At 41.4% G+C, this 60,948-nt stretch overlaps 1 protein-coding gene and 5 non-coding genes across 6 annotated transcripts; 3 read left to right on the top strand and 3 right to left on the bottom strand.

Moving 5' to 3' along the window:
• Positions 1-26,218: 26,218 nt before the first annotated feature.
• On the bottom strand, positions 26,219-26,315 carry LOC143965215 (small nucleolar RNA U13). Its single transcript, XR_013271596.1, has one exon. It is a non-coding gene; the product is annotated as a small nucleolar RNA U13 (small nucleolar RNA).
• A 2,213-nt stretch (positions 26,316-28,528) lies between these two features.
• Positions 28,529-28,625, top strand: LOC143965216 (small nucleolar RNA U13). The gene has a single exon (XR_013271597.1). It is a non-coding gene; the product is annotated as a small nucleolar RNA U13 (small nucleolar RNA).
• A 9,325-nt stretch (positions 28,626-37,950) lies between these two features.
• LOC143965213 (small nucleolar RNA U13) lies at positions 37,951-38,047 on the bottom strand. The gene has a single exon (XR_013271594.1). It is a non-coding gene; the product is annotated as a small nucleolar RNA U13 (small nucleolar RNA).
• Positions 38,048-38,708: 661 nt separating this feature from the next.
• On the top strand, positions 38,709-38,805 carry LOC143965214 (small nucleolar RNA U13). Its single transcript, XR_013271595.1, has one exon. It is a non-coding gene; the product is annotated as a small nucleolar RNA U13 (small nucleolar RNA).
• A 6,707-nt stretch (positions 38,806-45,512) lies between these two features.
• LOC143965212 (small nucleolar RNA U13) lies at positions 45,513-45,613 on the bottom strand. The gene has a single exon (XR_013271593.1). It is a non-coding gene; the product is annotated as a small nucleolar RNA U13 (small nucleolar RNA).
• A 378-nt stretch (positions 45,614-45,991) lies between these two features.
• Positions 45,992-60,080, top strand: MAK16 (MAK16 homolog). Its single transcript, XM_077469794.1, has 10 exons — positions 45,992-46,147; positions 48,473-48,522; positions 49,933-50,042; positions 50,182-50,246; positions 53,036-53,187; positions 54,241-54,295; positions 54,566-54,640; positions 55,496-55,609; positions 58,287-58,352; positions 59,810-60,080. The coding sequence occupies exons 1-10, from the start codon at positions 46,133-46,135 to the stop codon at positions 60,017-60,019; spliced, it is 912 nt and encodes a 303-aa protein (XP_077325920.1). The 5' UTR covers positions 45,992-46,132; the 3' UTR covers positions 60,020-60,080.
• The last annotated feature ends 868 nt before the right edge of the window (positions 60,081-60,948 follow it).

Genomic DNA, 60,948 nt, shown 5'->3' on the forward strand with positions numbered 1-60,948 from the left:
GCTGATTAGCTCTCGGTGTGTCCAATCAAACAGCGCGCAGACCCGCAAGTGCAGAATCAAGTACCTGTATGGGATTCTGCTCACAGGAGACGCAGCCCCGCAGTAAATGTACGTGGTTAATGTGAGTTTATTTTTCTTTATTTTCCTAACTCTTTAAACCTTTATTTTGAACATACAGTAGAGAAATGCTGTCACCAATGCATATGATGCACCAGTGCAATATATACGTGGTGCTTTGTGAGGGTGTGGCTTGTGTTTGGGTGGGGACAAAGGGGGCCCCATGATCCCCTTTTGCCCGGGGGCCCCATGAGTTGTCAGTCCGCCCCTGGGTGAGGGTACACCCGATGGGGGAGGAGTGCACATTGCATGAAGACACCTGATGCCTGGGGCAGGACCCGGCTCCCCAAACACTTTTTATGACAATAACTTTCATATTAGCCTTTAAAATTAGCACTTTTGATTTTGAACGTTCGAGTCCCATAGACTTTAATAGGGTTCTAAAGTTCACACAAAGTTTAAATCTGTTCGCAGGTTCTGGTGCGAACCAAACCGGGGGGTGTTCAGCTCATCCTTAATCAGCAGATGGTCAGGGTCATTCTGATGTATCCTATTAATGTACTGGCTGCTGTATGCTGATGCTCCACACTGGTCACCTCCTGCTCGTGATAATAGCCCAGCTTTATATGGATATCAGTGTCTCCTGGTTACTTCCACCAAGCCTCCTCGCATATGCCACATAAGGAAAATAATAGAGGCATACAATAGTGTAATACCGTCTAAAATGTTTAATCTTTAACCACTTCAGCCCCGGAGGATTTTACCCCCTTCCTTACCAGAGCACTTTTTGCAATTCGGCACTGCGTCACTTTAACTGACAATTGCGCGGTTGTGCAACGTTGCACCCAAACAAAAATTTTTCCCATAAATAGAGCTTTATTTTGGTGGTATTTGGTCACCTTTGCGGTTTTTATTTTTTGCACTATAAACAAAAAAAGAGTGACAATTTTGAAAAAAACACAATATTTTTTACTTTTTGCTATAATAAATGTCAATTTAAAAAAAAAAATTTGCGATTATTGATTGGTTTGTGCAAAAGTTATAGCATCTACAAAATAGGGGATAGATTTATGGCTTTTTTTTTTACTAGTAATGACGGCGATCTGCGATTTTTTTCGTGACTGTGACATTATGGCGGACCCATTGGACACTTTTGACACATTTTTGGGACCATTCATATTTGCACAGCGATCAGTGCTATAAAATTGCACTGATTACTGTGTAAATGTGACACCAGGGGGTGCTGCAGGGGTCAATATGTTCCCTATGGGAGTGATTCTAACTGTGGGGGCAGGGGACTCACAAGGGGAGGAGACCGATCGGTGTTCCTCTGTACTGCTAACACATCAGTCTCCTCTCCACTTACATACACAGATCCACGATCCTGCTGTGTTCCTGGGCAATCGCAGGTACCCGGCGGACATCGCGGCCACCGGACACACGCACCGGGTCCCGAGCGATGCCGTGGGTGCGCACGCACCCTAGACGGCCGGGAATCAAAGGACGGCACATGACGCCCACCCAGGATGGGAGATCCCATCTGTGGGCGTCATATGTCTATAGGCCGGGACTGAAGTGGTTAAAATACTAAATTTTCATTCAACTCACATTTGTATAACAAAAACATTGCTTATAAAGTGCTGTAGTGCTGTAGTAGTGAAGGGGGATAGGGTCACCTGTATCCTGGATCTGCAGCCACGGTTACACAGCGTTCAGCACGTTGGGTCAAGAGTTTAGAAACTCATCAAAAGGAGTTAAAATTCAATTATTTATTTAATAAAGAGATAAAAACACGTGAAAAATATATATATATACATCCATATCAAACAATATATATTTTTACTATAACAAAATCAAGCAAAGCACTACCACTCTCGAAAGATATTCATTCAAACAGTTTTTCATTCTTAGTATTTAAAGAGTCACACCATCAATCTCCTGAAGAAACTCTACTGAGTGAAACATAACGAGAGTGGTAGTGCTTTGCTTGATTTTGCTATTAATTTATTATTTATATTATATATAATATATTAAAATATTATTATATTATTATTATTATTATTATAATATTATATTATTATTAAAAATATATATTGTTTGATATAGATATAAATATATATTATTTTCTCATGTTTTTATCTCTCTATTAAATAAATAATTCAATTTTAACTCTATTTGATGAGTTTTTGACCTCCATACCCAACACTGTTAAAATCCCTGAAGTTTGTTACCTCTCTGCCCTCCTTTCTTTTTTTGAAATTCTACACATCTAACTTGTTGACCACCTATTACACTTTTGAAGGCCCTGGAGCACCAGGACAATGATACGTGACACTGACGTGGCACTGATGACAGCTGGCACTGATACGTGGCACTGATGACACATGACATTGATGTGGCACTGATGATAAATGGCACTAATATGTGGCACTGATAACACATGATACTGATGACAGATGGCACTAATATGTGGCACTGATGACACGTGGCACTAATATGGGACACTGATGACACATGGCCCTAATATGTGGCACTGGTGACACGTGGCACTAATACAGGGCACTGATGACAGATGGCACTAATACATGGCACTGATGACACGTGACACTGATGACAGATGGCACTGACACGTGACACTGATGACACGTGACACTGATGACACGTGACACTGATAACAGATGGCACGTGACACGGACAGGTGGCACTGATGATAGATGGCACTGATACGTGGCACTGATGACATGTGACACTGATGACAGATGGCACTAATAGGTGGCACTGATGACACGTGACACTGATGCGGCACTGATGACAGATGGCACTAATATGTGGCACTGATTACAGATGGCACTAATACATGGCACTGACAGGTGGCACTAATAGGTGGCACTAATGACACGTGACACTGATGTGGCACTGATGACAGATGGCACTTATACGTGGCACTGGGGACAGATGGCACTGACATGTACTGTGGGCACTTTATTTTCACTTTTTTTTTTTCTTACGCTGGCGCTGCAGCACCAAAGCTCTCCCTCCTCACACACTGTTTCTGTGTGAGGAGGGAGAGCCGGCGATGAGAGATGATCTCATATGTTTACATATGAGATCATCTCTCATTGGACACTCAGATTGAGTGCTAAATGGCCGCTGTGATTGGCCATTTAACACCATCTGTGATTGGCAGTTTCCAAGGGACACGGCCAACACAGAATTTCCTCGATGCGTGCCCCAGGCGGCACACAAAGGGTAAGGAAACAAGAGGACGTCCAGGGACGCCCTCCCGGCAATTGGAGTCCGCGCTGTAGCCATCTTTCGGGTATAGCGCGGACGCCTAGTGGTTAACCTTCGATCCACATGTACAAAATGTTGTCTGAACAACTTTTTTCCACTTTTTTTGAGAAACATTTCTCAGCTGCGTCCTATGCTATCCTACACTGTAGCTAAAAAGCTGATCCATACATTTGTGTTCTCTCAACTTGATCACTGCAATGTTCTACTTGCTGGTGTATCTAAATCCACTATTAATCGACTACAATATGTACAAAATTCCGCTGCCAGAATCCTCACCAGGTCTGGTACCAGTGATCATATTACCCCAATCCTAGACTCTTAGCACAAGCTACCCGGTTTTGCATAGACTTTAACCACTTAAGCCCCGGACCATTTTCCAGCTAAAGGACCAAGCCCCTTTTTGCGATTCGGCCCTGCGTCGCTTTAACTGACAATTGCGTTGCCGTGCGACGTGGCTCCAAAACAAAATTGATGTCCTTTTTTTCCCACAAATAGAGCTTTCTTTTGGTGGTATTTGATCACCTCTGCGGTTTTTATTTTTTGCCCTATAAACAAAAAAAGAGCGTCAATTTTGAAAAAAACACATTATTTTTTTAAATTTTGCTATAGTAAATACCCCCCAAAAATATAGAAAAAATATTTTTTTCCTCAGTTTAGGACGATACGTATTCTACATATTTTTGGTTAAAAAAAACGCAATAAGTGTCTATTGATTGGTTTGCGCAAAAGTTATAGCGTCTACAAAATAGGGGATCGTTTTATGCCATTTTTAATAATAATTTTTTTTTACTAGTAATGGCGGCGATCGGCGATTTTTATTGTGACTGCGACATTATGGCGGACGTGTCGGACAATTTTGACACATTTTTGGGACCATTGGCATTAATACAGCAATCAGTGCAATTAAAAATGCACTGATTACTGTAAAAATGTCACTGGCAGTGTAGGGGTTAAGTGTGTATGTATGCGTTTTTTTTTTAACTGTAGGGGGGCGTGGCTTGGCGTCTGACGTCACTGATCGTCTTTCCCTATAACAGGGAACAGACGATCAGTGACAGCCTCAGTAGGAAGCACGGGGAGAGGTTTGTTTACACAGACCTCTCCTCATTCTTCAGCTCTGTGACCCGATCGTAGGACACCGGTGGCGATCGGGTCCGCGGGTCCCACGGTCATGGAGCTCAGGACCGGGTGCTCCCGACCCACAGCTGGGCACTTAAAGGGCAACGTACAGGTACATGCTTGTGCCCAGCCATGCCATTCTGCCGACGTACATCGGCATGAGGCGGTCCTTAAGCGGTTAAGATTCTCTAGTTCACCTAAAGGGCTTCATGACTTGGCATCACATTATCTGTCTGAACTTTTATCAACTTACTCCCCCCTTGTAACCTCCACTCCTTAAATTATGGTCTTCTGTGTTTCCCCCCTACTCACCTACACTCAATGGGAGACACCTTCCTCTGCTATGCTCCAAAACTCTGGAATTCACTTCCAAAGAACATCAGGGAATCATCTTCTCTAGACTCATTCAAGTCAAATCTAAAAACCTTTTACTTTAGACAAACTCACTTAAGTGTCCCTTTTTCCTTTGTTTTATCCTGTGTATTTCATGTGCTTTCTTTGTAAAGCTCTTTAAGATGCTACCTTTAAAGGCGCTATAAAAAAAGTTTATGATTATTATTATTATTATTATTAGTGCACTCCTGTGACCCAGAATAAAAGTATGGTCTAAAAGACCATTGACGACATATTTGAATGCACCTCTGTATTTTTTCATAGCCATGAGTGTAGTGAGGTCAGGTTTTCTACACTACACACAACCATTCAAGCAAAACAAAAACAAAACAAGCACCATCGCTAAGTGGTTGGCATGTATGTCTTGTAGCGCTACAGTTCTTGGTCCAAATTTTAACCATCAATAACACTACCTATAAGGAGCTTATGAATTCCTCCAGCTTGCATGGGTTTCCTCTGAGGACTCCAGTTTCCTCCCACACCTCAAAGACTTGCTGACCCTAGTATCTGTATACAGTAATACCTTGGATTACAAGCATAATTCATTCCAGAAGAATGCTTGTAATTCAAAATACTCGTATATCAAAGCGAATTTCCCCACAGGAAATAATGGAAACTCAGATAATCCGTTCCACAGCCCCTGCTTGTTTATGCAGTACCGCATGTGGCCAGAGATGCGGGGGCACCAGAGACACTTGGAAACACTCTGAGATGCTTGGAGACCACTCAAAGATGCTCTGAAACACTCTGAGACACTTTGAGATGCTAGGAATAACTCAGGAACGGAGTGTTTCCGAGTAATTCTGGGTGTCTCCGAACGGCTCTGATTGTCTCTGAGCGTCACCGGTGCCCCTGCACCTCTGGCCTAGGGATGAGCCGAACACCCCCCGGTTCGGTTCGCACCAGAACTTGCGAACGACCCCCGCGTTCGGTACGAACGTTAGAACCCCATTGAAGTCTATGGGACTCGAACGTTCGAATTGGAAAGTGCTAATTTTAACGGCTAATATGCAAGATAGTGTCCTAAAAAGGGTTTGGCGACCTGCCTCCTGCCTCAGGGGACATGGGTCACTGCAAAAAAAAGTTTTAAAAACTACCGTTTTGGCGGGAGCACTGATTTTAATGACGATTAAAGTGAAAAAAAAAAAGTGAAATATTCCTTTAAATATGGTGCCTGCGGGGTGTCTGTAGTATGCCTGTGAAGTGCCACGTGTTTCCCGTGTTTAGAACAGTCCCTGCACAAAATGATATTAAACGGAAATAACACCATTTAAAACTGCTTGCGGTTTTAATGTTATATCTGGTTCCTGCAATATGGTTGAAAATCATTGAGAAACATGGCATGGGTAGCCCTCCCTGCCCATTACCAGCCTATTTGGGTCTTGTACGCATATTAAGGGGAACCCCGTACCCATATTAAAAAAAGGAAATGCGTGTGGCCCCCAGGCCCTATATACTCAGAACAGCAGTATACAGGCGGTGCAAACAAGACAGGGACTGTGTAGGTTTGTTGTGTTAAGTTGAATCTGTTTGTCATTTTCAACCGGTACATTTTTAAAGTGTAGCTCCAGTCAAAAAAACTATCTTTAAGCTTTTTGGAAAACATAGGGAAGGGTTATCACCCCTGTATAATTTGTTTTGTCGTCCATCTTGTTTCATCTCACTTGCTGCTGTCTCCTTGCGTTTGCAAGTAGGAGATGTTTGTAAGTTGGATGTTTGAAAGTAGGGGCCTGCCCTATATTATAGCGGTATGTACTGGGTACAGAGCACGCAGACAGCACGCACTCCTAACACTACTGACTGCAAGCTCTATTATTAACCACTTGTTAGCCCAATGTTTGCATAAAGTGAAAGATGAAGTTATGCTGAGTAAATAGATATCAAACATGTCACTCTTCAAAATTGCACATGCCCGTGGAATGGCGCCAAACGTCGCTACTTAAAAAATCCCCATAGGCGACGCTTTAAATATTTTTTTACTGGTTACATGTTTTGAGTTGCAGAGGAGGTCTAGGACTAGAATTATTGCTCTCGCTCTAACATTCTCGGCGATACCTCAAATGTGTGGCACATGCGAGCACATGGGGACATGGGCGCTTTAATTTTTATTTTATTTTTTTATTGTTCATTTTACTTTATTTATTTTAGTTTGACATTTTTTTTCCCAAAAATATATTTTTGATCACTTTTATTCCTATTACAAGAAATGTAAACATCCCTTGTAATAGGAATATGGGGTGACAGGTCCTCTTTACAGTGAAATCTGGGGGGTCAATATGACCCCACATCTCACCTCTAGGCTGGGAAGCCTGAAATAAAAAAAATAAAAAAGATTCTGGCTTTGATCGTACTGGCGAGTTGGTAGAAGCACCGGAGGGCGGTGAGGGGTGGGGGGCGTCTATGGCTGGGTATTTCAGGGTATCACCGAGTATGGCTGGGTATCTCTGAGTATGGCTGGGTATGGCAATTTATGGCAGGGTATTACAGAGTATTGGCGGGGTATTGGCGGGGTACTACAGAGTAATGGCGGGGTACTGCACTGCAGAGTAATGGCGGGGTACTGCAGAGTAATGGCGGGGTACTGCAGAGTAATGGCAGGGTACTGCACTGCAGAGTAATGGCAGGGTACTGCACTGCAGAGTAATGGCGGGGTACTGCACTGCAGAGTAATGGCGGGGTACTGCAGAGTAATGGCGGGGTACTGCAGAGTAATGGCAGGGTACTGCACTGCAGAGTAATGGCAGGGTACTGCACTGCAGAGTAATGGCGGGGTACTGCACTGCAGAGTAATGGCGGGGTACTGCAGAGTAATGGCGGGGTACTGCAGAGTAATGGCAGGGTACTGCAGAGTATGCACTGGTATTGCAGAGTATTGGCAGGGAATTGAGGGGTTAAATTCGGTGAGCAGCGATGTGGGCACTGCAGATGCAGCCCACATCGCTGCTGACACCGATCTCTTTCCCCTCCGCTGTACCGATCGGTACAGAAAGGGGAGGGAGGAACAGGCGTCATAACATGACGCCGGTTTGTTTCCAAGTGATCACTCCGTCATTTGACGGAGCAATCACGTGGTAAACGGCCGCTATGAGCGGCCGTTTACCGTGATGCGCCGGGTCCTATGGACCCGGCGGTCACGGATGCTCTCGAGTGCGCACACCTCGGGGCACGCGAGAGCAGAATTCTGGGAGGCCGTTAATTAACGGCCTCTCTGAGTTAAACAACCGCCCTGAAGCCGTTAATCGGCAATGGGCAGTTGTTAAGTGGTTAAAGCTAGATCACTAGCTATATAGGTGAGGTGAATATAGTGGTGTATACTGCAGTCAGGGCACAGACAACAACCACTACACAGCAGCAAGATAGGAAATCAGCCAAAAACGATTGGTGTGTACTGTGTTGAAGGTACACAGAACACCCACTGCTTCAGATGCAAAGTAACACACTACAGGAGGCCGCCTTAAAGGCGGCCTTATATAGTGTGGGGCGTGCACTACACAGCCTGAGCTATGATTGGCCACAGGCAGGATGCCTGTGGCCAATCATGGCTCTCCTCGCTGCCGGCGCTGCGATTGGCCAAGCATGCGGGGTCACAGTGCATGCTTGGCCAATCATCGGGCAGCAATGCACTGCGCCAACGCAGTGCATTGTGGTCCGCGCGCGCGTCACTCGAATTTTGACGCGAACGGCCAAAACGTTCGGAATTCGCCGAACGGCCGAACGGCCAATGTTCGAGTCGAACGTACGTTCGACTCGAACACGAAGCTCATCCCTACTCTGGCCAAATGTGGATCTGCACACCCCAGCAGCTTGGATCCTGCTCGTCTTGTGAGACAATGCTCGCAAAGTGAGTCAGGATTTTTTTTTTTAAATAGCTCGTATTGCGAAACGCTCGGAAACCGCGTTACTCGCAATCCGAGATTCAACTGTATATGCATTTGAGGTTAGGAACATTAGATTGTAAGCTCCTTGAGGGACTGATATCAATGTACAGTATGTAAAGTGATGTGTAATTTGTCAGTGATATATAAATACCTATAATAAATATAAAGATGAATGATACAGAACTGAGGTTCACACAAAATGTATTTTTCCTCACAGACTGAAGATAGAAAGATAGATAGATAGACAGATAGATAGATAGATCGATAGATAGATAAAGCTGTGACAGGTGCACGTTGCACTGTACTGTCCAGGTCAGGACAGTCAAAGGCTCAAACCTGTGAGGATGTAGCAACTAGGAGCTGCAGGAAAAACAGGTACAGCATTTTGTTGCATGAGCACTGGGACTGTGTGTTTAACGGTCTGGAGGACCAAGGCGGGAGGCCTGAAAGAATGTCATGAGGCTAAAATATATTATGATTATTATTATTATTACTATTACTATTATTATTATTATACATAATTTATATGTTTTGTTGCATTGATGGTGGGAATCTCTTGCGTGGAAAACTATTCAAGTGTTAACTTTTTCCTTTGTTTTACATAAAAGTGTGCAGAAATAGCCCTGAAATGTACCTCTGGCATGGGATAAACTCACTGATTGGCACTACCAATGAGCTACAAATTCCCCAACTTGTCACAATATAGAGATAGATAGATAGATAGATAGATAGATAGATAGATAGATAGATAGATAGATAGATAGATAGATAGATAGATAGATAGATAGATAGACACTGGAAATGTTTTAATCCTGCATTTCTCTATACTGTAAACTAGCAATAAACACTTTATATAAACATCTGTTATAAATTGGATGATTATGTGGGCATATTTGCAGCATTATGTAAGTAAAGGTGCTTTAGGTGGGATCTAGGAGACAGGAAGGGTAATGTATACAACCCTTTTGGTACAATAACACCATGTACTGTACATTACACAGGGCTATTATGTCACAGCATTGCGTACGTCGTCTCCCTGTCACCAAGATGAGTGGGAAGTGTAAAAGACTGCAGCCAGAGGAAAACCCTATTGTTAAGAGAGACAGACGCGTTGTTCCTGTGCCAGCTCATTAATGCCATTAGCCAGCCTTTATTTTAGGATTTGGCTCATATCGCTGTGTAGAGATGTGCTAAGCCAAGCAGCTTAGTGCATAATAACAAGCAATCAGGCTAACTACAAGCTCAACTTTCAAACTTTGGTTACACATTTGCTGTTGATGCAGTTTTGAAAATACCACTTATCTGTGCAAAATGTATGCTACTAAAACCTAAGATTTGTAACTAGAAATAGAATAGACAGGCCCTCTTTGATGATTGATAGGGCGCGTGCTGAGTATTTTTATTGTTTTGTTTGTACACTTGGTGAATTTAACTTCCTCATCCCATTAAAGTTTTTGGTTGTGGGATAAGTTGCCATGTTTTTTGCTCATAGCATTTAGCCACCAAATCTTTCTTTGAGCTCTAATTTATGAACTTTGAAGCCCAAAGAAAACTTCATTGGTGGATTATCGAGGAGCAATTGCCACAACCTAGAAAGAGGGGGCCTTTCTAAATCAAAGGTCCATTAATGGCAATTACACAAAGACTGAACTTATCGGCTCAGAGTACATTACAGTGTCCTTCAGAAGAAACTTTGAATGTGTACTGCATCAAAAGTTGAACTGTACCATATCCAAAGTAATGTTTAAGCCCCTACACACTGATGTGTTGCAATAATGTATGGTAATATGAACCACAATACACTGTTACAGTATCAGTCAATGTCCTTTTTGAAGCACTGCAACACAAGAGTCATGTTCACTTTTCAGACTATTTCAAGTACTGTTGTCACACCATGGTCCAACACACCCACTCACTTCTTTTCAGAGAGTGGGTGTGTTGGACCATGGTGTGACAGCAGTAGCCATCAAAGCAGACATAAAGCTGAGGTCCACGAGTTGCCAGCCACTGGTCAGGAGCGTGCATGCATGGCATCAACCTCCCACTCCACTCTTTGCCCTGGAACAACTGCCCACCATGTCCTTCCTTGTCCTGCCTCTGCTAGGCAATCAGCTGAATGCAACCAGCGGGCCTCAACTTTACATCTGCTTTGTTGGTTACTACTTTTACACTATGGTCCAAACACCCAATCTCTGAAAAGCACAGCGCACTGCAAATGCGCAAAAACATCCTGTCTGGCAGGCAGGTAATTGGCCATGCCATGGGTACACTATGCCAGGCCAGCCGTTGGCAGCTGGAACACAGAAGGATGCAAAATGAGTGCAGAACATTATACCCATTGTTTGCCACATGCTATGAGTGGGAAAGAGGGCACAGTTCCGCTTCCTCTCCATTGACGCTGGATGAACTGGTCCTGGTACCATTGTAGGGTTGAGCTTCAGGTCATACTAACAAAGTGACTGGTGGATCTGAGGAGTATGTGCATTATTTCAATGATCTTTTGGCAGGTAAAACAACTCCTACATACTGTGTGTGATTTCACTTTGTATTTAACTTGTGATATCCTTTATTTAATTATTATGGAGCTAATCAAATTTTATTTCTGTGTCGCCTTGACTATTTTTGTCAGTTGGAATGACACCATGTAAGTGCACACTCATAACTTGATATTCAATGGCATTGAAGAGGACAGGTATATCCCCTATTCAGCATGAGTCAGCGAGGATCAGCATAGCACTATTTCCGCAGTGTCAGGAACGCTAATTATCCAATTTGCAGCCATGATGTCACCATGAAGGAATCTGCATTAGGCCATAGGATCACTTCAGTTCAACTGTTGATGTGTAGCTGGCTTATTCCAGCAAAAACCACAAGTCTAAGCCAGAGAATTACCTTAGAAAACCCGGTGGTCTCTGTAGCAAATTATGCCATTCCTCTTCATTAATGTGTCAGCTTTGGCAAAGTGTTTCTCTTCCATGCCGACTCAGCAAACAGCCATTACTAGACTGCAAAAGAAGGTCCCATGTGATTCATTGTGCTTTTACTTTGTACAATTAGGGTACATTTTGTTATATTTTTGTGCATGCATCATAATTAGTTTAAGATTTCTTTAAATAAATGCTGCTGACATGTATTTGAAATAATGTTTGTGCAGAGTATCTCACTGTGAAATCAATTAGATATCATAAGCAGTGTCTATTAATAACAGGGTATTACATTTGCTTGAGTTGGTCTGGAAGCATATGAAAATGGTGAAACCTAGACTTGGCAATTATTTAAAGATTTCGGGGCCTTAAGTTTATCTATTTGTTCATTTAAGCCTGTAACCCTCATTTTATTGATGAACATTTCTATATCTCTTTTCTAGCTGGGAACCCAAAGCAGATAGTGAGGCAGCTCTCTTGGGTGTGCTCAGTAGAATATCATATTAGGACCAGTTTTAGACAGGAGCCAATTAACCTACCACCATGTGTTTGGAGTGTGGGAGAAAACTGACAGATGTGCAAGAGGAACACTGAAATTCCATGCAGGTAGTTTCCTAACCAAGGACCTTAGTTCTGCAAGGCAGAAATGCTAATTACTAAGCCACCTTGCTGACCATTCTTTGCAGCATAGTAGGACTGGACATTGTACACTTCCAAATGAATGGTTTCTTTTTATAATGTCTAAAGTTACTATTATTCTTCATTGGAAAAAAACAGCTGAGTTCAGTTAATAAGGTGGGTCGAAAGACAGAGCCTTCCCCTTTTCCTATCTCATAAGCATTTAATCACTTTTAGGCTTAGTTCACATCAGTGCGACCATTCAGCAGATAGGGCAGTCTGTTCATTTCAATGGGCTGCCCTGTCTTCAGACACTTTTTTAAAATTGGCCTACACCATGTGATTTTGCACACGTAAAAAAGTGTGTGGTGAATCTACTAAAGAGCAGAACGTTTTGCCTGCAGGCTGGAAACATTTGTGATTTTGTGAATATCCATGACCTGTGAACCTAGCCTAAAGAAGCAGCTCCAACATCTGTCATCCTCGGCTCACTATTGAGTTTGAACAAATATGCAACCCGTAAATTTGGAACGCCTGACTTGCATACTTGTTGCAACTCAGCAACTTTCCTTGGAAGTATTTATTTTTTGTATTATTTAAAGTCCACCTCTAGGCAGCAGAAAACTTACTTTTAGAGTGGCTCTCCTACCTCATTGCAAGGGCTAAATGCTCTATTAGTTTAGGGGGGGTAGGAATAAACTGTAATACTTATTTCTCTCACCCACAGGCTTCCTTCCATTTGCCTTTTTTCCTCCATACAAAGGCTTTCCAATGTCACCACTTACAATGCAGGACTGTTAGGAGTGCAAGGCAGTCTCTTGTTTTGGTTCAATTACCTGACACCCTTCCGCTCTACATACCACCCAGATCTTTGTTGTTGGACAACAGGAGCAGTGCCCACTCGGCGCTGATTGGCAGGTGGCTTTTGATAGGGTCACCCTACTTGTCATGGCCTGCCTGTTGTGCTACCTTTTATTGGATTCCTCAATGCAGACCCTTGTCTTTTTGTACACTGACTACTTTTTCAATTCAGTTTGACTTAACATTGGAATTGTTTACTGGCTTGCACCTGCTCAAACCCTGCCTTGGCCTTGGACTGTCCTTGGATTCTTCTACCAGCTACCGCCTCTCGTCTGAACAGCCTGAAGACCACAGGAACCCTTTCTTACTCTTTCGCTCAGTCCTGGTGCTATCTGGCTAGGAACTATAGCATTGTGTTCTAAGACCTGGAGGCAAACAAGTGGTGGAGTCTGCTAAAGATGGCAGAAATACTCTCCAGCTATAGTTTCTGACCTAGGTATTGAGCTGAGCATCACAAGACCAGCAGTTTTGCATTGTACATGAGGACAGAGAGAGCCTCTCTGTGTTCCAAAACAACAGACAGTAGAGAAGCGCTCTGGCTGCCAGGTTAACAAGGATTAAGGTAAGTATTACAGTTTATTCAATTCGCTGTTGAAACACTGATCCTTAATCCAGACAGAAGTGGGTGTGAGATCCATTTTCCAATTGGCTGAAAAGAGAAGACTCTCGATTGGACACCGAGGAGGAGGGAGGAAACGGAAAGTGCTGCCAAATTTGCCGTGATGACCCGTGGAGAGCAGGAGAACGGGAGGCCATTGTCGCCGAGCAGGGGAAGCCGTTGGTGATGGGGTAAGTGCTACCGACCAGGGGGGAGGTGGCATACTGTTTGCTGCCCCCCCCCCCAAAAAAAGTTTTTCCACCAGCCGCCACTGATGAGAATTGAACACTTGCAATACAGGGGGATGCCACTGCAAGGGAATTTTTTTTGGCTGACAGGAGTTTACTTTAAGGTTGACAGCACTAGAACTTGCACCCCAAAAATGGACAGAAACAACAGTTCCATTATTCCTTCCTTTTACAGTCACAATCAGTTATCCCCTGCTACATTGGCCCACCCAGCACAATTACTCTTTCCAGTCTGGAAGGACTCTGAATGACACTTGGCCACTAATCAATGGATAGATATGCTTTGCCTCCTCCTTCCAGGCTTCTCCATGCAGATGAACAATTATTTCTACTCTATTGGTGATAATCTGCCCACTGACACTTGATTTAATATGGGGTACAATCAACAGTGGCTGGTCCATGCAGGGCGCAGTGGCGCCGCCCCCCTAATCTCCATGCGCCAGCCCCTAATCTTCATGCGGGGGGGCTGGGTGCATGGATTTCTATGAGGTTTTTTTATTTTGTCTTTGAAGCACATGATTAAAGCTTGAGTCTCTAATTGGCTTCAAAATGGTTGGACTCGGGGCACAGAGCACTGCACCCCAAGCCCACCCACTTGTGACACTAGTGAATGTTGATTCGCTATTGTCTTCCTGCTTCTCCTCCCGGCCAATCAAGACAGGAAGTGGGTCTTAAGACCAGATTGGCCGGGAGGAAAAGTGACTGGGTTGGCCGGGAATAGTAATAGTAATAGAAGTAATAGAAAGCCGGGGGAAGCTGCCGAAGCCGCCCGTGACCTGGATTGGGTAAGTGCGAGGCTGACGGGCGGGGTTGGGGGGTTTGTTTGCCGCCCCCCCCAAAAAAGGAGCACCGGCCATCACTGGGTACAATCATTATCTCATGGAAATGGAATAGAGAAATAATGACATCTTAGTAAGTACTCTGGTTTGGAATTTACAGTGCCTTGAAAAAGTATTCATACCCCTTGAAGTTTTCCACATTTTGTCATGTTACAACCAAAAACTTAAATGTATTTTATTGGAATTTTATGTGATAGACTAACCCAAAGTGGCACATAATTGTGAAGTGGAAGGAAAATGATAAATGGTTTTCCAATTTTTCCAAGGGAATGTTTGGTGCAGTGGTGTCACTCGGCATCCCTCGCCCCCCCCCCCCTTGCAACCCCACTGCAGCTCGCCTCTCCCTGCTCTTACCTGCTTGTCACATGACGCTGCCTAAACCTGCCCCTCTGTCACCACTGTAGTCGCGGAGGGGGTGGCGCCGGTCTGACACTGCCCCTGTGTGCCCCCCACTTGGTATGCCACTGCCATGCATTAGTATTCAGCCTGCTTGAGTCAATACTTTGTAGAGCCACCTTTTGCTGCAATTACAGCTGCAAGTCTTTTGGGGTATGTCTCTACCAGCTTTGCACATCTAGAGAGTGATATTTTTGCCCATTTTTCTTTCAAAATAGCTCAAGCTCTATCTGATTAGATGGAGAGCGTCTGTGAACAGCAATTTTCAAGTCTTGCCCCAAATTCTCAATTGGATTTAGGTCTGGACTTTGACTGGGCCCTTCCAACACATGAATATGCTTTGATCTAAACCATTCCATTGTTGCTCTGACTGTATCTTTAGGGTTGTTGTCCTGCTGGAAGGTGGATGGTGAACCTGCTGGAAGGTGAACCTCTGCCCCAGTGTCAAATCTTTTGCAGATTTTCTTCTAAGATTGACCTGTATTTCCCACAAATTCTGACCAGCTTCTCTGTCCCTGCTGAAGAAAAGCAACCCCACAACATGATGCTGCCACCACCATGTTTCACAGTGGGGATGGTGTGTTCAGGGTGATGTGCAGTGTTAGTTTTCAGCCACTCATAGCGTTTCGCTTTTAGGCCAAAAAGTTAAATTTTTGTATCTGTCCCAGTCTCATCTGACCAGAGCACCTTCTTCCACATGTTTGTTGTGTCCCCCACATGACTCCTCGCAAACTGGAAACTTCTTATGGCTTTCTTTCAACAATGGCTTTCTTCTTGGCACTCTTCCATAAAGGTCAGATTTGTGGAGTGCACGACTAATAGTTGTCCTGTGGACAGATTCCCCCACCTGAGCTGTGGATCTCTGCAGCTCCTCCAGATTTACCATGGGCCTCTTGGCTGCTTCTCTGATTAATGCTCCATTTTCCTGGCTTATCAGTTTAGGTCAGTGATTCTCAACCAGGGTTCTGTGGAACCCTAGGGTTTCTCCAGAAGTTGCTAGGGGTTCCTTCAGCATTGGGCCATTTCTGCCTCTCGGATAAGTTCCCACCGGCACCATTGATCTTTTTAGCTATCTGTAAGGAGGTAATTCTTCCCAGTGGCCACAAGTGTAAGGACCATTCTTCCCACTGACCATCACACTAATGTATCATGAGTTGTAGATCTCTCATTTTTTAGCATGGGTTCCCCAAGACTGGAGAACTATTTCAAGGGTTACTCTGTGTTGAAAAGGTTGAGAAAGGCTGGTTTAGGTGGACAACCATGTCTTGGTAGGTTTGCAGTTGTGCCATGCGCTTTCCATTTTCAGATGATGGATTGAACAGTGCTCCGTGAGATGTTCAAAGCTTGAGATATTTCTTTATAACCTAACCTTACTTTAATCTTCTCCACAATTGCGTCCCTGGCCTGTCTGGTGTGTTCCTTGACCTTCATAATGCTGTTTGTTCACTAAACCTCAGAGGGCTTCACAGAACAGCTGTATTTATACTGAGATTAAACTATGCACAGGTAAACTCTATTTACTAATTAGGTGACTTCTGAAGGCAATTGTTTCCACTAGATTTGAGTTAGGGGTAAAGGGGGCTGAATACAAATGCATGCCACACTTTTCAGATATTTATTTGTAAAATATTTTGAAAACCATTTATTATTTTTCTTCCACTTCACAATTATGTGCCACTTTGTGTTGGTCTGTCACATGAAATCCCAATAAAATACATTCATGTTTTTGGTTGTAATATGACCAAATGTGGAAAATTCCAAGGGGTATGAATACTTTTTCAAGGCACTGTATAATCTAAGATTCAGAAAAATTTATATCCATGCCACGGACAGTGGAGTGTGTGTATGGATGACGTCAAGATATTATGCATCTGGTAAAGGAGATGCATCTAATATAGAAACATAAAAAATATTTGAATTATAATAAATATGATTAACTTTTAAAACAAACTAGGACATTGAATTTCCTGATCTACAGGTACACCAGAGAATCATATAACTACAAAAACACATTTTATAGCAGTTGATATAAATAGTTATGTACATTTTTTAAGCTCTCACTACAAACCGTATCTTTCAACTAATATAAAAGGATTAGAGAGAGCCGTACCAGTAATGGGAAGGAACAAGCTAAAATGTTATGCGAAAGATTTAATGAAAAAAAATATATAATTTTAATCTGGTTACGGAAACAACAAAGAAAGCAGGAAAACTGGCACATGAAGATTGCCAAAATAGAAACAAAATGTATCAAGTGAAAGAACAAAAACAGAGAGAACTAGATTGCTAACTAATGCACAACATTGACAAATTAGAACCATGCCCAACAAGTTTTTATATATTTTACAACAAGATCAAGAACATCTACAACAGCCTTTTTTACCCTTCAAAAATCGACAGGTATCAAGGAACCCCTACTAAAGTAATTATATCAAAAGCTTAGATATAACTACTAAAAGAGGAATGCATACGGTAAACATTGTAATGGCCATTTATATTGGTTAGTGGGGAAAAGCGCTTTTCATTTGTGGTCTTCGGTGGGATAGTACTTATCTTGCAAATGAGGTTGGTTCCCCTTTACAATGGTGGTCAGTAGAATGTGTTTACCTTTACATATCAGGTCAGTAGGTGGCATTACCCATTATATTGGTGGGCAGTAGAAGACATTACCCATTACATTGGTGGTCAGTAGGAGAGGTTTACCTTTACATTGGTGGTTGGTGGGAGAGATTATCTGTTACACTGGTGCTCAGTAGAGCTTCCCCTTTACAATGGTGGTCAGTAGGCAAGGTTTGCCTTTTTATTGGTATTGAGTAGGAGAGGTTACCCATTATATTGATTGACAGTAGAAAAAGTTCCTCTTTACAATGATGGTCAGTAGAAGAGGCTCACCTTTACACTGGTGGTCAGTAGGAGATGTTCTCCTTTACAATTGTGGTCAGTACAGAAGGTGCCCTTTTACATCTTTACTTTGGTGGTCAGTAGGAGAGGTCCCCTTTTACAAAGGTGGTCAGTAGAGGAGGAACCCCTTTACATCCTTACATTGGTGGTAAGTAGGAGAGGTCCCTCTTTATATAGGTGGTTATAAGAAGAGTTTACTGATTTCATTGATGGTCAGTAGAAGAGGTTACCCAACCAGGAGATGCCAGAGTTTTGCCCAGTCAGAGTGGCATGCCCTGGAATAGTAGGTGAACTAAATTCTACTTGTAGGCCTGCATTTTAGACAGGTCAACAGCTATTTTTGTTAATTTTAAAGAGTAAGTCCACTTTCATTGAGAAAAAAATCCCCTATGGGTGATCAATGTACATTAGGGGATTTAAAATACATTGTTATAGATTCCTAACTGTTTCTGTTCTGAAGAAATAGCTGTTTGTTTCATCATGTTCTTTGCGGACTGAATCTGAATGGGAGAGACTGGTTCAATGTAGTCACCTGGTGCATTCTCTGTGTTCCCATGGGAAAAGATGCAGGGTCTGCATCCCTTTAGCTGTTGGGGAGTATCTCATCAAAACTGAAATGCCTCTTGCAGGGAAGTCTAAAAGTTGACATTTCTGATAACATTTCTGGGGGTATTATGACAATGTTGTAACAGAACACATCCAGGTTGTCATATTGCATTGAATAATTTTACAGTGCTGCAGATTAAAAACAAAGGTACGTTATTATAACATTAAAGCACTGTTCTGGCCAAATTTATACTTTTTAAATAAAAATACCTCTATATTACACAAGCTTAATGTATTCTAGTAAAGTTAGTCCTTCAACTAAGGTCCATTTTGTTAGTTTATAGCATTAGTTTGTTATTTTATAAACTTCCAGCAGGCCGTGGCCATCTTAAGTGTGGGCATCTGAAGCCAGACTGTATTTCTTTCTGGATCTCATCCTTGCAGATCTCACACATGCTCAGTGCAGCACAAGCAGTGTACTAGGTTTCAGGTCAGGTTTCCATAGCAACGGCAGTGTCAGAGGAAGTTGCAGCCCCTTAGCTATGCAAACCTCTCCTCCCCTCCTCCCTCCAGGAACCAGGAAATAAATTACAATTGCATTATATTGCATTATATCTTGTATTGCCTACCTGCAAATGGCATAGACCAAGTAAAGATGAATTTCTATGAGATCACATCACATCGCCCCCAACAAATCACATCACAACACTACCAGCAAATCGTATCACATCGCCCCCAGCAAATCGGATCACAACACTACCAGCAAATCGCATCACATCGCCCCCAGAAAATTGCATCACAACATCCCCAGCAAATTGCATCACAACATCCCCAGCACATCGCATCACAACACCCCCAGCAAATCGCATCATATCACCCCCAGGAAATCGCATCACAACATCCCCAGCAAATTGCATCACAACATCCCCAGCACATCGCATCACAACACCCCCAGCAAATCGCATCATATCGCCCTCAGGAAATCGCATCACAACATCCCCAGCAAATCCCATCACACCGCCCCAGTAAATCGCCCGGCCAAATGCAGCCACTTATGCCCTGTATATGCAGCCACCTGTGCCCGTCAAATGCAGCAACTTGTGCCCATCATATGCAGCCACTTGCACCCGTCATATGCAGCCATCTGTGCCCATCAAATGCAGCCACTTGTGCCCCCATTAAATGCAGCCCCTTGTGCCCCCATTAAATACAGCCACTTACCTCCCACAAGGTCCCCAGAGAGACCCCCCTCCTCACATCAGAATCCCCAGAGAGGGGGCAAAGAGATGATGCAATCTCTCTCCTGTCTGCAGCTCTGCATAGTGAGGGCGGAAAAGCAGTGTGAAGTTCCCATGGCACCGCTCTCTCTCTCCGGTTCTCCCATGGTGCCCGCTTGATCTCTGGTGTTGCCTGCAGAAACTAGGGGCTACCCCCTGGCTCCAGTCCTACCACAAAACTCTTTCTCTTTCTTATCCTCCCAGCTGATGCAGAAACTCTTCCCATTCACGTCATTTCCTATCTGCCACAAAAAGCGCTATTTTGGCAATAGGGGATTCGCAAGAACTCCTGTGATACATGACAACGCTATCCCAGAAACCCTTGCAAATCGCCTAGTGACGTAATCGCCTTGGCGATTAGGGGCGGAAGTGAAGGAGAGCAAACTAAAAATAAGGTATTTACAAGCTTAAAAAAATTGAATAAATGGCCATTCTGAAAAGTATAAGTTATGGGCATGTAGTACAGACAAAGTTCAGAAAATGGGTGGAACTCCACTTTAAATTACAACATTTGTGTGTCAATTGTGTATGCTATATTATTTTTTTATTTGCTATATTTTTTTCCCCATGAACGTGGACTTTATGGAATCTTTAGCTATGACGCTATTGTCTAGTAAGTCTTGCTATTGCATAATGAAACCTGCTAGCAACAACAAGCACACAGACAACAAACATGAGTCGGTTATGCTGTTTTTGGCAAAGTGTTAGAAATCTGTTAGGCCTGCTTTAATACTTTGAAAATTGTGTTTATATAAGGCCATATTTTATTCACTTAGGTATTAAAATAATTTGTATCAATATTACTGACTGTATACTCTAAACTTAACAGGGGGCCCTCTAGCCTTCACTTCTTCTGTGGTGTTCAATTAAATTCCATGTAAACACTGTCAAACATTCTGCCTCATTCGGATTGTTTGTTTGGTTTATTTAATACGATTATAAAATGGCTTTTTTGCGTTCTTTGTTGGTTCCCCCGGCTGCTGTGTTCTTTTTGCAATATTTAAGGTTATGTCATGTTCAGATTAATGCAGCTCTTGAGCATTTTTCCTAATTCTCTCTACTCTCTATACTATATAATAAAATTATCCCTACATGTTAGTTTTTTTATCAGAGCAAAGGAATTGCACAATCAATCAGTTTTACATCCAGCAGTAAATATAATATGATGGCAATGTATTTTGCTGCCACCCAATGATGTAACTTTAGCCATAGCAGCTCATGAAGCTGCTATGGGGCTAACAACAAGGAGTGCCCCTTCCATCGCTATAAAAGAATTACACAAGAAGATTACTCACTTTCTAAAATGATTATACTACTACTAGAATTATTATTAATACTATAATTGCCTATATGTTATCTGCAGCTTTGACAGTCTGCCATTAAAGGATTTGGTTGGCCATTGGGCTGCCTATGGTCAGTCCAATAGACAACTGAGGGAGCATTAACAACAGGCTGACAACCTCAGTTCTAATTGTGAGGGAGCTTCGTGTTTTCAGCCTGCAACATTAATGCCGTGCACACACAACCGGACTTTCTGGCAGACTTGGTCCGGCGGACCGGAATCCATCAGACAATTCGATCTTGTATGGGCTCCAGGGGACTTTTTTTTCCCAAAAGTCAGACGGAACTAGAAATAAAACATGTTTCAAATCTATCCAACAGACTCAAGTCCAACAGACTAAAAATTGGGAAAACCGTTTGTCTGTGTGCTAGTCTGACAGGCCAAAAACGACGCAAGGGCAGCTATTGGCTACTGGCTATTGAACTTACTTGTTTAGTCCCGTTTACATCATCACATTCAAAACTAACGGACTTTCGAACGAACTTATTTCGGTCGTGTGTTGCCAAGTCCATTTCGTTCAGAAAGTCCGACGGAACTCTGCCGAAAGTCTGTCGGGAAGACCATCGGACCTAGTCCGTCAAAGTCTGGTCGTGTGTACGTGGCATAAGTCCTGTTACTGAATGGATCCAAGGGTAAGAAACTTTGCATCAGATTCACAAATGATTTGGTTTACAAAATGTATACAGTGAGACGTGATGTCAAACACAATGATAAAAAGATTTAGGTTTAGATATACTTTAAGTGTTATCACTGAGTTCTCTACAGGGGTGCACTATAGGCTGCCCACCTATTATACTAGATCCCCAGTAGTTGTAAAGAGAGGTATATTGTGTGCTACCCAATTCTGTACTGAAATAGGGGTGCATTATTGACCATCTACTTTAGACCAATAATAATTGGTGTATAAATAGGGTTGGTTCCTGACTGATATTTACCAGCCTTACTGGTGAAAATAGGATTGGTGTGAATGTTATTACCCAGAAAAGGAATAAGCATGAAATATAAATAAGGGTGCATTATATCTCCTGAAACGAATAGGGGTCCCATCAAAAATATTCTGTGGGGTCCTGTGGTTTCCATATACTGCCCTAATATCATCCAACAAGACAAAGGATTGAGCTACAAGCCCATGACAAAATGTCCATGCAGAAAGTTGTTAGGGGTTCTAACCATATTTGTAATACATCCAACCACACCGCACAAACCTTATATAACCGCTCTATAGGGTTGGGTACTTGGTTAAACAGTGACGCCATTCAGATCCAAACATAGTGAAAACCCAACACTCCAATGGAACTTCCAAGATGGCTGTTTACTGAAGTCCCGTATCAGTAGATACAGCAGACCCTTTTTGAAAAATACCAACCATTGCCACAGAAGATCTGAAGAGGACCCTATGTGTCACATGACTGGCCTGAAGACATTTAGATAAGGAAAGTATAAAAAATACAACCCGGGGCTGCTGGATCTATTGGTTCAGTAATACCATTATAATTATTTATGGAGCTGAAGACATTCTTAACTTTTCCTTTTGTCAGTGCTGTCTTCTAAATATTATTTTATTTGATATAACATTCAAAAGGTATAATGAAGTGAAAAAACTACCCTCCTTTAGTTTGATCCTTAGTATTAAATCAACTAATGTTATAGCAGGTACACATTTCATTTTGCAATTTGTACAATTTCTAACTGAAAAAAAATAACCCAGAGCGCACTGGTATCCTGAAACTTGTAGAACTTTTAATATAACGAACACAAAAAACAAACAAGTATTGTAAGTAATGTGCATGCATATAATCTATAGATCTATAGATAGATAGATAGAGAGCTAGATAGATAGATAGATAGATAGATAGATAGATAGATAGATAGATAGATAGATAGATTGGAGTTAGATTGGATTGGAGTATGATTTTAATGTATTTATATATATATTATATATGTATTTATATTATTATATATCAAAAGATGCTAATCTCATGTGTGGGTTGGGCTATTTTAAATTTTTTTTTTTTACATTTGTGAGTAGGGTTGTACAGATACCTATATCAGTATTGGTGCTGATACCAAGTATTTGCACGAGTACTCATTTTTGAGCCCATACAAAATAAATTCAAATTGCACTGCAAAGAATCGCACGCAATTTGAACAGGAATGCAGTGCAATTACTGTCTGAATCGCAGAATATTCCGGCACCGCTCCTGTGTGAACCCAGGCTTGTCATAGTGACTTCAGCCTGGATTTACACATGATCGGTAGGGGAAGCTGCATATGATTCAGACAGGAATTGCATTTCAGTTGAAATCGCATGCGTTTCTTTGCAGTGTGGTTTGAGCCCATTCATTTTGTATCAGTACTTGTAGTAAAAAAAATGGTATCATGCAACTCTATTTGTGAGTATACAGAGAGAATATATACCTACATGAATTTTTTGTGTTTGATATTCAATAATTTTATTTTATTGTAATTTTCTATGAATTTTGAATATTATGATTACAGGCTGTTGTATGATTTCGAGTTATAAGTCTTTTTACCTACTGTCCGATAGTTATAGTAAATTGTCTTTTGAAATTTGCTGCCATCTAGTGGTTATATTTGTTTTAGCATTTCTTATCATAGATCTTATGAAAACTTTACAGTATTTTGATAATACATTAAGAAAAATCAGGTCATAGCTGTGAATGGAACCTGTCACAAAGCAAAATACATGCATGAGTAGCCTCCAATCAGGGGCTGTGTACTAATTCTAGGCATATGAAAATAGAAGTTGTTATCTGCTATTACACATCAGTGCCAAAGAGTTATTAAGTAGTTCTGGATTGAGGTCATGGTAGCTTATCTTGTTTAATTGGTATAGGTTCCCTATAATTAGTTTTGACCTTTAAAGCAGAGTTTCATCCAAAAGTGGAAATGCTGCTTTAAGCACTTCTTAACCCCTTACATGCCACATTTGGCATGTCATTTTTTTGTGGGAGGGTCGGGGGGGGGGGGGGCAAGTACCTAGTTTTGACAGATACCTGCTCCCCCTTCTGCCTATGTAGCTCAAGCGGAAGTTCTCCTCTCCCACTCCCTCCCTGCAACCTTATGGGACATGTCACAGGTCCCAGAAGATTGCCCGGCCAATAGGGAGGCGCTGCGCGACTCACACATGCCCAGTGCACACCCAGCTGTAAAGCCATAAGCTGTCACAGCCGGGTGTCCACACTTGCAACGCCAGCACCAGGGAGAGATGAGGGAGAGAGCCGAGGGTTCGGGCTGCTGCATCGCTGGATTGTGGGACAGGTGAGTGTGTGTTTATTAAAAGTCAGCAGCTACGCTTTTTGTAGCTGCTGACTTTTAATAAACATAAAAATGATTGAAACTCTGCTTTGACTGCAAAGAAGCAAAGGTGAGTATATGAGACTCCATTCTCACTTGTGATTAGGGTGTCTGGAAGATTCTTGCAGACGGAATCACATGCATGTACAAACATCTGTGGCCGCTCAGCCTGTGCAAAGCAATCATAGGCTGACAGGTGCAGCGGCTGTTTGCTCATGTTGGCATGTATCTGCACATCCAGCGTTTACCTGTGATTGGAGACAGATGAATCTGCCAAAATGTGGGACATCCCAACAACGGTAAAACAACTGATACATCCAACTACTTCATAAAAATTGTAGTATTACCTGTCATATCTATGGTCAAAATGTAAAAACATATATTCCTTATAGTCATATATTTCCGCATTGTACTACAATTATTTCTAGCCTACTCTATTATTCAGAATGAAATTGTATTATTATATTATTTTATTATATTGTATTATTTAATTAATATAATAATATTATATTATATTATTTGTATTGCTATTACAATGCTGTTGTTATATTAAAGTGCACGCTACCACCATAGAGCTCCTTTAAATTCACACATGAATTAATAGGGCACATGTTAACATAACCAAAGTTTATCGCATTATTATTGCAGGAAATAAAACCCTTGCTATGATTTAGCACAGATCCAGGAGTCCTCTACATTTTCTAAAGAAATTTTAAACTTCCTTCCCTTCCTTCCTCCCGTTAAATTACCATTTTACCTAACATTCGGTTATTGAGACTGCCCATCACATTGCTGCCCCAATTGAGAGAAACCTAAAATGGGATGGTTGGGCATCAAATTCCTAAATTAGGTTAACATTTGCATAAGGCTTCTTGTTCACTAGCAGTTCCTAAAGTTGAGTTTAGGAGCTTTTGCCGTTTTTTGCCAGAGCTTTTAAACTCAATGTACACATAGGCTTTTAGCAGAGTTTAGGAGCTGCTGCAGTTATGTGAGGTTCAACCCCCCTCTCCTGAATGCAGAAGGGTCACATTCAGGGCCGGTCGTGGGAAAATGCAAAACAGCCCTGCGTTTTCCCAAAGGCATGGTAACTGATGGCCAAGCGTCCATGAAGCCCAAGAGTGCCTGGATTTGTGGATTCCTGGGACGCTTTAGAGGACTACTGATGCTATTAGCAATTTAAAGCTTTACAATTGTTTTGTTAAATGTGCATTTGTTTTGTTAGTTGAAAGTTGGTGGGATTTGTGTATTTCTTCTAGATCTGTAGAATAACCTAGTGTGAAACTTTACCCATGTGCAGGAGATTCCTAGAATAAAGACCACTCACCGCTGCTCTCTTTACTTGTGCAGAGTGACTGGTCTTGTCTCCGCCCCCCTCCTGTACTTTTCTACAGAGGGTCTGCAGTGGGTGGAGCCTACTGAATACCTCCCACAGATAGCTCTTCTGCACAACCCACACATGATTATTACTTTACAACCTATTTGGTAAAACAGTAATGTTACAATCATCAAAGTATAAATGAAAGCTTTAGCACCACAGCTTTGCATATAAATCAATGATCACATCCAACATGCTTTTAACTACTGCATTTAGCAAGTAAAGTCTTGTCCAGGTCAGAAGGGTAATGTGCTCAGACGTAACAATTAGAGCTGCACATTTCACATAGCCATGTGACTACCCACTCATCATTTCCTAGAACCAGAAGGATCACAGATGGAAATCAGCAGCCCCAACCCACTTCCAAGGACCCCTGGATCAGAATAGGGAGACACAAAATCATATTCCCATATTGCATTGTGCTATATTAACCACTTAAGAACCAAGCCTATTTCTGATACATGTTGCTTACAAGTTAAAATCTGTATTTTTTTGCTAGAAAATTACTTAGAACCCCCAAACATTATATATATATTTTTAGCAAAGACTTTGGAGAATAAAATGGCAGTCATTGTAATATGTCACACAGTATTTGAGCAGCAGGCTTTCAAGTGCACATTTTTGGGAAAAATACACTTCACTGAATTCTAAAAAGAGTAAAGTTAGCCCAATTTTTTGTATATTGTGAAAGATGATGTTACACCAAGTTAATAGATACCTAACATGTTACAGTTTAAAATTGTGCGCACTCATGGAATGGCAAACTATGACACTTAAAAATCTCCATCAGCGACACTTTAAAAAATGTTAATAGTTACAAGTTTAAAATTACAGAGGAAGCCTTTTTCCTAGAATTATTGCTCTCATTCTGATGATTGGCGCAATACCTCACATGTGTGGTTTGAATACCGTTTACATTTACGGGCACAATCTACGCATGCGAGAACAGGGACGCTTTAAAAAAAAAACGTATTTATTTATTTTTTACACTGTCCCTCAATCTGATCACTTTTATTGCTGTCGCAAGAAATGTAAACATCCCTTGTGACAGTAATAAGCAGTGACAGGTACTCTTTATGTGGGGATCGGGAGTCAAGAAGGCCCCAGATCCCTCCTTTACACTTAAATAGTAGGTGATGTTGAAAAAAGGCACAAGTCCATCCTATGTGTGTGATTATATGTCAGTACTTAAAAGTATTCAAAACCTGTATTTTGGAATACTGACATTGCTTCCGGGTTTTTACATCAGAGACCTGATTGCAGTTTTGTTTGCATTTCCGGCCATCCAGTGGAGAAGCAGAAGGCGGCGGGAGGGACATCCCCTCCTGCTACTGGTGATAACGGCTGACCACCAGCTCTAAAAACATTATTGGGGTGAAGTCTGCAGCTGCAGGCATCACCCCGGTACAACCACTTCCTCAAAGCGATGTACAGGTACGTCGTTTTGCAGGAAGTGGTGAAATGATATGCATATCTAAAATGCGAGGCTATTAGGGATGTTGTGCCACAGTGAAGCCCAGGAGATGTGTAGGACGGGGTTGTATAGCTAAATTGGGGACTTTTACCTACAGGAAAGCCTATAATAAGGCTTACCTGTAGTTAAAAAAAATATCTCCTAAATCTGTACGGTTTGGGAGATATTTCCCTCGCAATCCGCCGTTGACTGCAGCGGCGCATGCGCACAGGGGATTTCCGGCTGGAAGCCCGGCAGACGTCGGGCCCTGCTGGAGAGAAATCTACCGCGCGCATGCGCGGGAGTGACGATATCGCGGCTCTGGCCACTCACAGCGCCGGAGCCGCAATACCCGGAAGAAACGCTGAGGGAACATGTCGGGGCCTCGTTCTAAGGTAAGTATTTCATAATGAGCTAGTATGCCTTTTGCTTTGCAGGTGAGAAAAAAAAATTCAGCGAGTTTACAACTGCTTTAATTGCCTTGCTTGTTATGGGCCAAAACTTTACTTTTGCTCTGGTTTTGGTCACTTAGAGACAGACAACTTCTCTGCTTTCTCTTAGATTTTTTTAGCGCTATCAAACTTTTTTCTTAAGTCAAGTTGAAGAGAAAGCAGAGAGGTTGCCTGTCTCTAATGCAGCCTTTCTCAACCCTTTTACCCCAGGGGAACCCCTGATAAAAACCCATTCATTTGGGGACAGTGGGAACAATGCCCCTTACTTTGGAGGTCTGTTAGAAGAATGCCCTTTTTTTGAGTGGTGGTAAGAATGGCCCCCTTACAGAGAGCTATAAAGATCATTGGTGCCATACCACTGGCTCCTCCAAGTGACATTGGCTTAGATCTATGTAGGCACCATCAAACGGGAGGTAAATCAGCCACAGCTCAGGGAACCCCTAGCCACCTCTGGAGGAACCCTGGTTGAGAATGGCTGCTCTAATGTATCAAAACTGGAGCAAAAGCACTCTATGTTTATGCCAGAATTGTTAGTGCCAATAATATAACACGGTATAATATGGGCATAGGAATTTGTGTCTCCCTATCCTAATCCAGTGGTCATTGAAGCTGGGTGTTAGCTGAGGGTTTCCTTCGGTGATCCTTCTGGTTCTAGGAAATGATGAGTGGGTAGGCACATGGCTATGTGAGATGTGCATCCCCAGTTGTTACGACTGAGCACATCACCCTTCTGACCTAGAAATATAAAAACTTTATTTATCAAATGTAGTTATTTAATAGAAGAGAAGTGCAGCAATTCTATGATGGTTAAAATAAATTTCTGTTAATATGAATGTTTTTGTCTTTTGTTATCTGTAGATCTCTACTATATCCTGGCAATGAGTCCAGGGCATCCTGTTATTCAGATTTTGACTTCATTATGAAAGTTTGTTTGTCCATCCCAGCTTCTGTTTCTCTCTATTGGTCCAGTCATGTGATGGATTGTCTCAATAACCAATTGGGACTCACTGTGGATTGGATCCGGTTAGATTGTTTTGTGGGCAATCCAGGCACCAACTTCATTAAGAAGTTCAAATTTGTATTGCAGAATACAGAGGACTGCTAAAACTGATGGTCAATATAGCAGGCACCTCAGAGTGCCTGCTATTATATGTGAGTGACATTCCTGCCCTATTTACTTACTGTCTTCACTAGACAGGGAAAATCAACAACAACAACAGACAGAAAAGGGGAGGGGCAGGCTAGAACCCCTGTTGTTGTCTGTGACCCATCATGGATTTTTCCTGCTTTCTGGTGAAGCCATCATGACTGTGACTGCCGACAATGAAAAGGTCTTGTCATGTGGTCCTCACACCCAGTTTTGCATTTGGAATGTGTCAGAACGCCATTGGGGTTGAACATTGTGCATAGTGCATCCCTAAACCCTGCACTCTATATGCAACACACCCCTACACCCTGCACTCTGTACACAGCACACTCTTGAACCCTGCATTTTGTACACAATACACCGCTGAACTCTGCACTCTGTACACAGCACAGTCCAAAACCCTGCACTCTGTATGCAGCACACTCCTAAACCCTGCACTCTGTACACAGCACATTCCTAAGCCCTGCACTCTATACACAGTACCCCTGAACTCTGTACACAACACACCCCTAAACCCTGCACTCCGTACACAGTACACCCCTGAGCTCTGTACACAATACACCCCTACACCTGCACTCTGTACGAAGCACACCACTAAATTCTGTACACAGCACACCCCTAAACACTAACAATTAACTTCTCTTTTTTGCTGCCTTTTAGTCAGTCTAGAGTGTTCTGGGGCGTTGTGACACTGCTGTATAGTACACATCCAGGCTGTCTTATTGCATTCAATTTTACAGTGCTGCGGATTAAAAGCAAAGGTAATTTTTAACTTTACATTACACCATGACTTGTGTAGAAATTGTGTATGCTTTTTTTATTTATTTTTTGCTATTTTTTTTTTTTTTTCCCACAGAAGGGTACTTTAAGCTATATTTAACTTTGACGCTACTGTCTGGTAAGTCTTGCTATTGCATAATGAAACCTGCTAACCACAACAAGCACACAGACAACAGTCATGGGTCGGTATGCAGTTTTTGGAAAAGTGTCAGAAATCTGTTAGGCTTGCTTTAACACTTTGGAGATTGTGTATAGATAAAGGCCATCATTTATTTACTTAGGCATTAAAATAATTAGTATCAATATTACTGACTGTATACTCTAAACTGAACCAGGGGGCCCTCTAGCCTTTGCTTCTTCTGCAGGGTTCAATTAAATTCCATGTAAACATTGTCAAACATTCAGCCTCATTCAGATTGTTTGGTTTACTATTTAATGCGATTATAAAATGGCTTTGTCATGTTTTTTGTTGGTTCTGCCGACTGCAGAGTTCTTTTTTGCAATATTGAAGGCTATGTCATGTTTAGATTAATGCAGCTCTTGAGCATTTTTTCTAAGTAATTCTCTGTAAACGTAATAATATAGAATAAAACTATCCCTAAACATTCTCATCAGAGTATAGGAATTGTACAAACAATCAGTTTTACATCCAGCACAGTAAACATATTATGATGGGAATGTATTTTGCTGCCATCTAATTGTGTAACTAGTATAGCCATTGTAGCCCATGAAGTTGCTATGGGGCTAATGACAAAGGGGGCCCATTCTATTGCTATAAAAGAATTATACATTAAAAAAATTTCTCACATTCTGCCTTTGCCATTGCTATTAGCTGCAGTGTTGTCAGACTACAATGCAAGGTCCTTCATTTGGCCATTGGGCTGCCTATAGACAACTGATGGTGCATGAACAGCAAAGTTGACAACCTCAGTTCTAATTGTGAAGATGTGGCTTTGTGTTGTCAGCCTGCCGTCAGGCAGAGCCACAGAACTGCATTTTGCCTATGTAAACAAGACAGATTGCCATTCTGACAGAGGGGGAAGGGATGAGTTTGTGGTCCTGCAAATCAGGGAATAAATTCCATCTCTTCCCCTAGTAAATGCACCTCCCACAGTGTAGTAAAACACTGGCTAGGCACACATTTAACCCTTTCATTGCCCCTGATGTTTAACCCCTTCCCAGCCAGTATCATTCTTAAAGTGACAGTGCATATTTTTAACTTGTCAGTTAGTGTCAGAATATCCACAGCAAAATTGCAGTCCCTCTATAAGTCGCTAATCTCCACCATTACTAGCAAAAAAAAAAATAATAATAACAAAAATATCACATTGTTTATAGACACAATGCCTTTTGTGCAAACCAATCAATATCCGCTTATTTTTTTTTTTTACCAAAAATATGTGGCAGAATAAATATTGGTCTAGATTTATGAAGAAATCAGATTTTTTCTTTTTTTTTTATGAATATGTTTTGAAGCAGAAAGTAAAAAATATTTTTATTTTTTTATATAAAACTGTCAGACTTTTTTTGTTTATGGCACAAAAAAAAAAAAAGCGGAGGTGATCAAATACCACCAAAATAAATTTCTATCTGTGGGAAAAAAGGGACAAAAATTTTACTTAGGTACAGCATTGCATGACCATTGTCAGTTAAAGTAACGCAGTGCCATATCGCAAACAATGGCCTGGTCATGAAGGGGGTAAATATTCCGGAGGCCAAGTGGTTAACCACTTGCTTACTGGGCACTTAAACCCCCTTCCTACCTAGGCCAATTTTAAGCTTTCAGCGCTGTCACTCTTTGAATGACAATTGCACGGTCATGCAACACTGTACCCATATGAAATTTCTTTAATTTTTTTCACATAAATAGAGATTTATTTTGGTGTTATTTAATCACTACTGGGGTTTTTATTTTTTGCTAAACAAACAAAAAAAGATTGAAAATTTAGAAAAAAAAATGTTTTAGATAGTTGTAATAAAATTTAGCAAACAGGTAATTTTTCTCCTTCATCGATGTGTGCTGATCAGGCTGCGCTGATGGGCACTGATGGGCGGCACTGATGGGCGGCACTGATGAGGTGGCACTGATGGGCACTGATAGGCAGCACTGAAGGGCACTGATAGGCATTGGTAGGTGACACTGATAGGCAGCACTGATGGGCACTGATAGATGGTACTGGTGGGCACTGATGGGTGGCACTGGTGGGCACTGCTTAGCAGCAGTGGGTCTGGAGTGTGCGGGACCGATGTCCCATTTATTCCAGACAGTAATCGGCTTTTTTTTAAGCTGATTACCGGCTCTGTTTGGCTGACAGCTAATCACATGGTAACGGGCTCGGATTGGTCCCTTACTTCGAACCGGTGATCAGCCGAGTCTCATGGACTTGCTGATCACAGAGCGAGCCGCGTGCACCCCACGGGGGGCGTGCAGGCATCAGATGCATGGGAGGACGCCCTCCCAGCAATTTAGGCCCACGATGTAGCCGTCTTTCATCTATAGCGCGGGCAGCAAGAGGTTATATAGTATCACTGGGTTCTCTACAGGGGTGCATTATAGGCTGCCTACCTATGATCCCCAGCAGTTGTAAAGAGAGGTCTATTATATGCTACATAATTATGATCTGAACTTCTGAAAGTATTTAGGGGTGCGTTATTGACCACCTATTTTAGACCAATAGTAATTTGTGTATATATACGGTTGGTTCCTGGCTGGTTAGAAAAAATAAAAATTGGGAAAACGTACTCAAAGGCATAGATAAAAATATCTAAATTTATTTAGACAACATCATAAAAAACATTTTTTTCTTTATATACATTTTTGGATGTGGTGCCATGCAATACGGGTGTTGTCTCTGTTTTTCTTATTTAGTTCCTGACTGGTATTTACCATCCTTACTAGTGAAAATAGGATTGATGTAAATGTTAAAAGGGGTAAAGATTTGATATAAATAAGGGTGCATTATATCTTCTGAAATTGATAGGGGTCCCATCAAAATTATTCTGTGGGGTCCTGTGATTTCTAAATACTGTCCTACTATCATCCCACAAGACTAAAGATTGAGCTACAAGCCCATGAAAAAAAAAGTCCATGCAAAAAAGATTATCCTGTTAGGAGTTCTAACCATACTTGTAATCTATCAAACCACACTGCACAAACCTCATATTATCTCCTGTCCATAGAGGCGGGTGCTCGGGTAAGAGGTGCTAGCTTACAGATCCATAGCTCCCAACTGTCCCTGTTTTGGAGCAATGTCCCTCTGTCCCTCATTACTCCTCATTTGTCCATCATTTTGGCCCGATCTATATAGTTGTATATAAAATGCACTTTTTATCTATCAAAAAGTGTTTCTAAACCTTTCACCTGATTTCTAAGTTGTTGCATTTGTAAATTCCAAAAGCCAATATAAAAGAATAGTAATGATGAAAAAAAAAGCACTTGTGGGTTTAACCAATCTTGTTTTTTTGTACAATTTTCGTTTAAAGGGCATGGCAAGGGGTGTGTCATATGCCTGCATACTTTTGCTGATAGGAGTCCCTCATTCCCATTTCAAAAAGTTCATTATTATTAAGTCAACTAATGTTAGAAAAGATACACATTTCATTCTGCAATTTGTACAATTTAGAACAAAAGATAACCCAGATTGCAATGGTATCCTGAAGCTTAGAGAACTTTTAATATAAAAAATAAATAAAAACAATCAAGCGTTGTAAGTAATGTGAATGCAAACAATTCTAATCATGAACTCTTCATACAGAATTTGTATATATACATTTGGAAGTATATTTTTAATAATATTTTTTGAAGTATGATTTTAATGTATTTATATTACTATATATCAAAATACGCTAGTTTCATGAGCGGTTGGGTTATTTTTAAAATGTTTTTATATTTGTGAGTCTACAGAGAGATTATATACACACATGATATTTAATTAATTTTAAAGAAAATTTAATTTTCTATGACTTTTGAATATCATGGTTATAAATTGATTATCCTTTGAGATCAATAAAGTATTTCTGAATTGCAAGCTGTTGTGTGATTACGAGTTATAAGCCTTTTCACTTACGGTCCCATAGTCATCTTAAAGTAGAACTATAGGCAAAACTTTTTTTTTTACGTTTTGGATGGAGTAAAGGAGGGTTATAACTCCTGTCTGATTGCAGAGATTTCGGTTTACTTCCTGTCCCAAAGCCAAACTGGAAGTGAGGGAAAATCCCTGCAAATTGAAGGAATTCCTTGGGGACCCCAGGTTGCTAGAACTAGTGTCCCCTTTGGATGATTTCCCATCTATTACTTTTCTGAGGGACAACCCAAAATTTGTGATTTTCTTTTACTTTCAATGACAATGGTAAACAGAGTAAATAGAGAGGGTGAATTTCCTTAACGGGGACACAGACAGCAATAAAAACTGACAAGCGTACTAATCCATCTCCACTCTATCCAAAACAAAAAAAAAAAGTTTTGCCTTTAGTTATACTTTAACCACTTGCCACCCGCCCCCCTGTCAGTGCGGGTCTTGTTCAGGGTGGACATCATATGATGGCGCCCAGAGTGGCTGCTCTCACGTGCCCTCTGTGGTGCGCAGCGACAGCGGCCGCACTGTGTTGCTAGGACACGGTGCAACACAGATCTCTGTAAAGAGCCACGACTTAATGAAGGGATAAGCTATAAACCATTTCTTTAGTATTACTTGGTTCCTTTTTCTTTTCTTTTTTCATGTTGATTTGTTTTGCTTTAAAGATGTCACTTATTATCATCTTGAGCGTTCTCTGCTGCACATGTGAATGTCTCACGCCCCTGATTTTCCACTGGATCATCCAGCCTCCCCTATGGCATTTCCATCTGAACATCATAGAGGCACACCTGTCTGGGTTGATTGTGTTGTTGACCCCTTTCATGCTGTTCACAGAAGAGAGAGGAAACCTTTTTCTTAATTATCATATTGATTTAGTTAATTTTCCTTATTTAAATGCTGATATTCAAATATAGTCTAGATAGATTGAAGTACTGTAATAGGCATTAGGTGTATGTACTCATGACTTTGGATGTACTTGTATTTACTGTTTTTATCTATAATTTTCAATAAAAGTATTTGAATTCATTTTTTATATTAAAATCTGATTTAATTGTCTCTAATTTGTACCTTTAAAATCCCATATCTCTTTTCTTGCTATTTCTTAATTTTAAAGGGATGATGGTACTATTATTTGTTTAATCTGTTTGGAATTTGGTCCCCAACTACCTCTTCAACTAAAAAAACCCAGGAGTGATTAAATATCACCAAAAGAAAGCTTTATTTGTTTTAGAAAATGACCAAAAATTTCACATGGTTACAGTGTAGCATGACCGCGCAATTGTCATTCAAATTGTGACAGCGCTGAAAGCTGAAAAATGGCCTGGGCAGGGAGGGGGTGTAAGTGCCCTGTATTGAGCTCTTGTACCAAATTGTATTGTAACTGTACTGTCTACCCTCATGTTGTAAAGCACTGCACAAACTGTTGGCGCTATATAAAACCTGTATAATAATAATAATATTGAGGTAGCTAAATTGTCTTTTGAAATTTGCTGCCATCTAGTGGTTGAATTTGTTTTAGCATTTATTATTGTAGATTTTATGAACACCCTATTTTGAGAATATATTAAGCAAAATTAGATCATGGTGATAAACGGAATCTTTCAAAAAATAAAAATACATATCTTAGAAGCCTCCAATCAGGGGATATGTACTAATTCTGGGGATATGATAAGAGAAGTTGTTGTTTGCTATTACACATCAGTGCCAAAGAGCTATTATATCGTTCTGGATTGAGGTCATGGTAATTTATCTTGTTTAATTGATAAATATGCCCTAAAACTAGTGTAGCGGCGGCTCCTGAAGAGCACGTGCTATGTTTTTTTAAATTTACAAATGCCGCAATTTAGCAATCAGATGAAAGGTTTAGTGCTGGAAAACACTTTTTGATAGCTAAAAAGTGCATTTTGCATTCAATATACAATATATAGATTGGGCCAAATAAGGAGGACAGAGGGGCATTGCGCCAAATCAGGGACAGTCCTTTGAAATCAGGGACAGTCAGGAGCTATGCCTTTGCATTTACTTGGAAATGTGTTCTGTGATATATATTCACTATGTCCTGTGTGTAGGCACTGCTGTATCACACATTTCACAGAGCCTGCCAGCAGAGGTGATGGGAGGCGGAGTTTCAGGAGGCGGAGTCACTACAGGAATGACAGCTTTCAGCCAGCAAGATACCAAAAGCAGAGGTGAAGCTACAAAGCATGCAGGGAATTCAGAAGGTTGCAGAAAGAGATGGCCAGCTGACAGCTAGAACAATTAAAGAAAATATTACAAGTAAGCTTACATTGCATTGTGAAAAATAAATATTATTTGTATTGCTACAAGAATGCTTTTTTTTTTTTTTAAAGAAAGTGCATGCTGTGGCCATAAATCACCTTTAAATTCACGCACGAATTGATAGGGCACATGTTTGCTTATCTCATTATTAAAATTCAAAAAAATAAAAAAAATAAAAAAATCCCTTGCTGTGATTTAGCACAGATCCAGGAGTCCTCTATATTTTCTAAAGAAAATTTCAACTATCTAGTAAAGTTGGTGCCATGTCTGTGTCTACCTTCACCCATCCTTCTTTCTACTGTGCCACCCTAAGGTTAATGAGATTGCCTTTGCAGAAATAGGAATAGAAGGTGGGATGGTGACCTATATAGCTGCTTTTAGTAGCAATACCATTTGGTTTTTGAGACTCCCCATCACAGTTATCAACTTTCTAAAGGAAGTTAATATTTGCATAATAGTACCTGGGTTTGTGGATTCTTTGGGCACTTTAGGGGACTGATTACTGATACTACTAGCAATTTAAAACTTTATCCTTTTGTTACAAAAGGGGCATGTGTATTATTACTTAAAAGTTGGTGCACTTTGTGTATTTCTTCTAGACCTGTGCAGTAATCCATTGTAAAATGTGCAGGAGATTCCTGTAATAAAGACTGGTCACTGCTGCCTTCTCTCCTTGTACAGGATGACTGGTCTTGTCTCCTCCCCCTCCTGTACTTTTCTACAGACAGCCTGTCAGTGGCGGGGCATCCATAAGGCCACTCTCTCCAGCCACCCCCATATGACCAATGGATAGAGTCATGCATTGCATGGCCGCCGCTGCCACACCCAGAGCCATAAAAGGGGCCGGGCGCCTGAATTACAGTGACGGGGGGGTTGTTTTTGAAGCACCTGATTAGAGCCATAGGCTCTAATAGGCGTCAAAAAAGGTGACCTGCGAGCACCATGCTTGTGTGTTAGAAAAGCAAATGAATATTCGCTTTCCTAACACTGAACCACCTTTCCGCCAATCAGGTGCTCGGGTCTGTTACCTGTCACCTGACTGGCTGAAATGATAGGCGTGTGATTGGGCGCCTGTCCAATCATAGGCGAAGAGAGGACAGGAGAAGACATCGAGGTAATGGAGGAGCATGGAGGACACCGCTCACCGGAGGGGCACAGTGACAGCATTTGATGGGCACAGTGGGAGCATTTGATGGCACAGTGGCAGCATTTTATGGCACAGTGGCAGCATTTCATGGTACAGTGGCAGCATTCAATGGCACAGTGGGAGCATGCAATGGCACAGTGGCAGCATTTTATGGGCACAGTGGGAGCATTTGCTGGCACAGTGGTTGCATTTGATGAGCACAGTGGAAGCATTTGATGGCACAGTTGCAGAATTTGATGAGCACAGTGGAAGCATTTGATGGCACAGTTGCAGAATTTGATGGGCACAGTGGGAGCATTTGATGAGCACAGTGGAAGCATTTGATGGCACAGTGGCAGCGTTTGATGGGCACAGTGAGGCTGCAATTGATGTTTTGTTTTTCTTTTCAGTTTGTTTGCCCCCCCCCCCCAATTTTTGAGCACCAGCCGCCATTGCAGCCTGCTGTATTTCTCTCACAGATATCTCTTTCTGCACAGTCTACAGGTTACTAATACTTTACAACACTTTTGTGGAAATTGGGATATTATAACCATTAAAATTTAAAAGTTGTTTTTTCCACTGTCTATAATAAAGAACCAAAATTATATCAAATATCCTTATAACTACTGCATTAAGCAAACAATGGTTTCTAGGTCAGAAGGGTGATGTGCTCAGTCGTAACAATTAGAGCTGCACATTTCACATAGACATGTGACTACCCACTCATCATTCCCTAGAACCAGAAGGATCACAGAGAGAAATCAGCAGCCCCAACCCACTTCCAAGGACCCCTGAATCAGAATAGGGAGACACAAAATCATATTCCCATATTGCATTGTGCTATATTAAATGATATGCACAACCTAAAACGTGAGGCCATTAGGGATTGTTGTGCCATTGGAGAAGCACTGTCATAAGAGCTGCAGCAATGAAGCCCAAGGGCTGTGTAGGGGAACGTATTCTGTTAATTGCTTTGCTTAAGTGCCGACCGTCACTTTTGCTCCAGTTTTGATCATTTTCTTTTTGATTTTTTTTGATTTTTTTTTTGCTTTCAATTTTTTTTCCCTAAAGTTGAAGAGAAAGTAGAGAGATTAACTGTCTCTAATATATCAAAACTGGAGCAAAAGTGAAGTTGGGGCCCGTATCACGCAAAGCAAAATACATAATAGGCTTCTGTCAATCAGCTCTATGTTTACTTCAGAATGGCTTGTTCCAGTGTTCACGAGATCGGCATAAGAAGGTTCAGAGTCTGTAGAGCCATATGTCCATCAGAAATGATGTCACCAAAAACCTAATATTTTAGCTTTCCTGATATTAAATATGGTATGATATGGGAATATGAATTTGTGTCTCCCTATCCTAATCCAGGGGGCATTGAAACTGAGCTTTAGCTGAGGGATTCTTTCTGTGATCCTTCTGGTTCTAGGGAATGATGAGTGGGTAGGCACATGGCTATGTGAGATGTGCATCCCCAGTTGTTACGACTGAGCACATCACCCTTCTGACCTAGAAATACAAAGATTGTATTTGTTAAACGTTATAATCAGACGCTTAGTGCAGTAATTGTTTTCTATGGTGGTTAAAAATGCATCTCTGTTATGTTTTGTTTTTCTTTTGATATCAGTAGATCTATAATCAATCCCAGCAATTTGTGAATCCAGAACATTCTGTCATTCAGACTTTGACTTCATTGGGAAACTTTGTGTTTGTCCACCCCATACCCCGTCTTCTGTTTCTATCTTTTGGTCCGGGCCATGTGATGGACTCTTGCAATAACCAATTTGGATACACTGTGGACTTGATCAGCTTGGCTTGGCTTGGGTGGGCAGTCCAGGCACCAACTTCACTAGGACATTGAAATTTGTTCTACAGAATATAGAGGACTGCTGAAATTGTGTCTGGGCACCTCGGAGCACCTGCTATTATGTGTTAGTAATAGTCCTGCCCTATTAACTTATTGTCCCAGTGACTATGTCTTCACTAGACACAAAGACAGGGAACATCTTCAACAACAACAGATAGAAAAGGAGAGCGGAGGGCTAGAACCCCTGTTAACCTCCCTGGCGGTATGATTATTTCGGATTTTAGGTGCTGAAAGTGGTACAATTATTTTGCATGAAAATTTGGCGTTTTATGGTGTAGTCCTGTAATTCTTAGGAATAACTCACTTAAATCTGTCCAAACCAGAGTCTAGCAGACATCCCGGGTATGATAAAGTTTGAAAAATGAAATCATAAATTATAATATAATAAAGAGCTATAAATAATTATACCAAATAATAATATAACAATAATAATAAAAAAACAATAATGTAATCAAATAAAAAACACCGAAATTTGCTCAGTTGCAGAATTGTCGCTGTCATTACTTTTCAGTGTTTGATGACGGATCTCCCCACAAATCGCTATCGCTCAATTCTGCGAGTGATTCCAATTTATTATCGCTGTTTTCTAGCTGGTCTAAAATCATTTTTGATGTAAAGGGACAGTTTTGGTTGCTATGGACAATCTCCAGTTTCCAGGCATAAAGAACAGTTTTTATTATATAAAACTGCATGCTTGACACTGGGCAGGCCACTAGGGACGAAGGGGATGGGAAATAATTACATACAGCAATGTAATCTGTACGATTACATTATACTGTATGTATACTGTGTGTTTCACTTTTTGAATTTGGCACCGATCTCTGTCCCCATGCGTCGCAACTCTCGCAGGGCACGGAGATCGGCGATGTGATGAATCGAGCGAGACACGGCTCACTCGTACAGCGCTGGGACATCGCTGGATCCAAGGGAGAAGGTAAGTAAGCATCCTCCTGGATCCAGCGATGCAGTCCTGAGTCTGGCTCTGGGTTACCGCTTTTGGCATAAAAATTCCACCCCGAGCCAGACTCGGGAATACCGTCAGGGGGGTTAACTTTCTCTTGTTCTGAGCCATTGCAGATTTTTTTTTACTGCCTTCTGGTGAAGCCATCATCATTGTGACTGCCAAGAAGGACAAGAGCTGAGCTCCTGATGGCAGTAAAAAAAAAAAATAAGGAGGGCTCCAAACACACACACTCTATACAACAACAAAACTGTTTTGTCTGAATTGAGATATTGAACTCATCTACATACATTTTATGATCATTTCCAATATTTTATTTCTTTGGTCAAATTGAAGAGGAAGCAGAGATGTTGAAAATGTTTAATTTGCTCTTATGAGGTGTAGTACAGTGCTTGATACTGAAAAAGCCACAAACAACTTAAAGTGTATGTACACACTAACAACGTACTTCTCTTACTCTAGCTGCTGTCTTTTAGTCTGTTATATATACCTTTTAAAGCATTGTGTTATCTCAAAGACAGCAATTAGCCATCCCAGTATCTCTCTTGGGACTACAGAATGTTTACCCATTATGTAGTGAATATGGGAGGGTCTGAGAAGTTTGGCAAGGGAAAACTGGGCAGGGCTGACACCACCCAGTCCATTAAAATGCTGCAAGTTGTCAGCCAACAAGAAATTGTAAGCTGAGTGCATGTCTGGCACATTGACAGGTTATATTTTTGTACTTGTAGGGTCTCTAAATGGATAAAACATGGGGACATGTGCATGTATTGCAGAAATGCACTGCGTATTTTTCATTTTCTTGGGTTTTTTTGCTCTAACATACACTTTAGGGATCTAGAACACAGCTATCTATAAACTGGAGTTATACAATAATAATTGCAAGATAACCCATGTGAGCTTAGACTTGTGCATAATGGGAAATTTAATTTAGTTTAGTATCGTTTTCATTCGTAAAATACACAATTTCGTTCTGTTATATTCGTTATGTTCCGTTAATTCGTTTTCGGATAATTTGTTATTTCTGTAGAGTGTTGATATTCGTTATACCGAATAGATTCATTTTGTTTGTATATCAATTTTATTCCATATTTATGTATGTGTAGATCTTCGTGGTAACCTTTCGTAGTTCGGAAAGTCGTTTGTTTATTGAATCCATTAACACAAACAATGACAATATCTCTTCTCCTCGGCTCAAATACAATACAACACTCTTCTCACTCAGTTCTCAGGAATGCATTTTGCCAGTAATCCAACCTCCAGCACAAAATGAATCAGCTGATTGGACTGTAAGATTTACTCCGAGTTGACTTTTTGTTTCATTAGAGCTTTAACTAATCATGCCGAATTAATTTGTTATTTTTTCTATAATTTCTTTCGTATTAGTTGAAATTCGTTATTTTTTTTTCGAACGTTCATATGCATCCGAATGTCTAAAAGATGCAAAATTCAGCTGAATTTTGATTCGTTACTGAATGAATTTGCACATGTCTAAGCTTTATGTAGTTTACTCAGAACCCGACACATCGGCAGTCAGAGGGTACCCGATTAATGTCTCTTCACACACTCAACTTCCTGACATTGTGGGGGCGAGTCAATAAGGTATATGCAACATATTTTTATTGTTAGCAAAGACTCATTACAAATTCTAATAGATCTTATTAAAATATATTTATTTATCGAAAAAAGAAAAGACAAAAAACATGACAGGATACATAGTTTGCATGACATGAAAAATTACACTCCGGTATAAAGTAGTCTCTCGTACCCAACGCATTTCTGGTTTAAGCACCTTCATCAGGGATATTGGTAAGAGTATATGCTGTCATAATTTTGTCTCACTAAAAAATAGAAAACACATATCATAGCAACAAAACATGGATATTGGCAACCATGGGGGATGAATGGACAACAATTGCTGTATGCGACACCTACCATGATGCAACATTTTGCATGGTAGGTGTCACATACAGCAATTGTCCATTTGTCCTCCATGGTTGCCAAAATCCATGTTTTGTTGCTATGATATGTGTTTTCTATTTTTTAGTGAGACAAAATTATGACTGCATATACTCTAAGCCACCTTTCATACTGGGGCGGTGCAGGCACCGGCAGTAAAACGGCGCTATTTTTAACATTGCTTTACCGTCATTTTAACGGCGGTATTCGGCCGCTAGCAGGGGTGTTTAACCCCCCTGATAGTGGCTGAGAAAGGGTTAAAACTGCCTCAAAGCGCTGCTGCAGCGGTGCTTTGCTGGTGGTATAGGCGTGCTGCCCCATTCATTTCAATGGGTAAGAGTGGTGAAGGAGCAGAATACACACCGCTCCAAAGATGCTGCTAACTTTTTTTTACCATCCTGCCAGCGCACCGCTCTTGAAAAGCGCCCCAGTGTGAAAGGGGTCTTACCAATATCGCTGACGAAGGTGCTTGAACCAGAAATGCGTCGGGTACCGGAGACTACTTTATACCGGAGAGTATTTTTTCATGTCATGCAAACGATGTAACCTGCCATGTTTTTTTTTTGTCTTTTCTTTTTTTGATATTGAACTATGTATATGTCTTTTAAAAAAATGATCTTCTTGAATGATCGAATGATTTTATGTATACGCAATAAATATATTTTTTGATCTACTTATGTGTGATTGTTGCCTACAAAGTCCCAATGAAGGGGGATCCTCTTTTCTAGTGGAGGTAAGTATAACATGTTTGTTATTTGAAGAAAAAAAAAAAAACAAGGGCAGAAGATTTAATAGATGGAAAGATGAAAAAATGACTGAAGGTTCGCTATAGGTTTAGTTTCGTTCATTATTGTGCTCAGTTTTACCCTTTTATCTCTTGTCACAATGGGCTCAGTGGATCTCTGTGTTTATTTCTGAGTGAGACACATTTCCCTTTGTATGTATGTATCTATCTAATACTTTTGTAACATTTTTACTGTTTTGATATTGCTATTACTTTTTTTATTTTATTTTATCTCTTTTTTTTTTTTTTTTTTTTTTATACACCTGTTATCTATATTATCACATGGGACTTGTGTCTTTTCCTTTATAGTGTTATTGAGTGAACCATGGATAACTTTCTTCTCTTGTTTTGGTTTATTATGTCAGCTTGGCACATCGCCCTTCAGTATTTGTAGCTGCTGAGTTTTATTTATTTTTATTTTTAATTGAGTAATGTTCCTCTTTAACCCCTTCCCAATGAACCCATGCATATAAGTGTCTTCAGGGAAGCAGGTTTTTACCTATGCGATGGGACATCACACTCCCAGCACAGAGGCCGCGCTCTTACTCAGAGGCCGGGTCTCATACTAACAATCGGGATCTGAGAAGCCCGATTTCCGATCACTTGATTGCTCTGATAGCCTCTGATTAGCTATTAGAGGGATCAATCACCATTCAGGCTGCCCCTGTGTTTTTTCCTCTTGAATGGAGAAAAAGATACAGTGTATCTTTTTCTCCTTGCTAGATGACGAGAATGTAAACAAAGCAGTGTGTGTAAAAAATCAATAAATAAAAATCAATAATAAGGCTTACCTGTAGGTAAAAGAATATCTCCTGAACCTGTGTAAGCAGGACTCGGCCCTGCCCCCACGTCATTGGATTTGATTGACAGCAGCAGGAGCCAATGGCTGTGCTTCTATCATTCTATGCAATCAGTACAGGAGACACCAGGTAGAGCTGGTGTGCTTGTCCCCGGGGAGAAGAAAGCCGGGTTCAGGTAAGTAAAAACTGGGGGGGGGGGGGGGCACTACAGGAGGTTTTCCACCTTAATGCATAGAATGTATTAAGGTGCAAAGCCATGAGCCTTTCTGGGGATATATATACTCACACACACATTACTGTATATACATGTGTATGCCCGCTAAATCGTATGACTTTCTTTACTACGCAGCTATAGGCTATAGCCCCAGATCTTTTGTAGACCTAGCAATGTAGGAGATATTCATTTTACTCACCGGTAAGCCTTATTACAGGCTTACTTTTAGGTAAAAATCACAATGCGGAGGGGGTGGGGGGTATATACAGCTTTAAAGTGGTAGTAAACCGCTGAAAAAAAAAAACCTCAATGCCATCACTCGATTCCGGGAAGAAGCTCTTAAGTTTCGGCACGAAATGCCAGTGTTCCATCAGAATCGGCGACCCATCAGATTAGGTTACGGAAGTGACGTTCCATTGCTACCCTGCAACAGCCATCTTAGTACACCCTGCACTCGGCTGCGGCCCAGTCTTACATTTGACACTTATTTTTACCAGTAAACTGAGCTTATATAGTGAAATAGAGTATTTTAAAATCTGTCAGACTGTTTTGATGTTGAATTTTAAAAGCAGTGGTGTTCCGTCAGATCAACAAACCTGTGAGATCAGCAGGCTTGCTGCTGCTTTTAAAATAGCTGTAGGCTGCATTTGATGGGTGCTGGCGAGGCTGCATTTAAAGGATATTTCATTAACCTCCCTGGCGGTATGATTAGTTCTGGTTTTAGGGGCTGAAAGCGGTACGATTATTTTGCATGGAAATTTGTCGTTTTATATTGTAGGCCTGCAATTCTTAGGAATAACTCTCTTAAATCTGTTCAAACCAGAGTCTAGCTATGGACAATCTCCAAATTCCAGGCAGAAAAAAACAGTATTTATAATATAAAAGTGCATGCAGGGCACTGCACAGACCACTAGGGACAAAGGGGGTGTGTCATTTTTTTATACAGTACTGTAATCTGTAAGATTACAGTACTGTGTGTGTTTTTACTTTTTTGAATTTGGTGCCGATCTCCGCTCCCGTGCGCCATAACGTCGCAGGGAACGGAGCTTGGCGGCATTCGGGCACTGTGAATAGAGCGGAGGACAGCTCGATCACACAGCGCGGAGGACATTGCTGGATCCAGGGGACAAGGTAAGTAACTTCTCCCTGTATCCAGCGATGCGATCCCGAGTCTGGCTCGGGGTTCCCGCTTATGATACTAAAATCCCAACCTGAGCCAGACTCGGCATTACCGCTAGGGAAGTTAAAAAGGTGGGGTACACATGAGCAGGGCAAAGGGGGTGGAGTCAGGGTGCGGCAAAATGAGGTTTCACCTAGGGTGTAAAAAGAATCCTTGCACCAGCCCTGATTGCAGCCGAGTGTGGGGGTGTACCAAGATGGCGGTGTGAGAACATCAGTTCTTTTGCCTATATCTTTCTGATGGGTTTACAATGCTGAGAGAACAACAGACTTTCAAAGCATATGCGGTGCTGACGTCAGCAGCTACATACACAGGGTGAATATTTTCTAAATGGTGCAATTTTAGGAGATACAAACCTAAAACAACAAACATTTCTATAAACAAGAAATAAAAGCCTCTATAATAACGACAATTCATCTTTTATTGGATCACTCAGCACAGAGCTGGTCATGGATCAGAAGGGTAATGTGCCAGGTCGTAACAAGAAGAAAGGACGGCACATCTCACACAGCCGTGTGACCACCCATTCATCACACCTATGAACCAGAAGGATCGAAATTGTCATGTGACAGGCGATGACCAATTATTAGACACACCTTTTCCAATTTAGTGAGACTATATTCTCTACAAAACTAGTAATGATTTCTGGTTTGCTCACAATACTATCTCTATTTCCAGGCTCTATAATTATCGCAGAAAGTGGATTAAAATAAATCTATTGGCTTCTTATAACACACACCGACCACACAAGCGTAAGAAGGTGAATTTTATGTATGCTAATACTATCACAGACACTAGCCAATCACAGTACGAAATCGTCTGAGGCCCCACCCCGGTCGGGTGTTCTGTCAAAAAGTCTTACCGCGTGTACTGCGCATGCGCGGGCGCGACACCGGAATGAACACTTGAGGCCACGTAGAACGTGGTTGGAAGTGCTTCTGATTGGCGGAAGTGAGGTTGCGAGATGCGGCTTCTCGCGAGATTCTGTCCTTGTAGATGGCTGCCTGCTGAGGCTGTACACACGTGTGTAGTGTGGCCCCGGATCCGAGGATTGTAGAGAGAGGCCGGCAGGATGCAGCACGATGATGTAAGCCGTAGGACCGTGGACCGGGGGGGCGGGATTGGTGTCAGGCTCAGACATTGCTGTAGTATTAGGGTGTCACTGGGGATGTTGTGTACTCTTATAGTCTGATGGGTTCTGTCTACACTGGGGTTGGCTTGTGGGGTGTATACAGCTTTAACCACTTCAGTTCTGGAAGATTTACCCTTAAATGACCAGGCCAGTTTTTGCGATATGCCACTGCGTCGCTTTAACTGACAATTGCGCAGTCGTGGGACGCTGTACACGTCCTTTTTTTCCCCCACAAATAGATCTTTCTTTTGGTGGTATTTGATCACCTCTACAGTTTATATTTTTGCGCTATAAACAAAATAAGCGACAATTTTGAAAAAACAAGCAGACAATACTTTTTACTTTATGCCAAAAAACATACCCAATAAAAAAAATGTAAAAAAAAATCGAATTTCTTAACCACTTCCTGCCAGCCGTAAAATGGCCTGGTCATGGCAGACGGCTGGGCGGTACGGCTCTCGGTCTGGGTGGACATCATATGACGGCCTCCCAGAATGACCGCTAGGATATGGCGTGACCCTGATCTGTGTAAAGGGCCATGTGATCGGCTGTGTCCAGTCACATGTAAACACGCAGATGCCGGTAATCGGCTCTCCTCACCTTGTACTGACAGAGTGTGATGAGAGGAGAGCTGATCAGCGGCATCTCCTTGCGGGGGACAGCTAGGGATGTAATCCGGGCACTGATCATCAGTGCCCTGATTACAATTAAGTGCCCACCAGTGCCAGAACTGTGTGCCAATCTGTGCCCACAAGTGCCAGCAATCAGTGGCCATTAGTGATGCCAGTCAGTGCTGCTCATCAATGCCACCCATCTGTGCCCACCATCAGCAAAGGAGAATAATTCATTATTTACAAAATGTACTGACAGAAACTAAAAAAACTTTTTTTTTCTTTCAACGTTTTTGGTCTTGTTTTTTATTGTTTCCTAAAAAAAAAAAAAAAAAAAAAAACAGAAGTGATTAAATACCACCAAAAGAAAGCTCTATTTGTGTGAAGAAAATTATAACATTTTTTACATGGTTACAGTGTAGAATGACCGCGCAATTGTCATTCAAAGTGTTTCTGTACAATCTACTTTATAGTTACCAATATTATGTAATGTGATGACCTACCTAAACTACACAATCCATTTGTATCCAATCAGGAAGGCTCTTGCACTTCATAGTTGTAGGTAGATCTAAAAGAGATTGTACCCAAAACCAAAAGTGTAATATATTGCAGTTTACCAAGCTTTTTATTTTTTTCTGCAGTAGTGCAAATCTGTGAAAAAAAACCATGCATGTGAAACACACACTAAAAAGTGCACTTAAAGGGGTTGTAAAGGTTTTTCACATGAATGCATTCTATGCATTATGGGGATAAGCTTTTTTTGCTGCAGCCCCCTCCTCCCAGAGCCAACTTTTTTACTTACCTGAGCCCGATCCATTCCATTGATGGGCGTGAACCCAGTGGCTTCAGCCACTGTCTCTCCCCTCATTGGACAGATTGATAGCAGCAGGTGCCATTGGCTCCCGCTGCTGTCAATCAAATCCAGTGACACGGTGGGCAGGGTTGTGGCCTGTGTCAATGGACACAGCAGTGGGACTCGGAGCGTAACGGCATGAGTGCCCCCAGGGAAAGTGGCTCTCCTTGGGGGCACCTGATGGAGCGCAGGGGCCTGGAGTGCTGCCTGGGGACCCCAGAAAAGGAGGATCGGGCTCAGGTAAGTAAACATGTCTATACTTGCCTGCTCCGTGCAAGGGTATTGCACAGAGCAGGTGAGTATAGACATTTTTGTTATTTTTATTCAATAAAAACGGGAACCTTTACAACATTTAAGGGTGTGCTTTAGTCCACCCCTGAGGAGTAGGACTTCCACCCTGCCCCCGGGGTTTCCCCGCATCCAATTCTCATAGCAGGAGAATTTGACCAGCTCTCTATGGAGCCGATTCATATATCTCCGGGGTGGCTGCAGAGCGCTGTGCACACTGCGTCGTTGGCTCCATTCAAGGGCTGAATTCAGGCAAAGATGCGGACCTGATTCTTCCTTGAAATGGAGAAGAGGGACGGACAGCTTTACTGTGCAATCCGCGGCCATTTCCAGTGTGAACTGAGCCTAACAGAGGAACTTCACCATGGAGACCATGGAAAAAGAAACATAGCCACCCTGTACCAGGGAGATGAGTATCTAAAATTGCAACATTGTGATTGGAGAGACTCTGAGAATATATGTGATCATCGCTTTTCCAATCTTCTATCTGCCCGTGTCTCATGCTCATTATTTTCTTTTCTGCTTCAGGTTATCTGGGACATTGTGGGGAACAAGCAGTTCTGCTCCTTCAAGATAAAGTAAGTACTGTTGGTCTTCACACACCCCCCCCCCCCCCCGCCCGGGGGGTCTGCAAACTTTCATTCACACCAGGACTGGGATGAGTTGGGTTGTCTGAGGTTAGCCTGGTCACCCGTGCCACTCTGATACGTCACCACCACCCATGTATGTCAGACCTTGGCAGGATAATCCAAAATCACAGATCTTTTCTGATATTAAATAATAACACACACACACTTGTCTACGTGACATACTATTGAAACTGTTCAAAAAGAAAACATGAACATATTTTTGTTATTTAACCACTTCAGCCCCGGGAGATTTGTACCCTTAATGACCAGGCCATTTTTTGCGATACGGCACTGCGTCGCTTTAAAGGGGCATTCCGGACTTTTTTTTTTTTACAAACACTGTAGCATCTGACTTTAAATTGGGACACTTACCTGTCCAGCGAGCCCGCGATGTGCCCCCCCCCCTGGTAAGTTAAAAAAAAAAAGAAATGTTTTCAAATTTATTATAATTTTTTTTTTTTAAGAATATTAATGCTAGTTTTTATTTTGGGGTGGCCCACCACTTTAACTGACAATTGCACTGTTGTGCGATGTTGTACCCAAACAAAATGAACGTCCTTTTTTTCCCACAAACAGAGCTTTCTTTTTGTGGTATTTGATCACCTCTGTAGTTTTTATTTTTTGCGCTATAAACAGAGCGACAATTAAAAAAAAAAAAAAAAAAAACATTTTTTTTTACTTTTCGGTATAATACATATTAAAAAAATATATATATTTATAAGGTTAGGCCAATATATATTCTTCTACATATTTTTGGTAAAAATCGCAATAGGCATATATTGATTGGTTTGCACAAAAGATATAGCGTTTACAAAATGGGGGATAGATTTATGGCATTTTTATAATTTTCTTTTATTAGTAATGACAGCGATCTGCGATTGTGATTGGCCCTTTACTCCGATCTGTGATCAGCTGGGTCCGAGGGACACAGCAGTCACAGAGCACACCACCAGAGACGTGTGGGGGCGGTGTCATGGGAGGACGTCTATTGATTCCCTCCCAGAACTAGACGACTGCACTGTAGCCGTCTTTTGGCTATAGCGTGGTCAGCATGTGGTTAAGTATGTTCTGTAAAAATGAGCATTTATCATGATAATCCGCAGCCCTGCAGGGAGAGCTGCACTCTGCAAGACCACTGGAGGCTTCCATAAGTATGGCTACCTATAGGAATAATTAGGGCCACAGCACAGTGCAGAGGTGAAATTGTCCTTTAAGACCACTTATTCCACCTATCGGTTTCAGTGCAGCCATCTTTTTGGTCTTTTATTTGCCTTAATCCTCAAAATGTAAGTAGAACAGTAACAAGATTGTGCATGAACAATTTACCATTGTTATTTGGTTCTAATTTGCTGCTTGCAGGACTAAGACTCAGAATTTCTGTCGGAATGAATTCAACATAACTGGTCAGTGCAACCGCTCCTCCTGCCCCCTCGCCAACAGCCAGTATGCCACCATTAAAGAAGAGAAAGGTAAGTATGTGGATTGCCCTGTATGCGATTATATATATATATATATATATATATATATATATATAATTTTTTGTTTGTTTTACCTCCTAGCGCAGATATGTGATCTTCTCAGTTCTCACCTGTTTCTCTTTATTGTTAGGTATCTGCTACTTGTACATGAAGACAATAGAAAGAGCGGCATTTCCAGCACGGATGTGGGAGAGGGTGAGTGTAGCTGCCTGCTGGTTTAAAGTGTAGGTCTTGAACAATAACAAAACACATGGTGTACATCTCTGCATGGTATGCAAATTGTACCTTTGCATAAATGCTGCAAGTACTTAAAAATATCTGGTGATCCTGCTGGAAATCCAGTAAGCTTTTAACATCCTGTAGGGACCTTACTAAACAATTCCTCTTCTGCAGTAAACGAATAGTCATTGTTGTCAGCCCTGTCTAGGTCTCCTTTGCTGGACTATAGGACACCTCGATTTCCTTATATTCATTATAAAAGGGGGTGGTCTGTAATCCAGTAGATAAGTCAGGCAGAGTTGACAACACTACTTGGGATATCCATGCAGCAGAGGCAGTGTGCTGTCAGCTTGCTTAAGAATACTCGTTGATTCTGCCAGAAACCCAGCAAGCTTTTAACATCCTCACAAAAAAAATTTCCTCTTCTGCAGTAAACTAATAATCAGTGTTGTCAGCCTTCTAGATGTCCTCTGCTGGGCTACAGAACACCCCCCACCCCTTCACTTTATCTTCATAGCAGGAATGTGAGGTGTTCTGTAATCCAGCAGAGTATAACTCATTCAGGGCTGATAACACTGCTTGGGATATCAGTGCAGCAGAGGCAGTGAGGATTTTTTTATATTATGCCCTAGAGCTGCACGATTCTGACCAAAATGAGAACCGCAATTTTTTTGCTTGGAATAAAGATCACGATTCTCTTGACGTAACATCACCTTTCACATTATACAAAAAAAATTGGGCTAACTTTACTGTTTATTTTTTATTCATTAAAGTGTATTTTTTTCCCTAAAAACATGTGTTTGAAAGACTGCTGCGCAAATACAGTGTGACATAAAATATTGCAACAACCGCCATTTTATTGTCTAGGGTCTCTGCTGAAAAAAATATATATATTAAAATATATATGGGTTTTAAGTAAATTTCTAGCAAAAAATACTGATTTTAACTTGTAAGCAACAAATGTCAGAAAAAGGCTTGGTCTTTAAGCCTAGGTTCACACTATAGCGATGCAGGAACCAGTGTGGTTACAGCGCTGGTTCCCGCATCGCATCTCTCCCACAGGCAGTTCACACTGCCCTCTGCGAACCACTGCGTCAATAATATGTCAATACAATGTTAATGACACCCCCAGATCGGTTCACAGATCGCCGTGCGAACTCGCACAGGAATCAGATCCTATGGGTGAGAACTCCCATGCGATCCGATTCCAGTGTAGGAAAAAAGAAGCTCCTGCACTATTCCTGCGAATCCAATGCGAGTTTAGCCCTACAACTGTATGGCTGAACTCGCATTGCACAAACACAGAAGTGCGGGGGCAAATCACATGCGATGTCTGACCTCATTTACAGGGCCAAACTTCATCCCTTTGATCTAAAAGGACAAAATGTTACAATATTTCTCTTTATCTCCACCTACAAGATGTTGTGAGAAACTTGGCAGGCTGCCTGTTTTTTAGTTTTTTGGCAGCAGTTGAGCAGAGAACTCTCTGAACTGAATCAGGAAATGCTCTTGTTAAGATAGCAAGGGGAGTAGAATTTTGATTCTTTAACGATTAATCGCGCAGCTCTATTATGCCCAGATATCCGCTGTAACACGACTTGATGCAAGTCTGTACTGGTCCCTCCATTATAAGTTAGGAAGTTTGAAATATTCCAGCATTATCACATGTGGAAACAGCATGTCATCCTGTACCTGCAGCAGACTTTCAGAGAAAAGAGAAATCGTCATATCTGATGCCGCTTTTCTTTAAAATCCTATGTTCTGTTAGCTGTTGTTGAGGCCAATATTAAACAGAAACAAATTAGTATAATTTCTTCAAAGCCATTAGTGGACAGAAATGGAACTTTGTGATGACAAAAATCATCCTCGCTGTAAATTATACTTTTTTTCTCTTCTATTTTTTTTTTTTTTTTTTAATTAAAACAAAGTCACAAAATCTTATTCATGTGCCAGGCAATGAATGCTTTTTAATGGGGTATGTGATACCTTCTGTATTTTACATATAGATTGAAAGATCTCTACCCAGTCAATTTGACAACAATTCACATCTGCATAATTTGTGAATCGTAGTATTAACACCCATAAAGACTTCGTAACACCTATACCAGGATGGTTTCACAACTTTTCACACCTCCAGTCCTGTTCTTGGACAACTGACATGTCTCTTGACACATTCCTTGGTAATTGGATAAAGTGTCCTTTCTACCTGTTGATATAAATGCTGCAGTATTTTCCTGACATTCATTAGAACTCAAGATGTGGCTTGTATAAGATACAAAATGTCTCCAACGTAACAGAACAAGTCTAATTAAATGTGAATAACAAATACTAACCAGACCAATATGTGGATAAATGAGAACCTTTATAGACATATAGTGGTCTTTTAACTGCTTTTGATTCGGTGTGTATGAAGGTTCACAATGGAGGACATTTTGATCTGCATATCATTACTTCTGTATGGAAGCCTTTATTGTCTATAACCGGGATATGCAATTAGTGGACCTCCAACTGTTGCAGAACTACAAGTCCCATGAGGCATAGTAAGACTCTTGACAGCCACAAGCATGACACCCAGAGGCATGATGGGACTTGTAGTTTTGCAACAGCTGGAGGTCCGCTAATTGCATATCCCTGGTTTATACAGTATTATGAAGTGTGTAAATGTCCTTTTCACTAAATACATACATGTCTCCCAGTCTGGCATTCTCATACAATGGCCTCATGAAGTCTCTCTTGGTGCTCATGGAAACAAATTTTCATTGCAGGTACGACTGAGCAAGAACTATGAGCAGGCTCTGGAACAGATAGATGAGAACCTCATTTACTGGCCACGATTCATCAGACATAAGTGCAAGCAGAGATTTACCAAGATTACACAGTACCTGATCCGCATCCGCAAACTCACTCTCAAGAGGCAGTAAGTGAAACTTCAAGTTAGTAAATACAATACGTGGGTGCTTGTCACAGCTACGGATCAACATTCTATAGGACTGAAATCACAAGCGACACTGTTGTGTTTGCATGTGATGTTACTAATATTATACTTTTTAAAGAATATACAGTACAATGAAAGGGTAGAGATATAACTCACAAGCATTATTTCACACGATGGACCATCCAAGTCCAGTTCTGACACATTGGGGGTTATTTACGAAAGGCAAATCCACTTTGCACTGAAAGTGCACTTGGAAGTGCAGTCACTCTAAATCTAAGGGGTAGATCTGAAAAGAGTGGAAGCTCTGCTGATTTTATCATCCAATCGTGCAAGCTAAAATGCTGTTTTTTATTTCTCTTGCATGTCCCCCTCGGATCTACAGCGACTGCACTTCCAAGTGCACTTTCAGTGCAAAGTGGATTTTCCTTTAGTAAATAACCCCCATTGTTTTTGTAAAGAAAAGTGCAGTTAGGGGCAGGTCTTTAGACCAAACTAAGAAATGTGGGTCCCCAAGAGCTTTTTGCCATAAGGTGCTAGTACAGTATGCAGCATATTAGTACATTCTGGCAAACTTGCCTAGAAGTCTCTTCAGTCTCTTCCAACACTGTAATGTAAGCTCCGCCCTCCATTGGTGTGACGTCCTTCTTGTGCTGGTGTTTTTCCAGGTTATGAGTCTTTGGCGTCTTTATTGGCCAGGCCCAAATGATTGTTTCTCCAATACTTGTGCACTGAAATTACTTTAAAAACTGTCAGCTATTAGGAGCCGCTGTACCAACTATGCAAAGTAAGTACAGTGCTCTCCCCCACTGAGCGGTTGTATTCTGACAGGGGGGCGCTGATCACGACTCGGTCAGCAGGTTTTCCAGCACACACGACCAACAGAAGCCAGCCGACATATACACGGGCTGAATGTCGGCTGTGTTTTTCTTTTTTTATTGTGTTTTTTTTTTTTTTCTAACCAGCAAATGTCTCCTGACATTTGTGTACTTGGCAGTAGTGAAATTGTTTGTTATAACTCTCATTTTTTACTTGCAGGAGGAAACTAGTCCCGCTAAGCCGGAAAGTGGAAAGGAGAGAGAAAAGGAGAGAAGTAAGTTCATTATTGTAAATGTTTTATTTTACTACATATTGTAAAGTGTGGTAGGAGGGTAGCTTTGCACAAGTGAAAAATGTAGTTCCCATGAAGCAGTAGAAACAAGCATTTCCTTGTTCTATTTAAAATGGTTTGGAGGTAAATATAACATGTTTGTTATTATTTTTTTTTAAAACCCTTTTACAATCACTTTACGTATGACAGTAATTTCATTATATGTATGGATACCACTCTACAACTTTATGATACCCTTTTCTCTGCCCACAGGAAAAAGCCCTGGTAGCTGCTCAGTTGGACAACGCTATAGAGAAAGAATTGCTTGAGCGTCTCAAACAAGGAGCGGTAAGTCATACCACTCGGAGGAACAACTGACTTTTTCCGGAAATGACAAGTCATTGTTGTGTAGTGAAAGATCCACCATCTTATATACCAAGTAGTGAGAAACGTCCTCAAGCTTTATTCATGATAAGGTTCTATATCTTTAAGTAATGATGACTTTTGGACAACTTCTGCTTATCTTTGTTTGTGGTAACTGTGCTCAGTTAAACAAGTGTTGGGAAAGGGAACAGTTGGCTGAGATTTGCATTTGGCTCACAAGAATCTTTGTTGGCATTAAAGTGCTGGAGAACACAGCCTGTGATAACTAATTTAGCCACTTTAAAATATATGTAAACCTTCGCCTTGTAAATCAATCCATTTGTTTTAAAGTGGAGGTCCGCCCACCCCTGTAAAAATGAAAAGCCAGCAGCTACACATACTGCAGCTGCTGACTTTTAATAATAGGACACTTCGCTGTCCTGGAATCCATCGATGTCGGGTGCTGCCGCCACCATTGCCCGTAAGGGAACCCGGTAGTGAAGCATTACGGCTGCATGTTGGGTCCTTACTGCGCATGCACGAGGCACCGCTGCGCTCTCCTACTGGCCCGGAGGAAGAGGGAGTCAAGATTCTGAAGTAATTTGGCGTGGCCTGGTCTCCCGGAAGTGGGGACAGGGTACATGTCAAAGACAGGTATGCGCAAACTGTTGGCGCTATATAAATCCTGTATAATAATAATTATATATTTATTACACACACTTGTCTTTACAAGTATGTGATGCTGAGACTCATTGATCAGATGTGGAGTATTCATATAGCAGCTTTTTTCTTATATTTTACAATTACACTGTGCCTGATGATTCTCTTCTCTTCCCACAGTATGGAGACATTTATAACTTCCCCATCCAAGCCTTTGACAAAGCTCTGGAGCAGCAGGATGCAGCAAGTGAATCTGAGTCCTCGGGAGAAGAAGAGGAGGAGGAGGAAGATGAAGTATGTAGATATAAATAAAGCTAATATAAATTGCTTACGTCCACTTATGTCAGCCATACACAGTCATGTTACATGGATGTTGGCTGCAATTTATTGCCAATGTATGCTGGGGTACAGTCCTTTTTTATTTTATTGGACCTGAGAATGTATGTAGTAAGTAACTAGAAGCACACCGATGTACATCTAAAACGCATTGTAATGCATAAAACAGCTATTAAAAACACAAGAATATTATGTGCAGAAGCATGAATAGGCTTTTACAGTTAAATTCCCATTAAGGTTAAGTCACAAAGAAGACAGACGATTTAATAGTGTTCCAACAGCTTTAATTGTGGAGTGGTACTTCTTTCAGTCTTTTAATTGCTCCTCTGCACCAGCTACAAATCCAAGAAATAGGCAGCAGGTTATACATAAAAAGGATTGCATTGTCTATGCAGTCAGCTGTAGGGCCGCAAAGGTGAGGATGTGGGGGAGAAACGAAAAACTGGCCCATACATGTCAAAGCTTTTACATTTGTACTCCCTACAGCCCTCTTAATAAAACTTGTGCCACATTTGATATTATTTTTAGCGAGATCGGTTATTAAAGATCAAAGGACAAAAAAATAAATAAAAAACAGGGAGCAGAGAAAAAGAAAAAATACTGTGAAAAAAATAAACCAAACCATTAACTTCTGAAAACCTCTTTAAAAAGCATTTTCCCTTCACTACCCTGAGTAAGCACTAAAACATACCATTGTATGCAGGGGCCCCATGGTCTGCACAGTATGTGCCAAAGGGCTGCAGATTGGGCACTAGGGCTTTATATAGTTGAGTAGACAAATGCCACACTCCCTCTAGTGGTCATTAATTCCAAATCCATGAGTCCTATTAAAAAGGTAAGGACTATAATTACATTTTAGAACATTTTGCCTTTTTTTTTTTTTTTATCTTTTTAGAGTACTAAAGGCATAACTTTTTTTTTTTTTTTTTTGGAGTGGAGAGGGGCTAGAACTCCTGTCAGGTTTTTATTTTTGTTTACCATTATCAGTGAAAGTAAAAGAAAATGCTAATGTTGGCTTGTCCCCAGAGAAGTAATAAAGGGAAAATCTTCCAATGGAAACGCTTAGATCTGGTGATCTGGGGGGCCCCTTAATTTTCAGGGATTACCTCCCACCTCCGTTTTTCCTATTGGGCAGGAAGTGAGGAAAAATCTCCCCAAAGCTAAGCTGTGTGTTAGCTTTTCTGTTATCTGGGAAGTATGAACCACTTGTATGCCTCCCAGATCAGTTTTTTATGCATTTCAAATGTTCCTGCATTATAGCAGGTTTAGCCATCTTTACATGCATTTAGCCCAATTTAGAGTGTCTAATTAGATCCTGGGGGTACAGAATCCTATTTTCTTTAAACACAGACAACTGCACAGTGTGGGTGGCACCAGTAAAAATGTTTTACGAGCATTAATATGCTTTTATTAATATCCTATAAGTGCTGGTTCACACCTGTGCGATTTCTGATGCAAATTGTTGCCCAGAATCGCATTAAAAAGGGAAATCACATTATATTCAATGGTGCCTGTTTTCATTAATGGATTTTAGCACGGTGCGGTTTTGGAAGAGATTCCTGTACTACTTTGGTGCGGTATACAGTGTTGTCTCCATAGAATATGCAGAAGTGTAGTCAAGTCTCATCAAAGTCACATGGCAAAATCCCATTGCAGTACTGTGCACCAAGCCTAAAGGCATATAAATGCAGGTTTCACAGTCCTATGAGGCCTTAAGCCCAGTACAGTCAACATTCGGTCTGTGTGTACGGCAGCCGGTCATGAAGGGGCATGACTGATTTAAGGTCTGGCATTCAGCGTCTGATCGGTGCTCTCAGCCAATGATCAGTGAGTTTTGGCGGATGGGGGGGGTATAAACCCCCTGTCAGAACACAATAGTTGAGTGGAGGAGATCGCTGTACTAACATTGGATTGATTTTACAGGATCTCCTCCCAAGCTCTTCATTTTTTTTTTCATTCAGCCTGCTGAGTTGAACAAAATAAACTGATAGTGTGTACTAGACTTTTACTCCTCTCTCTCGGATGTGATTCGCACCACACTGCAGTGCAAATCACATGTGATGTCTGCGCGATGCAAACTCAGCAATACAGATTGTATGGCTGAATTCAAGGTTCCTGTCCAAATTGACAGTTTGCACTGCGATTTGCAAACTGATTTGAGGTTGTCATTAACTTTCTATTGGCACTCCCAGCAGTTTGCATAGTGCAGTGTAAACTCCCTTGCAAGTCGGGTGCGACGCGAGAACCTGCAGTGGATTTGCATGGTTCTCGCATTACATCAATGTGAACCGAGTCTTAAGGCCCCTTCCATTCAGAGCTGTCTAGTGTGCTCCGGTGGGAAGAGAGCAGCAAGGAGATCTATTGCAGGCAGCCTGTCAAAGACCTTTATCCCTGAATACATAGTGCTTTAAACAAATGTACTACTCTGTACAGCATCCAGCCACAGCCTGCCATAGACTTTAACAGGCTGCCTACTACACCTGTTCCATTCAGGTGTACTAAAACACAGGGAGGGATGCACTGCTAGATGGCCTCGTGTAAAAGGTACCTACTTCTGTGTGATTGGGTAACTTGCCAATTCTTTAAATTCAGCTGTTCTGAAAGATTCTCATAGTATATTTTGTCGTGTTTTCAGGAGAGCGGTAAGAGAGAGTTTGTGGAAGATGAAGATGTGGAGGAAAGCGATATCAGCGATTTTGAAGTAAGTTTGAAGGTCTTCTTATTGGAGTGTACTGCACATTGGTTTTCTTCTTCCACTTGAAATGGAAACTATTCAGCAAGTTCATTGATAAACCCCACAATGGGCTATTTGCTTAAAGCGGAGTTCCACCCAAAAGTGGAACGTCCGCTTAATTGTCTCCTCCCTCCTCCAGTGCTGCATTTGGCACCTTTCGTGGGAAGGGGGAAAAAGTACCCGTCCCCACTTCTGGGAGAGGGCGCTGTCCCGGAAGTTCAGCCCATCTTCCTCCAGCCATTAGAAAGTGCAGCGTGCTTCGCGCATGCGCAGTAAGGAACCCTTACTACAAATGGCAGCAACTGAGAGCCGATCCGAAGATTGGATGTGGTGCCAACATCACAGGCTCCCTGGACAGGTAAGTGTCCCAATATGAAAAGTCAGCAGCTGCAGTATTTGTAGTGGCTGACTTTTCATTATTTTTGCGGGCCCCGAAACTCCTCTTTAAGCAGCATTGTCCCCTTAAGATGGTGCAACAGAACACCTCATCCTCTCCATAACATAAGAAGAAGGTGTTCTGTAGTCCTCTGATAGCTGGGTACAATTTTAACTGATAATGGTGAAACGCAGCTCAGGTAGTTCTACACCCATTGGATTTATGGAAGGATCAACAGGTATTTTTCTTGTACTTATATCACTGAAAGAGTTTCATTACATTGTTTGCACCAAAAGAGTGCGAATAAGAGAAGTTCATTGTTACGGTTTCCATATGCTTAAAACTAAAATAATTTTATTGATGATTTGCTGCTAATTTCGGTAGAAGTTTTGCCCAGCCTCTATGCTGTACAGTTACCACTGTTTGAAGCTGGGTGAAATCTAACACTCCCATTAAAGTGGAAGTGGTTTTATCTGCCAGATTTGCATTTCTTCTAGAAAGCACAGTGAAGTTGCCTGACCTCACAAATGCTCTTCTGGAAGAATTATCAAACTATCCCTTGTGGACATCCTTCCCAGAAGAGTTGAAGCTGTTAAACTGAGCCAAAGACACACAGGACCCCTGTGCAATCCACTGTGCAGCCGTCCTGTGTGAACTGCTCCATTGAGAGCCAATCAAGAACTCCTGTCATGCAAATTGGGCACACTGAGGCGCTTCTAAACTGCCAGTAAAAACACTGATATTAACACTGATATATATATAATGAATCTACCTAGAGTTCAGATTACCATCGGGCAAGATCTGAAACGTACTTTAAATGCTACCTTTTGAAGCCTTGTGAACTCCGCCTTTATTATCGGCGGGGGGTGCTTTTATAGTTATGTGGGCTAGCTGAATGGCTGCTGTCTGTCAGGAATCTGTACACTGGGGGATGGAATACACTGCTTTAGGGAAGAAGTGTAGTTTGAAAGTACTGTATAGGGGGAAAAAAAAGTACTATCCACAACGCTTTGAATTCCTGAATCTGATTTATTTTTTTTGTGAACAGGACATGGACAAATTAGATGAAAGCAGCGATGAGGAAAATGAATCTGGTGAAGAAGAGTCATCAGAGGAGGAGACTGAAAAGGCAAAGAATACAAAAGGAAAGTCAAAAGGCAAAGCTCCTGTGAAAGGTCCAGCGCCAAAGAAGAGAGCTTATGTGGAAATAGAATATGAACAAGAGACTGAGCCACAGAACAAAGTTAAAACTACTTGACCAGGACTGTTTTCTTAACTTTAGAACTTTTTTTTTATTAAATAAATTCCTTACCCACATAGATATGTCTCCATATCTCGCCCTATAGACCATGCTGGACCCAGGGGTTGACACACCATGGAATTATCCTGTGTAATGTTTTTTTTTTCTTTTTTTCCCGTGAATTGAGATGCTTTTGGCTTTTCTGTGCTCAGTTATGCCCATGTAGGGTGCTGTCAGAATGTTAGTGCAGCACCAACACCATCACTGTTGCCACCGAATGGCCAAAATCCAGGACACTCCAGTATGCTAATATGAAGTCAAATCTTGGTCCTAAGATCAGCCAGTAAGTCAGCCCATTATATTAATCCCTTTGTGCCGACTGAATGCAAATTTGCGTTCATGGCTTGAGGGGTTAAACCGGGGTGATGCAGCTAAAAGCCACTCCGCTGTTATCCTAAAGGAGCGGGAGGGGACATCCCACCGGGAGACCCGAGCCAATAGCCGGCGCATACGCCACCTAGGCCAAGAGCCGAACAGAGCCGGGTTCAGCTTCGATCGGGTCTCCGATGTAAAATCCCGGAAGCGATGTCACTTCCGGTTCACTCAGCTGCCAGCAGCGCTGATTAAAAATAAAATTACAGGATTCAGAATCGCCGATTTGAATAGTTTTAAGTGCAAAGGAGGGATTTGGGGTCTTTTAGACCCCTGATACCTCTATAAAGAGTAACTGTCACAAGGGATGTTTACATTCCTTGTAACAGCAATAAAAGTGATCAGAACTTTTTTTTTTTTTTAAAGGGACAATGTAAAAAAAAGTAATAAAATAAATAATAAAAATATTTTCTTTTATTTTTTTTAAAGTGCCCCTTTCCCCGCATGCTCACGTATGCATTTTCTTTGCTGGGCAAGTCGATCCCCCAAATGTAAACTATGTTCAAATCACACAT

This window comes from Lithobates pipiens, unplaced genomic scaffold, assembly GCF_037356315.1.
Source record: "Lithobates pipiens isolate NorthernLeopardFrog02 unplaced genomic scaffold, aLitPip1_a1.2 Scaffold_8, whole genome shotgun sequence".
Taxonomy (NCBI): Eukaryota; Metazoa; Chordata; class Amphibia; order Anura; family Ranidae; genus Lithobates; species Lithobates pipiens.

What these genes read in the sequence shown, in the direction of transcription:
- MAK16 (XM_077469794.1), top strand. An exon ending in GGAGAGAGAAAAGGAGAGAA is followed by an intron (nt 54,296 to 54,565) that starts GTAAGTTCATTA and finishes CTCTGCCCACAG; the next exon opens with GAAAAAGCCCTGGTAGCTGC. An exon ending in GCGATATCAGCGATTTTGAA is followed by an intron (nt 58,353 to 59,809) that starts GTAAGTTTGAAG and finishes TTTTGTGAACAG; the next exon opens with GACATGGACAAATTAGATGA.